The 72089-nt window shown below is 43.8% G+C and overlaps 1 protein-coding gene and 1 pseudogene across 1 annotated transcript; both read left to right on the plus strand.

Moving 5' to 3' along the window:
* The first annotated feature begins 4993 nt into the window (after nucleotides 1-4993).
* Nucleotides 4994-48680, plus strand: MTNR1A (melatonin receptor 1A). The gene is made up of 2 exons (XM_075555771.1): nucleotides 4994-5186; nucleotides 47812-48680. The coding sequence occupies exons 1-2, from the start codon at nucleotides 4994-4996 to the stop codon at nucleotides 48678-48680; spliced, it is 1062 nt and encodes a 353-aa protein (XP_075411886.1).
* Nucleotides 36697-38203, plus strand: LOC142454467 (translation initiation factor eIF2B subunit delta-like; annotated as a pseudogene).
* Nucleotides 48681-72089: the final 23409 nt, after the last annotated feature.

A 72089-nucleotide genomic window follows, 5' to 3' on the forward strand; every position in this document is an offset into this window, starting at 1 on the left:
TTGGTAAATGTAAAGGCGCAGACTGGGGGAGGGTTTTTCGGAGCTTGTCAAAAGCTGTCTTGATCAACCGTGGGGAATCTAGGGGCCCAGTCGGGGTGGCTCTAGCAGCTTCGTACAGAGGCTTAGCAAGCAGGGAAAAGTTTGGGATTCAGTGTCTGAAAAATCCTACAAAGCCTAAGAAGGAAAGTATTTGGTCTGCAGTATTTGGAGTCCCTTTACTGCCAGGTGAGAGTTATCTGTGAGCTCCTGGGTGAGGCGCAAGCCCAGGTAGGGGTGAGGCGCAAGCCCAGGTAGGTAACAGATGTGTCAGAGAGCTGGGCTTTGGTGTGTGACACCCAATAGCCTTTAGAAGCTAAAATGTTTAAAAGCTGGGCCTTGTGTTCTAGCGAACTGGCCTCAGATGGACTACACAACAGCAAATCATCCGCATGTTGCAGCAAGGTAGACAGCTAGAGAGGACATTTCAACAAATCTGTGGCCAGTGCTTGGCCAAAATATGAGGTGAATCTCAGAACTCTTGGGGGAGGGCACCCCAAGAATATTGGGAGGCAATACCAGTGTCTGGGTCTTCCCAAGTGAAAGCGAACAGGCACTAACAAGCGGGATCCAGCCGAATCCTGAAGAAAGCATCTTTCAGATCAAGTAAGGAAAAGTGGGTAGTATTAGGGGGAATACAGGACAGAAGGGTGTTGGGGTTAGGGACTATGGGGTAAATGGGATCTACAGCTTTGTTGATAAGATGTAAATCCTGTACTAAGCGATAAGAACTATAGCTTTTCTAACAGGCAAAATAGGGGTGTTGCAGGGAGAGTGGACAGGTGTAAGTAGCCGATTAGCAAGAAGGCGCTGAATGATAGGTTTTAGGCCTTTACTGTGGGTGAGCGAAATTGGGAACTGGGGACCGGATGGGAAGGTGGAGGGGTCTTTAAGGCGGATAAGGACGGGTTGGTGATGCGTAGTGATGACAGGTCCTTCTGGGTTTACCTAGTGGGGCAGTGGAGTCAAAAAAGGTGTGGGTAGGGGAGTGGTGATGGATAGTGTTAACGAAAAGGGAACTGGGGAAGGAGAGGTGGGTAGCAGGCTGTTCCACTGAAGGCTGACTCCTAGCTTAGAAAGCAGATCTCTACCCAGTAATGGAGCAGGGTATGAAGGCATTAATAAGGAGTGGGAAAGAGGGGAGCCCCTGATGCCCAAGAACAAAGGGGGAGTTATAAGGGGTTTTGAGGGTTTGCTGTCTATTCCTATAACCGTGACTAGGGAAGGAGAAGTTAGGCCCGAGAAGGAAGGGAGAACTGAGAAGGTAGCCCCCTTGTCCACCAGGAGACTGGTATTCCCACTACCTTGATCAACACCTTTGGCTCAGCAACGGTTACCGGGTCATTGAGTCCAGGCTCTGTCAGTCTTCATTGGTTGCTAGACCCAGCAGTGCCAACAGCAGGTTGGGGTTTAGAGGGACGGTCCCTCTGCGGCTAGTGGCCAAGGGGCAGTCACTTCTCCAATAGCCCTGCTGACCACACACCGGCCAAGGCTTACTGGGTGGTCAGGGCTGAGGGCAATGTTTAGCCCAGTGCCCTTCTTGGTCGCACTTGAAGCAAAGTCCTGGTGGCTGGCAGTGAAAGCTGTTCTTTCTAGTAGTCTTCTGACCCATCCCTCTTGCTGGCATGAGGGTGGCAAGACCTGGGCTTGCCAGCTAGCTTTTTGGGGGCTCGGGACTCGAGTGCTATTTCCTCTCAGACATTAAAAACTTTAAATGCCATGTTTGCCAGGTCATGGATAGGGGTCTGAGGACCACCCTCAGCCTTTTAAAGTTTCTTTTTCTTTTTTAAAAAGTTTCTTTTTAATATTGGGGACTGACTGCTATAAAATGAGTGGCTAGTACAGTAGTCCAAGTTGGGGAAGTAGGGTCTAGCATAGTATACTTAGTTAAGGCTCCAGTTAGGCGTATAAGGAAAACTGCCGGGTTCTCACCAGGATGCTGGGTGATCTCTCGCAGCTTGTCAAAGTTTACTGCTTTGTGAGAGATGGCTTGCAAGCCGGTCATTAAGCACTGTTCATGCGGTCCCAGCGGGCCCTGCCCAGTTCCTTGGGGGTGTCTACCTGGTAAGTCCAACCCGGTTCCTCCCTCAGGACAGCCTGGGAGCCTACTGGCATGGTGACACTGGTTCAATGGACTTGATCTGCGTGCTGCTGAGAGGCTGTGCAAACGCGCTCTTGCTCCTCAGGGGTGGGGTGGAGGCTAACACTACATATAGACCATGCCAGGTGGGAGCATAAGTTTGCGTTGGGTATCGGAATTCCTTAATAAAAGTGGTAGGATCCTGTGAGGAAATAACTAGACGCTTTTCTATCTGAGAGAGGTCTGTTAAGGAAAACGGCGCATGGACTCGGACAGGTCCCTCAGCTCCTGCAACCTCACGAAGGGGGCAGGCAAGAGGGTGGTGGGAATGGGTGTGGCTGGCAACAGGAGATGGCTGAAAGCCCTCCAGCATCAGGACAGCGTGCAAACCTCCACTGACAGACAAGTGAGTGAAGTGATGAGAATCCTACCACGGAACCACCAACTTCACCTTTGTATTGCTTGTGTGCGTGTGTGTGTTGATGAACTAGACACAAATGGAGCTGTGTTTGTGACTCAGTCCTGCATATCTCTCGAGTGTCAGGGGTAACTGTAATTGAAAGGTAGGTGGATCCTGTATAAGGAATTTGCGGTTGAAAATGTAATGACAACCGCCGCTTTGGGTGATTCTCATGGGCTGTTGATGTTCTCATCTCTCGCAGAGAGGAAATAGGAAAATACAATGAGCTCTCCTGTCCCTCAGCCCACACATATAACAGAGGTATGGGTTGGAATGTTAATGTATACTCATAGATGTTAGAAAGGGAAATTATTTACCTTGGGAACACTGTCTGCTCACTGATCAATCATTTATGACCTGTTAAAGGATTTGTATCTAGTCAACTCCATTTAATGAATTTGTGACCCACCCCAAAATGGTACACATCAACACATTCCAATTTTGTGTGTGTGTACATGTGGGTCTGTCTATTCAATATACACAATCATATTTTGGGGCTGCTAGTGTTTTGACTTACTGAAATTCTTCAGGAATGTTTAGCAAATATTTGATGTTGTAGGACTAGATGTTGATACAAGCTGCTGAGGGCCCCTTTGGAGACATATGGGTCTTGTTTAGGTCAAGTGGCATGAAGTGTCCAACCAGAGGTATGAAGTTAGTTCTTAGCTCTGCACCAAATGATCTCACATCCACAGTTAAATGGAATAAAGAAGCTTAGCTAAAATTTGCTGTGAGCATTAGGAACATTTCTAAAGCCTATTGATGACGAGGATTTTTGCTTTCCAAGTGAGAAGTCAGGTAAGTCCACAGGGAAGGAGCACACGAGCCGTGTGACTCAAGGATTGTCAATAATAAGATCCAACATCCGAGGAGGCACATTGTATTAGCACCTTAATTCTGAGCTCCTGGGTTGCAGAAGGCTGTGGATGACAATGGAAGCCCACAATTCATTTGCAGAGTCGCCAAGGGCAATTAAGCTTCCATGGAATTCCCTTGGACCAAGGATGTGACTAGTCTTTCCTTCAGGCAGAATGTATCTAGAAATGAATTAACGCAGATATAGTTAGGTTAAAAAATTAACATCTTACCATCTGTTTTTCATTTGAACCCATTTTAAATTTGTTCTAGATTTTATTATTTTCTGCTTTCCTTTGGATTAAGGTTTTTCTGTATTTTATTTGGTTATTGTTGCTGAAGAAATTTTTGTATTATGTTCTTTATATGAAATCCAACATAGGTGAATTGGTAGTGACAGTAACTAGATGGATAGTTTCTTAGGGTTATGGCGGAGCAATTTGGGGAGAGATGGAGAGCCAATAAATAATAATGAATACAAAATGAAGAAAATGTGCAGAAATTGATTTTGGTGATGCTTGCACAACTTTTTAAAGATATGTAAACAATTGAGTTGTATGGTATGTGAATTATATGTTAATCGAACTTGAAAAAGAAGAAACATTTCAAGAGTATTTAGCTCTAGTGCCCAGTAATTTTTTTTTGAGAGGTGAGGAATAATTTATAGTGAAATTGTTTTTCATCTTTACTTGCCAAACAGATCACTCTGTACAGCCAGGCTGCTCTGTGCCACTCCACGGAGAGCTGCGTCTCCCCGGCCCCTCTCTGGCAACGCTGTTCCTTCCCTGGAGCCTTTGACACCCACGGTGCCGTTCTACTGCCCATCTACACCCTTCTGTGTGTGACAGCAGCATGGCGCTCCAGAAGGTTTCAATGGCCCAAGTTTGCAGTCTTCTGTGATGTTGTTGCCTTTCTTCCAAGGCGCCTCTGGGAACTGCTAACGGTTTCTGTCGACCCAGGGACCGCAGAGGATTCTTCAAGTTCGGCACCTGTAACTAACCAGGTGGTAGATGAACTCCCGGGTCAATTAAGTTGATTCTGGCTCTTCCCGATCTTCTGCGGGGCTTTTCCGATCTTCCAGGGAGCAGACAGTCGCAGTATTGGCCCGTGAAGCCGCTGCTGGGTTTGCATCTGGGACCAGATCCAAAGCTGCCCCGATGGCGCCGCCCGGGCTCGGTTATTCCTCCTCCGGGAAGGGGAGCGGGGTCCCGTGGGTAGCGAGATCGACTCCCACCGTGTTAGGACGGAAGCTCCCGCTGTCAGCGGCAGAGTGGCACCCCTTCCCCACTGGCCACGCTGGCTGGAGAGGACATGCCCTCACGCCGTCGGGGCTCCCCGCCCGGAGCCCGGTGGCCGCGCCCGACTGGGCGCACGGGGGCGCTGCTGCCGCGCGGTGCGCAGCGGGGCGAGCCCGGAGCCCGGAGCCTCGGAGCGGAGCCCGCGCTCCCGTGCTGCGGGGAGGCGGCCCGGGGCGCAGAGCCGCAGGCGTCGGGCGCGGGGTCCCCGAAGGCGCCTGGAGGGGCGGGGCCGCCCGGGGCGCCGGGAAGCGGGGCGCAGGCACCATGCGGGGCAACGGCAGCGCGCCGCTCAACGCCTCCGAGCCCGCGGCGGGCGGCGGGGAGGGCGCGCGCCCCCGGCCCTCGTGGCTGGCCTCGGCGCTCGCCTGCGTCCTCATCGTCACCATCGTGGTGGACGTCCTGGGCAACCTCTTGGTCATCCTGTCGGTGTACCGGAACAAGAAGCTGCGGAACGCAGGTGAGGGCCCGGGCCGGCAGCTGCCCCACCTGGGCGCGGCTTCGGAAGGCTGCGCCCGCATCCCACAGTTCGGTTCGGGGTCCTTAACCCTAGGGACTGGGCTCAGTGCAGAGTGCGGGCTGCCAGGACCTCTCCTTTGCCCATTGGAAGTGCCTTTTCCAAGGACCGGGAAGTGTGTGTGTGTGTGTGTGTGTGCAGGGTGCGGGGAGACCCTCCTCCTTAATGCATAGTTGCCCATTTCTGAGGTTTTATTAGCTTGAGAGGCACCCGTCGAGGTTGCAGTGATCCAAATCGGATGGAGGAATTTAACCAATCCTTTCGTTTTACATATAATTAATTTTCCCTAACTGTATTACAGCAACAGGAGATACATAATGCTGGCAACATGGTAAAGCAGCTGTTTTGGTTTTGTTGTCAGGTGTCGTTTTCAGTTATTCTCATACACTGTTAAAAAGCCATGTGCTCCTGCTTGTGCTGCTCATTGCTCGGCTAAGTTGTACGAGTTTACACCTTTAAAATCGAAATTGGTGTATTGGAAAGTTTCGTTTCATGTATTCACGCTGCTAAAGCTAATTTTCTCCCTTGAGTCAAACTTGCTTTTTCCTCCAGGCAATGGTTTTTATTTTGCATGGGATCCTGCAGTCTATTTACTCTTGGCACGAATGGTGTCCTTTCAGATCTTGTAATGACTCTAGGGGACAGGGTTCCCCAACATCTATTTCTGTTATTTTCAAACTTTGGGGAACCCTGCACTTGCGTGTTTGGTCAAATCTGTGTTTTTGTTCCACACAGGTAGTTGGTAGCACTCAGACTAACTGGCGGCAGCTTCCCCTGTCTCCTCATCCTGCTTGGAAAGCAGCATTAGTTAAGAAGCACTTGAAAACACAAATTGAATTTGAATCATCTCACTTCATGGGTGTTTGGCAAAACTAGGGGAATTCTGCCTTTTTAAAATTAAATACTTTTCTTAGGGGCTCTTACATCTCTTGTCACAATAATTCTGCATTTTCAAGAGAAAGTTTTCCTTCTAAACAATGAAAATTGCTTTCTGTGGGACAGACTTGGTTTTGAGCAGTTAGTTCACGTGTGTTACCCGAGTGAACCCTCTGGCACACCTGGCATCAAAGCCCGTATTGCCCTCATTTCACAGAGGAAGAACTCAGGGCCCAGTGTGGTCAAATGAACTGAACCCGGGGAACAGGCCCAACTTCACAGGGCTTTCCTGCTGGGGCTCCCTCGGCTTAACAGCTGAAGTTTGAACCCCACAGAGCCTTTTGTTTAACAGCCATTCCTATGCCTGGGAAATTTCTGCTTCCTGCGTTTTATGACAATAACTTATGGAAAGCACTCTTTCCAATTGTTCATCTGCTAAGTAACTTTTTAAAAAGGCAATCTAGAAAATACAGCATTCCTGTAGCTGACTCAGAGGCGCATGGTCAGCCTCAACATGTGGAACGTTTGAACGGTTGTAGTTTTACAATTGGTGGTTTTTTGCTCAGTTGCATCAGGGTTGCGTTTCAAACCATGTGGGGCTTTCTAAATGAATGATCATTTGAATCAGCGATAGCAATAGTGTATTCAAGTCTGAGATTTGGGGCAGTTATTGGAAGTTATTATTGTTCATGGTTTCGTTGGCATGGGGATGGAAAAGAGAATGGAAGAAATGGGGCTTTCTTTGGAAAATCTCAAATAATTGCATGGTTGTGTGTCCTCATCTCTACATCTCAAAGGGAGTATGTTGATGTTTAATGTCTTAAGGAAGAAATTTAAAATAGTTCACAACTGACATGGCAGGGAAAAGTCAATCAGAGCAGGTCGATATTTCAAACAACCAGTAAGAATGTCCACTCTGTTCATGCCCAAAGTTAGATGCTAAAATTGAATGTTCTATATTTGTACTTTCGGAGCAAACTTCATAGCAAAGTAGGAGATTTGTGTCCTGAAACATTAGGATTCTCTCTTTGCCCTGTGCCTTCTGACTGAGCAGTTGACCTACTGGGTGCTTCAGTTTCTACATTTGTCACATAGAGGTTACACCTCAGACAAACGACACAATGACTTAATGAAGGTCCTTTGAAAAGATGAAATAGGTGATATCATGTGTCATTTTTCTCCCCTGTGGTATCCCTAACAAGGTGTATTGAGTTTGTAAAAAATCATTGCACCATAGACTCAATGATTTGTGTACCTGTCTCTATGTGCATTGCACTTAATAAAGCCTTCCCCAGATACATACATATACAAAGTAAGACGACAGTGATACTGTTTATTAAGGATCCAGTTATTTGGTGATCTAATCTACCTGGAAATGTACTCAGTAAATGGAGGCCAGCAAAAATGACAGACTTTAAACTACAGCTACTTTGTTCTAATTTAACCAGAGTTTTACAAATAGTAATGCTAGTTTCAAAGTCTAGATTATAAACTGCAAATGAGGAAGATTCACAAACTTAAAGAAATAAAACACGTTGAAACAGACCCATCAAACCTGAGCTCACTGCCATTGAGTTAAATCCAATTGATAGCAACCCTATAAAAAGCAGGTATAAAAAATGGAATAAACACATTTTGAAGATGAGGTGTGAAGTAAATAGCCCTGACCACTCCCCATTTATTGTCTGTGAGAACATCACAGTCCAATAATGTATTATTAGTGAGGGCCCTGGAGCATCAAGGAAAGGTCTAATCATATGTACATTTGGATTCAGAATATAGAGATATAAAACATTTTAGAAAAATACATATCCAAAACAACTTAATATATATTTGTAATTGTAAAGAAAATGTTCCCCCAAATAATCCTATGACTTCTGCATGGTCAACACTGCACTAGGCCACCCTTGTGCTATGCTTCTTCAGCTCTACTCTGATTAATACCCGGATCCCATCGGCATTGCATCAGGAGCATCTGGAGTACGTGGACTGTCACTGCTGGAGAGCTGGAGTTAAGCTGCGGACACACGAGTACTGTGTGCCAACGCTGATTGGCCATAGTCATACCTACAGAAAAAACGATTTCTATTGAAGTACCAGTTGTACACAATAAAGTGAAGAGTGGAGTCACGTATTAATTTTGATATGTGTATACATTAAGGTGCATTAATAATCACTGGTGATTGGAATGTGAAAGTTGGAAACAAAGAAGACTCAGTAGCTGGAAAATATGGTGTTGGTCCTAGAAGCAATGCTGAAGAGTGCATGGCCACATTCTGCAAGAATGACAGCTTCATTGCAAACATCTTTATTTTTTAACACCAAAAAGTGATTAGACATATGGGCATCCGAGATAGTTTATTGTGCCAGCCTGGCCGACAAACACATGTAGGATTAATTGAAGAGCGGATAGATAAATGGCTCAGTGAGCCTCGCTTTCCTTGTCTCTCACTATTTGATCATCGGACCAGTGTGCAGCTGCCTTGCTTGTTCTTTGCCTCAATTTGCAAGCTACACTACCTGTGGGACACCTAACCCATGGACTGTGTTGCTGTAATTTGAGGTCACTTTAAGACCTGCCTCGCCACACAATTGGAATTTACATCTACTGACTGTTGGTGACCTGGCTTACTGTTTGCTGCCTGTGCCGGGATAGCCTGAATCTCTCTACAGAGGTCTACCTGGTGGCCATCAAGACTTGAAGGACTGCCAGTGTCTCACAACTCTCTCACGGGAGTGAGTTACACTGAGCCATTTGTACTGCTTTATAATTTAACTGTTCATTTCTTGTATTATCTATCTATCTAATTTAACTGTTTATTTCTTGTGTTATCTATCTATCTATATCTGTATAATTATTAGCAATCTGGTTTTGTCTCTCTAACACATTTTGGTACCAGGAGTGCTTCTAGAGAAATAAAATCATAAATATGGGCTTCTTAAATTGGCTCTCCAGCCTGATTAGGCTTAACACTAGTAATGCTACTTCAATACCCCAAAGCACGGATAAGTCTGCTACTCTTACTAAGCCATGGTGTGAAATACCAAAGATAACACCTAAAATAGCACCACTGATAGATGAGGTGCTGGTTAAAGGAGAGGCTCTGAGTGATCGTATGCTTGATATTTTCCCGGAGTTTTGCAAGTATGGGGAAGCTAGTTGGCTGGTCCTTCTTACAATGGAAAGTGTGATTAAGGATACGGAAGGTCTCAGAGCCTCAGAAGCACACCTCAGGTGCAGACTAATGGATTTGAAAACTTCCATCTGTGCTGCAAAGGTGAGCCTTCTCTCTAGTAAAAGAGCTGACATTGCTGAGAACCAGGTCCAGAGTCTCATTATACGAGTGGCTGAATTACAAAGGCAGCTGAATTGCAGATCTGGCGCAGTGTTTGATATCAAAGTGAGGGCATTGATTGGGAAAAGTTGGGACCCTGAAACATGGGATGGGAACATATGGGCTGATGATCCAGAAGAGGAGGATATTGAGCCCTTAGATAGAATTGACCAACCCCAGTCAATGGATCCACCCCTCCCAGCTGAAAGTGTTAATTCACAATCCACACCTGAGCAGATTAGCCAAACTATTCAGGTTGATATGTCAGGTGGGGCTGCATCAGTAGCATTGCCTGAGGGAGATGCCTTACAAGATCTTGCTGAGAGCGCCCAGGAAACACCCTCATCACCCATTATTTCTGCTAGACCTGTCGCTAAAATTAAGTCTCCGAAAGCTCCAAAAGGTGAGGTTGAGATGATTATCCAAGAAGAAGCATGCTATACTCATAAAGATCTGCTTGAGTTTTCAAATCTGTACAAGCAGAAACCTGGGGAATATCCCTGGGAATGGTTACTAAGGGTGTGGGATACTGGTGCACGAAATGTAATATTAGACCAGTTTGAGTTTCTGGATAGGGGACCCCTAAGCACAGACTTTTCTTTCAATGTCTCTGCGAGAGAGACTAAGAGAGGATCTAATTTTTTATTTGGTTGGTTCAATGAAGCATGAAATGCTAGATGGCCTAGATTAGACCAACTTGAAGTACCTGACCTACCTTGGTACACTGTAGAGGAAGACATCCAAAAGCTTAGAGAAATTGGTATGTTGGAATGGATCTATCAAGATATTCCCATAGACCCAAAAAGGGGGTGTTCTGAGGACATACCCTTTACCACACCCATAAGGAACAAGTTTGTGAAGTGGGCCCCAGCATCTCTTAAGACTCCTGTAATTGCTATTTTATGTGCACCAGGATTAACAGTGGGCACTGCCCTAAGCGAACTCTGACATTTGCCCACAATGGGGCTCATTGGAACCTGTGATGGTTGAGGGCAGGTGTCAGCACTGAATCAACAGAGACAGAGTGGGCATGGTTATAATAGACAATAAGATTTCAGTAGTGATCAAAGCAACCTGTCTCGTTTGGAATTATGGCATTGGCTACTTAGTCACGGTTTCCCTAGGAATGAAATAGATGGGAAACCTACTAAATATTTATGTGCTCTATACAGGCGGAAGAATGGTAGATCAGGTGAACAGCAAAATAGACAGTAACGGTTGCTCAATCAATTCCCAGACCTGAGCCAGTTTACAGACCCACAACCCCTTGAATGAGGGGAGGCCGGATACCTTTGAAGGAGGACCCTGCTACATCACCGAAGGTCTATTCTGTTAGTCTTTCTTCTAGCCTTCTCCAAAGGGACCTACGGCCTTTCACAAGAGTGACTGTTCATTGGGGGAAAGGAAATAATCAAATTTTTCGGGGATTACTGGACACTGGCCTGGAACTGACACTAGTTCTAGGAGACCCAAAGTGTTTAGAAGGCCCACCAGTCAGAGTGGGGGCTTATGGAGGTCAAGTTATCAATGGAGTTTTAGCTCAGATACGCCTCACTGTGGGTCCAGTGGGCCCCCAGACCCATCCTGTGGTTATTTCCCCAGTTCCAGAATGCATCATTGGCATAGACATACTTAGTAACTGGCAGAACCCCCATATTGGATCCCTGAAATGTGTAATAAGGGCTATCATGGTAGGAAAGGCCAAGTGGACACCATTAGAACTGCCATTGCCTAGGAAAATAGTAAACCAAAAGCAGTACCGCATTCCTGGAGGGATTGCAGAGATCAGTGCCACCATCAAAGACTTGAAGGATGCAGAGGTGGTGATTCCTGCTACATGCCCATTTAACTCACCTATTTGGCCTGTAAAGAAGACGGATGGATCCTGGAGAATGACAGTGGATTATCGTAAACTTAACCAGGTGGTGACTCCAATTTCAGCTGCCATTCCAGATGTGATTTCATTGCTTGAGCAAATTAATACTTCTCCTGGCACTTGGTATGCAGCTACTGATCTGGCTAATGCCTTCTTCTCAATACCAGTCTCAAAGGACCACCAGAAGCAATTTGCCTTCACCTGGCAGGGGCAACAATATACTTTCACAACTCTCCCCCAGGGGTTGTGCCCTGTGCCATAATTTAGTCATAAGGGACCTTGATCACCTCTCTATTCCACAAAATGTCACACTGGTCCATTATATTGATGACATGCTGATTGGACCCACTAAGGAGGATGTATCAAAGACTCTAGATTAATTGGTACAATATCTGCATACAAGAGGTTGGGAAATTAACCCAACAACGATTCAGGCACCCTCCACCTCAGTAAAATTTCTAGGGGTCCAGTGGTGTGGGGCATGTAAAAATATTCCTACTAAAGTGAAGAATAAGTGATTGCATTTGGCACCCCCAACAACTAAAAAAGAGGCACAATGCCTAGTGAGCCGCTTCGGATTTTGGAGGCAAGATATCCCTCACTTGGCTGTTCTACTTTGACCTATTTATCAAGTGACATGAAAAGCCTCCAATTTTGAGTGGGACCCAGAGCAAGAAAAGGCTCTTCAACAGGTTCAGGCTGCTGTGCAAACTGCTATTCCACTGGGACCATATGATCCAGCTGACCCAATGGTGCTAGAGGTGTCAGTTATAGATAAAGATGCAGTGTGGAGTCTTTGGCAGACCCTTATTGGTGAATCACAGTGTAGACCATTGGGATTTTGGGGTAAAGTCTTGCTATCCTCTGCAGACAACTACTCCCCCTTTGAAAAACAGCTGTTGGCCTGTTACTGGGCCTTGGTGGAGACTGAACGCCTCACCATGGGCCACCAAGTCACCAAGAGACCTGAACTACCCATCATGAACTGGGTATAGTTTGACCCAGAGAGTCATAAATTTGGACATGCGCAGCAACACTCCATTGTTAAATGGAACTGGTATATATGAGATCGGGCCAAAGCAGGACCTGAAGGGACAAGTAAGCTGCATGAAGAAGTGGCCCAAATGCCAACAGTCTCCACTCCTGTCACATCGCCTCCTTTCTCCCAATCTGCACCTATGGCCTCCTGGGGAGTTCCTTACCATACTTTAACTGAAGACCAAAAAAGTCATGCTTGGTTTATGGATGTCTCTGCATGATATGCAGGTGCCACTCGTAAGTGCCACTTTCTGGGATCTCCCTAAAAGACAGTGGTGAAGGGACATCTTCCCAATGGGCAGAACTTTGAGCTGTGTACCTGGCTGTTCAGTTTGCATATAAGGAAAAATGGCCAGATGTGAGACTGTATACTGATTTATGGGCTGTAGCTAATGGCTTGGCTGGATGGTCAGAGAATTGGAAGGAATATGATTGGAAAATTGGTGACAAGGAGGTGTGGGGAAGAGGTATGTGGATAGACCTCTCTGAATGGGCCAAGAAAGTAAAGGTAAATTGTATCTTACGTGAACGCTTACCAAAGAATTACCTTCGAAGAGGAGGACTTTAATAATCAAGTGGATAAAATGACATGCACTGTGGAGACTGGTCCTCCTTTTTCCTCTGCCACTCCTGTTATCGCCCAATGGGCACATGGACATGGAGGTTATGCATTGGCACAGCAACATGGACTTCCACTCGCCAAAACTGACTTGGGCACTGCCACTGCTGAGTGCCCCATTTGCCAGCAGCGGAAACCAACATTAAGTCCAAGATGTAGGACCATTCCTCGGGGAGACCAACCAGCAACCTGGTGGCAGGTTGATTATATAGGACCACTTCCATCATGGAGGAGACCGCTTTTTGTTCTTACTGGAGTAGACACCTACTCTGGATATGGATTTGCCTTCCCTGCACGTGATGCTTCTGCCAAAACTACTATTCGTGGACTTACAGAATGCCTCATCCACCGGCATGGCATCCCACATAGCATTGCTTCAGATCAAGGAACTCACTTCACAGCAAATACAGTGCGGCAATGGGCCCATTCCCATGGAATCCACTGGTCGTATCATGTTCCTCATCATCCTGAAGCTGCTGGCTTGATAGAATGATGGAATGGGCTCCCAAAGACACAATTAGGGTACCAACTAGGGGCAATGTTCTCCAGGAAGCTGTATATGCTCTACACCAGTGGGCAATATATGGTGCTGTGTCTCCAATAGCCAGGATTCATGGGTCCAGGAACCAAGGAGTGGAAGCTGGAGTGGCACCATACACTATTACTCCTGTGATCCACTTGAAGCATTTTTGCTTCCTGTCCCAGCAACCCTGTGCTCCTTAGGCCTGGAGGTCCTGGTCCTGAAGGAAGGAACTCTCCCGCCCGGAGACACAGCACAGATTCCACTGAACTGGCAGCTAAGAATGCCCCCTGGCCACTTTGGGTTTCTCATGCCTTTGGATCAACAGGTCAGGAAGGGTATCACTGTACTAAGTAGTGTGATTGATCCTGATTACCAAGGAGAAATTGGACTGGTGTTACATAATGGCGATAAAGAAGAATATGTCTGGAATCCAGGAGATCCCATAGGCTGACTCAGTACTACCATGCCCTGTTATTAAAGTAAATGGTAAATTACAGCAACCCAATCCTGACAGGACTTATAATGACCCAGATCCCTCAGGAATGAAGGTCTGGGTCACCCCAGCAGGCAATAAACCACAGCCAGCTGAGGTGCTTGCTGAGGGCAAAGGTAATACAGAATGGGTAGTTCCACCTATCAATTATGACCATGTGATCAATTGAAAAAGCGAGGTTTGTAATTGTCAATGTATTTTCTTTTTATGTGCTTATTGCATATCTTTCCTTTGTTCAGGTATGATGTACCAGATACAATTGGACTCAGTGTGTTTTCATTTATATGTATGATAGATGACTGATGATAAGTATAAGTGTGATTTCATCAATGTCTATAAATTATATAAGTATACATGGCTAAAGAATTGTGTACAGGTGCCAGGTTGGCAAGGGGTGGATTGAGATAGTTTATTGTGCCAGCCTGACAGATAAACACATGTGGGATTAATTGAAGGGCAGATAGATAAATGACTCGGTGAGCCTCGCTTTTCTTGTTTCTCATTCTTTGATCATTGGACCAGTGTGTGGCTACCTTGCTTGTTCTGTGGCTCAATTTGCAAGCTACACTACTTGTGCGACACCTAACATGTGGACTGTGTCACTATAATTTGAGGTCTCTTTAAGACCTGCCTTGCCACATAATTGGAATTTACATCTCTTGAGCAGGGGACTGACTGTTGGTGACCTGGCTGACTGTTGGTGACCTGCCTTGCTATTTGCTGCCTGTGCTGGGATAGCCTGAATCTCTCTACAGAGGACTACCTGATGGCCCTCAAGACTTGAAGGACTGCCAGTGTCTCACAACTCTCTCACGGGAGTGAGTTACACTGAGCCATTTGTACTGCTTTATAATTTAACTGTTTATTTCTTGTGTTATATAGCTATCTATATGGTTTTAAAATCTTTACACAAGTAGATGGCCTCCTCTACGAACAAGACAGCCTTCAATGTATCAGCATGCTAAAATCTGGAACTTTATGAGTTTCTTAAAAGCATCTTTTCTGTGTTTTGGCGTTTATGTTGTGGTTGTTAGGTGCCAACTCATAGCGACCCTGTGGCACAACAGAGCGAAACACTGTTTGGCCTGCTGCATCTTCACATTTCTTTCGGGCTTGAGCTCACGGCTGCAGCCCTCGTGGCCCTGCGTCTTGTGGAGGGCCTTCCTCTCTTTCACCGCCCCTCTTACGTACCGGGCCTGGTCTCTCCTGACAACATGTCCACCCAAAGTGTGTAGACAGTCATCAGATCTTGCGTATCTGGCGATGTTTCCAAGCTCTGTGTACAGTTCTCAGCGGTTGCTTCCTCCACAGCGGGCAGCCCAGTTCTTCTCACTGTCTGCTCTTAGTCTGGAAGCTCTGCGGAACCTGTGCATTTGGGGGACCTGCTGGCATTTGAAATCCCAGTGACTGGCTGCCAGCATCACAGCAACACACCAGCCACCACGGACGACAGACCGACAGACACGTGGTGGTTGGCTTTTTATACAAACCCACAAACTCGTTCACCTAGAATTGCTATGTCACCTAAGACCCAGGAGCCTGGGGGAGCAAGCTCTCTCCTCTGAGTTCTTAGCATCGTGGATCCTTGTGAGAATGGGATAGAGCGGTGGGGAAGGGACCCAGCCGAGCTTCCCTGACCGCCGTGGCTGCCTCAGAAATGTCAGGAGACGGATCTGAGGAAAGCAGGACGGTGACAGAAAGTGCATTTCATGTCGGGTTGGAGTTCAAAAGCTAATATTTATTTTCTTTAAAAAAATTATTCATTACCATATTTTATTTATTCATTTTGCTGGATGGTTTAGTGGGGTGTGTATACAGATGAGCAGGAGCTCAGCTCAGGATATTTAGGGGGTGGGGGAATCCCCCCTCCCCCGAGGTAAAAAGAGGGCACGTGTCAGCCGAGCCCTTCCTCCTCCTTGTGGGAGGGTCCCCAGGGTGGGTGTTGGTGTGGCTTTCAGCCCCGGGATAGTGTGTAGGAGCATACGGTAGGGAGCCATATCAATTGCAGTTTGAATCCTTTGGCAAGGGCCAGAGGCTCAGGGAAGAACAAAAGAGGGTGCGGGCTGGACGTTGGGGAAGGGAAGGGAGAGGATCCTTCCCAGTTCTGGCTCAGTGCCAGCCCCGGGTTGGCCCTCAGAGTAGAGGGATCAGCTGGGGGTGGGTGAAGGGTAAGAAGGAAGCCCCCCATGTATCTATGGTATATAGGCCTCCGGGTGGCATTCGCCCCCCCTCACCCGGCCTGAGGGGGCTGTCTTGTAGGGCATGAGGGGCTCCGGTGGGCTTCAGGGATCAGGTACTGCTGTGCGGGGGGTGCCCAGGCAGTTCCTCTGGATTAGGACCTGATCTAGAAGAATAAACTCCAGGGAGCACAAATCTGGCTCAAGGACTTCCAGGAAGGGCCATAGGAAGTGGAAAGCAGGTGGGATGCTCCAATTGGCTCTGTTGCTGGCTCACCTTCCAAACCGACTCAGTCAGGGCCAGAGCCATGAGTGTGCTGGGTTCTTGCGGAGCAGGAACTGGGCACCTCTGGGTCACAAGAAATGCAGGGCTGGCAAAGTAGCAGTGGCAAATTCGGGTCAGGACTGTTCTGGTCCGGAGACCCCCAGTTTGCCACACATTTTCTGCTGGCAGGGGTTGCTGACCTGTGCCTGAGCTCCACCCCCCACTACACAGGGGAGACAGGAGCACAGGCCGGCTCAGGGAAGAAGGCTGGTAGCAAGGGTGGTGAGGGCTGGGCAGTCAATCAACAAGATGTAACGCGGTGACTTGGGTTCTTGCATACCTTGACTGTGGCCTGTGTTGAAAACTGCATGAATGTTAGAAAGAAAGGAAAAGGTAGTGGGAGGATTATGGAGGCAAGTGATCCCCAATCTCCTATAGCATGGCAGGGGCCTCTGATACAGTCAGGCCAGTGGGTGAGACAGGGCTGGTGGACCCATTGGGCAAGAAGTTCTCAGAAGGCACCCTGCGTGGGAAGGCAGAGGTGAGGCCTGAAGGTGTGGGACTGTTGGGAGTTAGCCATGGGCTAGGTGTCTCTCTACCCGCCCAGTGAAGGACTGGTGCACAGAAAGGAAGGGGTCAGAGCTGAGTTCCAGAATCGCTCCTTAGTAAGGCAGCTCTTACGTTGAGTCTCGATGTCGGGGACACAGGTGCCAGACACTATGGGGGAAGTATGGAAGGTGAGAGCCAAAGAATGGATTCAGAATCTGTGTCTTCAGGGCCTGGATCTGTGCTATCCAGGAAGACATTATCGTCTGCTTGTTTTCCACAGTATTAGAATGAGGGAGCTGGATAAGAGCAAAGAGCTTCTTAGAGTTATTAAATTCGTACAGGAGCCCTGGTACGCTGTGGGTAGGTGCTAAGCTGCTGACTACACGGTCAGAGGCTCAAACCCACCAGCTGCTCTCTTAGAGAAAGAAGAGGCTGCCTCAAATCAAGATTTACGTCTTGGAAACTCTACATAGTGTTTCTATGCTTTGGAATCTACTTAATGGCAATGGGTTTGGTTTGGGGCTAGGTACCCAGGTGTGCAGCGGTTAAGCTTGTGGCTGATGGTTGGAATTTACCTGCCCTTCGCAGGAGAAAGGCGTGCCAGCCTGCTTCAGCAGCTTAGAGCAGGTCTACGCTGCTTTAGATGGTCACCACGAGTCGGAATCTACTCTGTGACACACACAACCAACTCACAAGAAGCTGGGAATGATGATGCCATATTATCAGATGGCAGTGAGGAGACCTGGGCAGAGAGCACGTATCTCGTGATGACAGGCCTCCCAGATGCCGGGATGTGTGCCCTTCAGAGAGTGTGCCTTAAATCTGGTCCGCGTGTCACATGTATCAATAAATGACAGAGAAAAGGAACATTTCATGATATCTGGTTCCTCTGTTTTATTTCCCAAGAAGCCTGCCTTTAAAACAACAACAATATAGTTCACCCTCTCAGCATGAGAATAAAGGAACCGAGCCCCCAGGGTCGGGCCTTTTCTTGGTGGAGAAACCTGAAGAATCACTTGGGGACAGATGCAGGCTCTGTGAGCTTGTTTTTGATGAGCCAGGCCAGGCATCCATGGTGAGTGGACTCACTGTGAGAGGAAGAGGGGAGCCCTCCTCCTGGGTGAGCTTTCATGTGCCTCTGGTTGGACCAGAGTTAGAGACAGGCTCCTCCAGACCTGTAGTGACCCCATCTAGACGCCCCCACTCGGGAGCAGCTGCCTGCTGGCCATTCAGTCTGCAACAATGCCCATCTCCAGAGCAGCAGGGCCTCACAGCATTCTCACGTAGGTGTTCAAAGGTGAGCACGTTTGGAAAAGAAAGAATGGGGCCATTACTGCTCCTGCAGTATCCTTCTGGATGTCTGTATCGAGGTCACCTAAGTGGCCAGTCGTGTGGCGTGCTGGGGTTTAAAATGAGTGCTCCCTGGGATCCTTTGAAGATAAAAGCACGACACAGATTTACACAAATCCACACCTGGGCCATTCCCTCACTCCTCAAACAAAAAGTAGAAACGACACATTTTGGACAACGGTTTTGAGTCATTCACCCCTTTCAGGGTTTATCCCTCCCGCCCCAACTCCTTTGTAAAGATTCAGTTTGCAGCTTATACTTGCTTTTGATTGTAAACGATGCTTTCCTGCGATGCAGTTAATATTTATAGCCATCAGATATAGGTAAGTAGAATTGTAATAAAAGTCAAACTCTAGATATGGGTAGTCCCAAACCCGATCCAAACTGCCATGGAGTTGATTCTAATAATACAGTTCTCCCCCAAACCTGATCTGGCACTCAACAATAAATTGTCAGCCTTGACCTGTTTGATAAAGCTGAAACCTCCCTCCAGTTGTTCTGATCTGGACTTGTGTGAAGTTGCCAATCGTCCATTAAAAAACTCACATTGTCTGGCACTCATATCAAATTAAAGGAGCCTCGGTGGTGGTAGAGCTGGTTATTTCTTAGGCTACTGGCTACAAAGTCCAAAGTTTGAACCCACCAGCTGCTCCTTGGAAGAAAGATGAGGCTTTCTGCTCATCAGTACAGCTTTGGAGACTTGCAGGGGCCACTTCGCTAAGGTATCTGTGAGTTGGAATGGGCTCAGTGGCAGTTGAGACATCAAAGCAATCCCAATTATTACATAAGTTAAAAAATCCTACTATTTTACTTTTTAAGATTTGTTTCTGAGAATTTGGTTTTGAAATAAAAAACTTTAAGCTTGGGAACCTTAAAGCAGAAAGTGGCAGAGCATTGCGCTTCGCATTGCATTTTGCCAGATGCTAATTTGGTGTGATGTCTGTCTTTTCAAAAGTAGAATGACTTCGTTTCTTGTTTAGAAAGTCTAGTGCTTATTATTTGTAGACTAGCTTTTTGTAGTTTTCAAAGCTCTCCTCCACATTTTAAAAAGTTTGTCCGCGTAACAACTTTCTCAGGCAACTAAGAGACCCGAGACTCAACCAGACACATTAAGCTTCAGATTATTTGTTCTAGGACATAGCTCAGTGCAGTACAGTTGAAGGTCCAAGGGTTCAGTCTTCTATATGTAATAGTTTCATTTGTTCTGGGGTGTGGGCCAAGTTATTTAACCCCATCTAAGCCTCACTTAAGGAACCCTGATGGTACAATGGATTGTGTTGGGATGCTAACTGAAAGGTCAGCAGTTCAAATCTTCCAGCCACTACCTGGGAAAAAGATGAGGTAGCCTTGTTCCTTAAAGGATTAAAAAAATATTTTATTGAGAGCTCATACATCTCTTATTTCAATCCATCCATCCATCCATTGTGTCAAGGACATTTGTACATATGTCACCATCATCATTACGATAACATTTTCTGTCTCCTTGAGCTCTTGGTATCAGCTCTCTCATGAACCTTCCATAATTTATAAATTATTATTTTTTCATATCTTACACTGACCGCTGTCTCCCTTTACCTACTTATCCATTGTCTGTCCCCCAGGGAGGGTGTCATATGTAGATCATTGTGATCAGTTCCCCCTTTCCCCCCCACTTTTCCCTTACCCCCTTGGTATCGCTACTCTCATTATTGGTCCTGAGGGCTTTATCTGTCCTGGATTCCCCGTGAGAAATCCTATAGATTAGTTCACTGTCTGTCCAATGGGGTTATACTAATTATGCCATGGGTGATTCAAGGAGAATAAACTAAGACTCTCTCTTTCCCTCCCCATACCCCTCTTTTCCTGTCTATCCATCTTTTTGCCTATCCTTCCATCCCGGCATCCACCCACCCAAGCTACTACCTACCTATCTAAAGATACTACGGTATATAAAATAATGTGCTACCATGTTATTATTATGATGATGCATTCTATTAGTTTTCTTAGCTTTTTATTTGTAAATATTCATTTTAAATATATTTTAAAAATGCCAGTAGACAATATGAGCCAGCAAAAACCCAAAGCAACCAGAAATTGAAGATAGGGTCTACCTCTCTTTGGGGACATTATGCTACTCACGCCGATTCTGTAACACTTCAGATAACTCTCTGGTGACAACCATTAACCCCTCACAGCAAGGGAAGTGGAGTTGCAGAGAGAACTCACTTCAGTCTCCAAGTGGGTTCTTAACTTTCAATGAAGCAATCGTGGAAGCTGTAGTGTAGCTCCCTTGGACAAGCCTTCAGAAAGTTTTGAGCTCTTTGTTGTTGTTTGTTTCAAACGTTCGGGCATGCTCTTTCATTGACCCTACGGTGAAGCAGGACAACGGGGAGGCTGGAAAGGTGAGCAAGCAGGTCACCATTCCAACTGGATTGCTGCGTTAACAGAATCACCTTTTAATCCTTGCCTCCCATTCCCCCGCCAGAACATCTTTGTATATTCTTAAGGACACGCTGTTCTCATCCCTGCCTGGCAAGGTGTTTCCTTGGGGGATGAGTTGCCCCCATCAACCACTCCTTGGGAGAAAGACCGGCTTTCTACTCCTGTCAGGAGTTACCACCTTGGAAACCCCCACCCACCCACCCACCCCCGGACAGTTTTACCTTGTCCTGTAGGGTTGCTACGAGTCAGAACTGACTGGGAGGCAGTGAGTTTGGGTTTTCGGTTGGTCCTCGACCAGCCAGCTCAACCTTGGTCAATGAAGGACACCAGTAAGTAGCTGCTGGGTGACGGCAGGCAGGGAGAAGGAACACTGGCCCTTTCTTTCCCACTGAGGAGAAATCCAGCTGCGTGGTGGTGACTGGAAGGGACAGGGACAGCAGCAGCAGCGCAAGCACTCGCTGCCCCACCAGGAGAAGCCCTCGTGGGCACCAAGCTTTCAGGTCCTCGGGCCTGCTTCCCTGGTTCTTCACCTAGTGCTGTGATCACTGCCCTTGCTTCCTTGAACTTGGCAGCTCTGTGCGAGGGGCCCAGGGGAACCACGCAGAGAAGAGGCTGGGCAGGGGGCCAGCATGGCCGCTGGGTGTGGAGATGGGTGCGCCCAGCTTCTCAGGCGCCCCTGCCTCGCTGGGCCAGCTGCCCAGCTGCCCCTGCCCCAGCCTCTCTGTCAGTGCCCATGGGCCCGGATTGGGCTTTCATTCTGGGGCACTTACCGAGGTTCATCAATGCCTCCCGGGCGCTCAAGCACAGTCCGTGAGGTAGCAGCTTCCCGTGGTGTGGGCCGCTGAGCCGACAAACGGGTTTGTCACGCACGTGGTCAGGCGACGTTTCTTTCGGAGCTCAAGGACCCAGGGCCTCAGGCACCTGGCTGCACCTGTGTTGTCTTGTTTCTGGGACCGAGTTCCGTGCTTGGGGCGCTGGGCTTGGCCCCGGTGAATCCATGACTGCATAGATTGGGAAAATAATGTAAACGGAAGGAAGTCCAGGCTTAACATAATCCCCAGTGCCTTGGGTTTCTTGTCTTTAGCACTGGTATTTCTCTCCCGTAGCCTTGCATAAGATTTGAAATGATTGATGTAATTAAAGTCTGGTTTTGTTTCTTTGCTTTCCGGGACATTTGGTTGACCTACCCCTCACTTGCATAGTAGTTGGTGAAAATTTGAGACTGGTTTCTCCTGGTCATACATTGTTAGGGAGCTCCAACCCCCTGCCCCTCTCTTTTTTCACTTTGTAAATTTGCCAAACTCACTCCCAGAAACCCCTGGAAACCTTAGGAAAGTGGTTTCAGACTCACAGATACATCATTTAATTTGGGTCAGAGCTTTGATTCCTTCAACTCATAAGCATTCATCTCATAAGACATATTCCTGGTAGCAATTTTCAGAATTAAATTAAACACAGATAAGATGGGACTTATTCTTACTGGCTCTCAGTATCATTGTTCTTGTGGCAATTTTGGAAGTTACCCAGGAATAAAATAGCTTCAGATTAAACCTCCTGCTCTTTGTTCTTATGGAAATTTGATAGTTCATTAGAAATCTGGCTAGACCAGAAAATGTACATGGGTACAGATAAGAGCTGGAAACACAGGGAATCCAGGACAGATAAACCCCTCAGGACCAATAATGAGAGTGGCAATACTGGGAGGGGAAGAAGTTGGGTGGGGTGGAAGGGGGAACCGATCACAATGATTTATATATAACCGCCTACCTGGGGGATGAACAACAGAAAAGTGGGTGAAGGGAGACATTGGACAATGTAAGACATGAAAAAAATAATTTATAAATTATCAAGGTTTGTGAGGGAAGGAGGATAGGGCAGGGAGGGGGGAAATGAGGAGCTGAGGCAAGGGCTCAAGTAGAAAGCATATGTTTTGAGAAAGATGGCAACAAATGTACAAATGTGCTTGACGGTGGATGTACATATGGATTGTGATAAAAGTTGTATGAGCCCCCAACAAAATGATTTTAAAAAGAAAGGCTCCTCAAAAGACAGAGCTGATGATCATTTCTGAAAGGTCACAGCTTTGAAAACCATATGGAGCAGTCCGACTGTGTAACACAGGGCGCCGTCAGGAAGAAACAACTCAATGGCAACTCAATGGATTTAGAAATAATAATAGAAATGTCCCGTATTTTAAAAACTCCACCCACTCTCTTTGGGTTTTCTAGATTAGCAAAATGGGGTAATATTAAAACAATGCTATTGTAGCTTTGAGGAGCCTCCCAAGCTGCTACTAGTGGTCTCTCTTCGCTCAGAGCAGAGTTGCAAAAAGCACAAACAAACACAGCAATGAAAGCTAAGATGGAAGGACATCCTTTGTCCAAAGGACTAAGATGCCGGATCACCCAAGCCACCGCCTTCATGCCCCTGATGCCAGTGGTGCCTGGCTGCCACTATTGAGCTCTCTGGTCAAGATCAAAGTAGAAGGTCTTGGACAAAGAGGGAGGAGAAAAAAATTATGCAATTCCCTACCACATACAGACTAGACTTGCTGGTCTGCTAGAGGCTGGTGAGCCCCGAGATTTTGGCTCTTAGATACTTTGGAAATGTAGAACTGAACCCGCCCTCCGAGATCAATTTTCAGCCGAACCACCACCACATCGCAGGGAGGGTGCGCTCCTCAGTTGAATGAGCCTGAAAAAGCTGAAGGGCCAAAAGTAAAGTTGAGAAGGCAGGAAGGGGCACGAAGGCAGAATCGACAGATACGGCGCACACACGGAGGAAATGGAAATCGTGCTCGTACATTGAATGGATTGTAGCCCATGTCAGGAAGCAGAATGTTCAGATAGTGTTGATTGGAAAACCTGTTTTCTCTCTAAACTTTTACCCAAACCATTATAAAAATTTTAAACAAACATAACAAAGCCTGACATATGCTACACATTCTCAAATCCTCGAGGGTCTTGGGCATTATTGATTAATCACACACCAAGGGGCTGAGGCTCTTGGTTAATCTCCTCTGACTGTGGACCACAGATGGCCTTGTCATCAGACTGGTGTCCTTTTTTATTGGCTCTTTTAGCAGTCCATGGAACATTCATTATTCTTCCCCAGCACCGTAACTCAAACACATCAACTCTTCTTCGGTCTTTCTTATTCACTTTTGAATTTTGACATGCCTATGAAGGATGCCATAAGAAGAATGGAAATAGTATTCTTGAGTCAGCCACACGTTAGTCCTGAAAGTAACTTCCTTACTTTTCAACACCTTCAAGACACCTTATACAGCAGATTTACTCAACGCAAATGCGTCCTTTGCTTTCTTGACTGCTGCTTCCATGTGCATTGATTGGGGATCCAGGAAAGACTATATTCTAAACAGTTTCCATCTTTTCTCCATTTATTATGGTGTTACCTAGTGGTCCCAAACCAAAACCATAGTGCCTATTCCAACTAATATCGATCCTAGAGGACAGGGCAGAACTGCTACTGTGGCCTTGGGAGACTAACTTTTCATGTGAGTAGTTGGCCAACATATAACCACCATACCGCCAGGGATCCCCTATTGGTCCAGTTGTGAGGATTTTGGTTTTCTTTACATTAAATTTTAATCCACACTGAGGGCTATAATCTGATCTTCATTAACAAATGCTTCAAGTCCTCACTTTCATCAAGTAAGACTGTGTCGTCTGCATATTGAAGGTTGTTAATAATCCTGAGGATGCGTTCTTCTTCACATAGTCCAGCTTCTCTGATTATTTGCCCAGCATACAGACTGAATAAGTAAACATCTTTCGGGTATTCTTTGACTTCAGCCAAGAAGCACCAGTTGTTTACAGCGACATCCCTTGTGCCATGTCCTCTTCTAAATCTGCCCTGAATTTCTGACAGCTTCCTGCTAGCTATTTGGCCAACTGATTGGAAGAGATCCATATTTTTACCCATTCCTAAGAAATGTGACCCAACAGAATGCTCAACATTTAGAACAATATCATTGACATCACATGCAATAAAAGTTTGCTGCTCACCATACATGAAAGGTCGCAACAGTGCATTGACAGGGAGCTGCCAGACGTTCAGGCTGGATTCAGAAGAGGGCGTGGAACAAGGGACATCATTGCTGCTGTCAGCTGGATCTTGGCTCATAGCAAATAATATCAGAAACAGGCTTACTTGTGTTTCATTGGCTATGCAAAGACATCAGCTATGTGGATCATAACAAATTATGGATGGCCTTGAGAAGAAAGGGAATTCCAGAACACTTCACTGTGCTCCTGATGAACTTGTACCTGGAGCAAGAGGCAGTTGTGCAAACAGAACAAGCGAATAGTGCATGATTTAAAACTGGGAAGGGTGTGTGTCAGGATTGTGTCCTTTCACCATATTTGTTCAATCTGTGTGCTGAGCACGTCATAAAAGAAGCTAAAATCTATGAAGAAAGTATGGCGTTAGGATGAGGAAGGCTAATTAACAACCTGCAATTTACGGATGACACAAACTTGCTTGCTGAAAGTGAGGAAGACGTAAGGAAATTGCTGATGAAGATCAAAGATTGCAGCCTTGAGTATGGACTACAACTCAATGTAAAGAAGACCAACATCCTCGCTACTGGACATGGTAACATCATGATAAACGGAGAAAAGGTGGAAGTTGTCAAGGAAGAGATCAAAAGACATATTGCATTAGGTAGATCTGCTGCACAAGATCTCCTTAGAGTATTGAAGAGCAAGGATGTTACTTTGAGGACCAAGATGTGCCTGATCCCAGGCTTGGTATTTTCTTCTTTTTTCTTTTTAAACGTTTTATTAGGGACTCATACAACTCTTATCACAATCCACACATATACATACATCAATTGTATAAAGCACATCCATACATTCCCTGCCCCAATCATTCTCAAGGCATTTGCTCTCCACTTAAGCCCTTTGCATCAGGTCCTCTTTTTTTTCCCCTCCCTCCCTGCTCCCCCCTCCCTCATGTGCCCTTGGTAATTTATACATCGTTATTTTGTCATATCTTGCTCTATCCGGAGTCTCCCTTCCCCCCCTTCTCTGCCGTCCCTCTCCCAGGGAGGAGGTCACATGTGGATCCTTGTAATCAGTTCCCCCTTTCCAACCCACTCACCCTCCACTCTCCCAGCATCGTCCCTCACACCCTTGGTTCTGAAGGTATCATCCACCCTGGATTCCCTGTACCTCCAACCCTCATATGTACCAGTGTACAACCTCAGGCATGGTATTTTCTGTTGCCTCATATACATATGGAAGTTGGTCATTGAGTAAGGAAGATGGAAGAAGAATCAATGCCTTTGAATTGTGCTGGAGAAGAATATTGAGGGTACCATGGATTGTTAAAAAGACAAACCAATCTGTATAGGAAAAGTAGGGACAGAGTGCTCCTTCAAGGCAAGGATTGGGAGACTTTGGCTTACGTACTTTACACATGTTTTCAGGAGTGATCAGTTCCTGGAGAAGGACATCATGCTTGGTACAGTGGAGGGGCAGGGAAAGAGAGGAAGGCCCTCAACAAGATGAACTGACTCAGCGGCTGCTGCAATGGACTCAGGCATAGGGACAATTCTGAGGACGGTGCAGGACTGGGCAGTGTTTCGTTCTGTTGTGCACAGGGTCACGATGGGTCGGAACTGACATGATGGTACCCAACGATAACAACTGCTTAGAGGAGACAACTCTTCCCACGTTGTCTTTCGAGTGCCTTCCAACCACGGAGGCTCGCGTTCAGCACTATACCAAACAGTGTCCTCCTGCTACTCGTAAGGTTTTCTGTGGCTAATCCTTTCGAAGTGGACAGCCTCTTCTTTCTCCTTTCTCGGTGATTACTCTGGAATCTCCCCTGAAGCCTCCCCACCAGGGGTCCTCCTGCTGGGATTTGAAATACAGGCGATGTAGCTGCCCGCATCACAGCAACAAGGCCTTACAGGATGATGAGTCATCATTAAAGTAGACTTCTCACAACCCAGAATATAGACCTAGTATAAAAAACCAATGAAAAATGTCTAAGAGTAGCTGAAGTCCATTTTTTCTCTTCTAAAACTAGGATTTACCAACTTGATGCTGATGTTCAAGCACAGTTTAAATATATATATTTATGAACAGCCATTCAGTGGGTATGTAAATCTGCTTTCCACATATTTGAATTTCCAACAGAAATGAAAGGAGGAATGGCTATTGGTCTACCTACTTTGAAGATAAGAGGTGAACACCTTATCTCTACTTTTGTATGGGTGTTCTAGAACAGGGTCTTTGTGCCAGGAACTGTGCGGTCAGCGAGGACCTACAGATCCAAAGAAGCCAAGAGCCAAAGTGTACAGTCACTTGCTGCTTTGACATTGTAAACAGAAACCCTCAACCAAACCCACTACCGCTGAATCAATTCTGACTCCCGGGAACTCTGTATAGAGTTGCTGAAATTGGTAATCTTGACTGGGACAGATTTATCTTTCTCCTGTGGAGCAACTGGTGAGTTTGAACCATCCACCTTGGGTTAGCAGCCCATTGCCTAACCCACACCACTGCCTTCAGCATCTCCTCAGATAACACAGATAAGAATATTCAAGAACAATTCCAGAAAGCCTTGGAAGTCAGTAAGCTCTATTCTGGAAAATCTGGGTTTTTTTGCTTTTGCAAGAGGGTTCAGAAGTGGCCTCTTTTTCTACCAGAAGCCAGCGGCCTTTTGAGGCAGCCATACAAGCTTCTCGCAGGGCTGATGGATTACTGTCGATCACCTAGCAGCACATCAGGATTTGGGTATTCATGTTTTATGGAAGGAGAATTCCTCGGAGAACTTGTCAGCAAGTTAAAGAGCAGGGAGGGAATCTTGCAAGGATGAAGATCGCAGGGAAAGTTTAGACTTGACCTGATCCATAACTGAACCTAGATTGTAACCCACCCACCCCTCCACTGGGCCCTCTGCCCACCGACACCCACCTTGAAGCAAGGGGCACTCCAGTGTTAGTCCTTGACTGACTGTTCAGCTGAGAGAAATTCTCTGGCGAAAGATGCACTGTGATCCAAATGGAAGCACTGAGCACTCATAGGAACCCTGTGGATAACGTCCCAGCCTGGCAAGGGGGCCCTGGGAAGGCCATTGGCGGCATCTGAGACGGTGCCTCGGAAAAGAGAATACAAGATGCAGCCTGTCTTTAGACCTCTATCAATGCCCTTTGCCTCCTACTTCTTTCCTCTATTTCCTTTTACTTTCCTCTTGTCCCACTCTCATGCTCAGCCTTCATTTGGGTTTCAGTAATTTCTCTCAGTTACATTACCCTTGATCAATCCCTACCAGGCCTCTCACACACCCCCTTGCCATTAATTTTGGAACGTGTTGTTCCCTTGTCCCTGAGTTTGTCAACACCACCTCCTTTCTCCCACCTCCCCCTCTCCCATGTCCTCCCCAGAACCATGTTGTTTTCTTCTGCACACTCTTCATCCAGCCTATCTTATCTAGATAGACCTGCAGAGATAATAATATGCACCAACAAACAAGACATAGCACAACAAAGCAACAAAGGAAACACAACGACAACAACAAAAAACCCAATGACAACCCCCCCCCAAAAAAACCCCAAAATAATAATAATAAAAAGAAAAGCCTGTAAACAATTCAAGGTCTGTTTGTTGACCTCTAGGAGTGTCCTCCAGTTGAGTCCGATGAGGCGCCATTCTCTGGCCCCAGAGTCTATCCTTTGCACTTCCTTGGGACTTCCCTGCTCTGCCTTTAATGTTTTGCCGTGGTGTGGTGGGGTCAGACTGGGCCAATCCCGACATGAGTTTCCAGTGTTGTCCCCTTAGGGCCATGGGTCAGCGAGGGGCCTTGTGTCTCCTAGTGGGGCCAGCCATATGGTCCACTCTGTGCACTGGCTGTTCTGAGAGGGCTATCTTCCTTCAGGCTTGGTGGACCGGGAAGCATTCCACTCTCTCTTCCTCTCCCTTCATTTGCTCCCTTGTGCTTTGATCAGACATGTCCCTCTCCCCAAGCTGCAGTCTCAGTGCTGTCCTCTAAAGTAAATTCTTCTGGGTGGAGGGGCGGTTGTCCATGTAGTTGGGATTGGGGCCAGGCCCTCAGACCCCTCCACTGGCCCCCCTTTACATGCTGGCATGCTGCACTTACCTATCGGAACACTGAGTTTAAGTTTGGTCCCTCTTCCCTATGGAGACACAAACAACACCCTCCCCGTGGGTGGGTTGGTGCCCTGTTACCACCCCACCCCCATACATTTCTATCTCCCTGCCCATTCCTTTATAGTTGGCTACCATATGTATCCCTGGATTTGGTCTGGCCCCTGCCATACTACCTGAACCTCACTTCAGAAATGTTTGTATACAGTTGCCTTTTTTCCCTATGCCCTTTTTGCATTTTTAAGCTTACCTCAGTGGACTCATGTTGTACTTGTCCTTTAGTGCTTGGCTTACTTCTCTTAGCATGATTTCCTCCAGTTCTTCCCATGTAGTGATGTGCTTCATATGTTCACCACTGCTTTTTAGCAATGATATAGTACTCCATTGTTTGTACCACCATCTTTTAATCCATTCCTCTGTTGATGGGAATTTGGGTTGTTTCCAACTCCTTGCAATTGTGAACTGTGCCGTGATACACATGTGTAAGCATATTTACATATTATGATGGGGAAATAGATCTATGTGCATATATTTATAGGTTTAGTATTAAGGCAGCAGATGGACATTGGGCCTCCATGCAAGTACTTCCTCAATACAAGAACACTTTGTTTTATTAAATTGGCATTATATGATGCACACCTTCCTGACATGATCTCTGAAGACAAAGGTGTGCACAAGCAAATGTGGTGAAGAAAGCTGATGGTGCCCAGTTTTCAAAAGATATAGCATCTGAGGTCTTAGAGGCTTGAAGGTAAACAAGCAACCATCTAGCTCAGAAGCAACAAAGCCCACATAGAAGAAGCACACCAGCCTTGGTGACCACGAGGTGTAGATAGGACCAGGTATCAGACGTCAAAGAACAAAAAAATCATATCATTGTAAATGAGGGGGAGTAAAGCTAGGGGGCCTAAATCCCATCTGTTGGTAAAAGGACAACCCCTTACAGAAGGGTCTTGGGGAGGAGACGAGCCAGTCAGGGTGCAGGATAGCAACGATGAAACATACAACTTTCCTCTAATACTTAAAGGCTTCCTCCCCCTACTATCATGATCCCAATTCTACATTACAAATCTGGCTAGACCAGAGGATACACCCTGGTACAGATAGGAACCAGAAACACAGGGAATCCAAGACAGATGATCCCTTCAGGACCAGTGGTGAGCATGGCGATATCAGAGGGTGGAGGGAAGGTGGTGTAGAAACAGGGAACCAATTATAAGGATCTGAATATAACCTCCTCCTCGGGGGACGGACAACAGAAAAGTGGGTGAAGGGAGGGAGACATCTGACAGTATAAGACATGACAAAATAAATTCTCAAGGGTTCAAGAGGGAGCGGGGAGGGAGGGGTAAAAATGAGGAGCTGATACCAAGGGCTCAAGTAGAAAGCAAATGTTTTGAGAATGATGACGGCAACAAATGTACAAATGTGCTTGACACACAATGGATGTATGTGTGGATTGTGATAAGAGTTGTATGAACCCCCAATAAAGTGATTTTAAAAAGAAAAGCAGCAGCAGCCTGTTGAGCGAGTTTGCCGATGGTTGGCATTTTGCGGAGGGCACAGAAAAAGGGACGAAGTCTCCCCAGTTTCCATCCTTGCACAGATTTCACAGCATCAAACCAGGGACAAGAGTGGTGGCTCTGTAGAAATAATGCTAACGAGAGCCTGAAACTCAAGGCCCGGCCATTACGCAATGGAAGACCGGAAGAGAGAATAATCTGCAACTCACATAAAAGCAAAACGATGCAGAGGTACTCCGCCTTTGGGTGGAGGTCAGCTTGAGCCGTGGAGAATGAGATTTAAAACAAGCAGCACAGCAGGACTGACACGGGGTTAGGACCTCAACAGACATTTCTGGGAGACACGAGTCAAACTACTGCATTGTTCTCTGACTTAAATATTGATGCTCAGGTTAGCTCTGAACAGATTTGTGCGATCCTGTAGGGGACGAGAGAGGTAAAGTGACACGAAGGTGGCTAATATATGCACAAGTCCCTCGTATCACAGTACAGGAGCAGTATTCATAACTCTTATGCCCTGGTTTATGCAAGTGGTCACAGGGCACAATCCCCATTTCTTTGCTTTTCACTTGGAATGATTCCTGGCTTGCTAGGGTAAATCTAACCCCATTTCTGATGGCGAGGAACATGAGAATTCCTGTCTTTATTGGATTGCTTAGTTTGCCGTGGGCTTTAGTCCCAGACCTGGAAGTATGCGGAACTCCAGAGTGTCCAGCAATCTGCTCGTATGCCTCCTTATCTTTATTGTGTGAGGACATCTCAGTTATCCCTTTTTATTTTTAAAAATAATTTTATTAGGAGCACTTACAGATATTATAACAATCCATAATTCAGTTAGATCAAGCTAGTTGTATAGTTGTTATCACCATCATTTTCAAAACATTTTCTTTCTTTTTGTACTCCTTGAACCCATTATCCCTCCCTCCCCCACCCCACTACCACCACGAGCCCTTAATATAAATTATTTATTATTGCTGTATCTTACACCATCCAGTGTATCTGTTTACCTATCATTCTGTTATTTGTTCCCCTTGAGTGTGGTCATACAGTCATCGTTGTTATCAGCTCCCCTCCCCCCCTCCCCCTTCTTTTCCCGGACCTTCAGGGAATCTTTACTTTCATTACTGTTTCTGAGGGATTTATCTCTTGGATTTTATACATCAAACGATCTTAATTATACAAAGGAACATATGCCAGTCTAACAAGATTAGTGAGGTAAAACTAAGGCCATAATAGCGAGGGGAGGAAATATTAAAGACGGTATTATTAACTAGACGGAAATGTTAGCTACACAGTAGTTGCGCATTTCATCAGTGCTGTACTGCACCCTGGATATCTCATCCCTTCTGCATGGCCCTTTTGTGAGGAATTGTCCAGTTACTTTGCAGTGGATTTTGGGTCTCCACTTTGCCTATGCTCCTTCGTGTCAATCTGATTACTTATTTTTGAACTTCTGATACCTACGCCTGTTGACACCTCATGATCACACAGGCTGGTGTGCTTTTTCCATGTGGGCTTTATTGCTTCCCTGCTAGATGGCTGCTTGTTTAACTTCAAACCTTTAAACCCTCAGGTGCTATATCTTGTGATAGCTTGGCACCATCACTTACCCCCTTTTCATCAGTATCACTTACCAAAACCATCACCATAACCACTTTCTTTTTCTGTCTGGAATGATGAGCCCAAAGCAACTATGTGGTAGTCCTCACTCAAGGTTTAATGGGACCTGACCCTTCGGTGAACACCATCCCTTGGCAATGAAGACTTTTAGACCAAGATGGTTCAGTTTTTCAGGACAATCTTTTGCTAGAGGACCACTCGTATCATGGTGATAAGAAACACACTTGTTTCTATTACTTTATTTTTGGATCCACGAATCCTGACTATAAGAAATAGTACTATATAGTAATCATTTATTTAGAGTACATACATCATTCACCCAAGTTACCACTTGGCTGGTACTAAACCTTCACCTCTAAAAGTCATTCGACTGCTCTGTGAATCCAAATGCTTTAGGAGGAGAAACATGGTGCACCAGGGAGTTCTATGAGCAAGAGCCCGTTCCTGCACGTGATTTGCTATGAAAGGAATTCCGTGGTCAGAATCCATGTTGGGAGTCCCATCATGAAAGTCCAGAGATACTGGTGCACGTAGAAACATTATGGGCAGAAAAGAGAGTACTCATATCCAGAGTAATCTTCCACTCCAATGACAACCAAGTACTGTCCCCTTTCGATCGTGGAAGGAGTCCTGTGTCATCCTCCTGGCTGATTTTCCCGGAGAGTGGTACTCTGTCACTGTTGGCCCCTCCTGTTGGCAAGTTGGGCATTCATTGTGACGCGTGACCACAGAAGTTTAGCCTTTGTAAGTAAGTGCTTGTTTTCCCTATAAACATATTCGCGTTTTAAAAGAGGATCAAAAGCTAGACCATCCTTTCTTTTGTGTTGTGGAGCCATGGATAGCGCGCGTCCCTGCAGCTGTGACTACTCTCTTTGTGTGCTCACTGGCCCAGGGTTGGTGGCCCAGGAAAGGCGCCAGCTGATGTCGGAGGTGGAGCCCAGCTTTGCCTCTCCTGAGGTGCTTTTTGCCAAGGATTCAGCAGCACACAAATATATTCACAACTTTGTGCCCTTCAAGAGGGCTCTATGTGCCTACTCTTCTTTAGAAGCTCATGCTACCCGTTTTTAAATCCTGTTTCCTCCACGTTCTTGCAGTTAGTCTGTAAGGCACTGTCCGTGAAGTCATGTAGCTGTACCTCTGGCCATTGTTCGTTTCACGCACCATGAGTGGATAACCAAGTCAGAGTTCTGGTTCAAAGCGTTGTTTGATATTCTTACCGCCTGGATTTTCCTTCATGTCTGCCCTTCAGGACTAGCCTGGATTGTGCCTTGTTCCCTTTCAGGCAGCGCATTTGTAAACCAAGCCAGCCAACTTTCTTCTTTTCTCAGAATGCCTAAGAAAGAACCACTCCCCTCCCCTGCCATCTTGAGCTCACAGGTAGACACTGAGAGATTGTGGACGATGTGGAAGGAATGTGGGCCACTTACTCATACTTGTGTCTTGTGCCTTCAAGCCAGATCTTGGATATACTAATTCCATTTAATGCCAGGAATGCCTACTTTTATGATTTGGTGGGTCAGACAATATCTCGTCTCTAAGGTGGTTCAGATCGCAAGTTAACTAGGTGCTCCATGACCAAGCGGTCAGACGCTACTGAGACCAAGTAAGAACCCCAACCTAACTCACTGCCATCGAGTCAATTCTGACTCAGAGCTACCTTACGGTAGAGCAGCCCCTGTGAGATTCTGAGACTCTGACTCTAGGAAACTGGAAAGCCCCTTCTTTCTCTTTCCGAATAGTTGGTGGTTTTGAACTGCTGACCTAGTGGTTCGCAGCCCAAAGCATAACCTCTATGCCATCATGGCTGAGTAGTAAACCATAAACTGTTTCAAAAGCGTAAAACACCTATCTTCAGAAGATAGCATAGATTTGATGAAAAATTCCATGTCAGTGTTATGAGGAACTGTATAAACATCTCCTCCCCTTGACACACACACACTCTCTCTCTCCCTCTCTCAAACTCTCTATCATTCCCATCATAGAGACCCTAAAGGACAGGATAGAGCTGCCTTGTGGATTTCTGAGACTGTAACTCTTTACAGGAATAGAAAGCCTTGCCTGCTTCCCACGGAGCAGCTGGCTATCTTCAACTGCTGACCTGTGGTTAGAAACCCAGTGTGTACCCTTATGCAACCAGGCCATTAAAGGCTACTTAACCCTTCAAAGACATAATTATTTTGTTTTAATTTTTGGTTGCAACAATGTGTTTTCAGTAGTGGAAGTCATTTTGAATAAATTTTAAAAAATTGTTTTTGAGGTAATATGGATTGTAATACAATTAGCGGGACTCATATATCCCGAGGGATCTCTGCTGCTGAGGTTGAGAGGTTTCTTCAGATTCATGCAATTATATAAGCTACCAGCAGAGGGAAGTATGCACTAAAAGTTCCCTAAACTCCAAAACAAAAACTGTACGCACTGCAAGAGGGTCAATGCCGACTCTTAGTAACCCTACAGGAAAGAATGGAATTGCCCCTGTGAGTTTCCAAGATTGTATATCTTTATGGGAATAGAAAGCCCCATCTTCCTCCTGTGGAGCAGCTGGTGGTTGCCAACTACTGACCTTGTGTAACAATTAAGTCAAATGTCCATGGGGTCTCTATGCCCTAAGGGTTATGAAAGGGTTAAGCATCCCAGTGGGCCCCTAGGTAACTCAAGCACTGTCAAATCAGGTAGGGTAGGAAGCAGAGGCACTTGCAGAGCCTTGGCTCATCCTGGGTCCTACTGAAAGCTGGTAACATTTTCGATTTCTCGGTAAAGTTGTCATAGCATGTCACAATGAGATATATTGCTTCTCTTAGAGACAATAAGGGCCAAATGGAGAAACTTATTTCTTCATCTTGGAAGGTAAGCTCAGGTGATGGTTTAACTAATTGCGTTGCCTTGTATTCTGTGACCCATAGTGTGCCCTGTACTAATAGAACTAGAGACATTAACACTTTAAAATCCAGTCCCATTTGAGAATTAAGTTCACATAAAACAGGCTCAGCACAGAAGTCCCAGCCCCAAAGTTCGTGTGGAGCAACTTCCAGTATCAGTCAGCATTCAATCACAGAAACAAAATCACTAGAGCAATTTTTGAACAGGTCATTTAAGGTCATCATTGTTGCTGTGCCTGGTGCTGGAGCCGAGAGTCCACAGATGAAACCGTTGAGAAGGAAAGATGGGGGAGCAAGGACAAACTAGAGCCTGGGGGAACCTGCAACGCGGGAGGATGGACGGGCAGACCTGCCAGTCTCTCACTTTCTTAAACAAAGAGACGTGTGTCAGCACCGAGACGCCATGGCCACTCCGCTGCTCTTCAGCACTGTGGCCAGCAGAAAGGAGCCTCGGGGCCAGAGTGGCAGCAGCTCCTTGGACTCTGCACAGAACTCTGAGCAGCACAAGAACAGGGCTGCGGCTTCCCTCCCACCTTTTAAGTCTTCTGCATGGTCTCTTATGGGGCATAGGAACTTGGGGCGGTGCAAGGGAATAGACCTTCAGTTTAGACAAGTTGGCACAACATAAATCCATCATACATTTATGAAAGGCCTAACTCTATCCGAGGTACTGTTCCAAGCAGGAGAAGGGTTCCAAAGCCAGGAGGGACCTCCCACAGAGAATAGTGTAGGGCGGGTAAGATAGTAAGAAGTCTCTCTCCATACTCATTGATATGCTCAATTTTAACCCAACTGTGTCTGTAGTAATTTGCTTTCCAGTGCACCCTCTCGGAGGGCAGGATTATCCACATCGCTACTCACTGGTTGGAGGGGAACTCTGGGTAATGAACTTTGGGCTTCCACTGTCATTCACAGCCTCCTGAAAAACTGATGTTCCGAAATTAGTCCACTATGCATGTGGACTTTGCCAGATGTAATATATTAGAATCAAATAGGTTGCTTTTATGGAAACAATGGAGAAAGCTCAGTAACATCAGCCAAAACAAGGCCAGGGGCCAATTGTGGAGCAGACCATCTCAACTACTCATGTGCGAGTTAAGGTAGAACGAAAGATGACCCAACAAAATGTGGGAATTATCAAATACTATCATTAATATCACATTCACATAACATTTTGCTGAAGGTATTTTTAAATGGTTGCAACAATACATTACCAGGGAGCTTCCCCAGTGTCAAATTAGATTCAGAAAGGATGTGGGATGATCGACATCATTATTGGAGTCAGCTAGGTCTTGACTCAAGGCAGAGAGTCCTGGGAAGATGTTGACTTGTGTTTAATGACTATGCAAAGACATTCAACCATGTGGATCGTGAAAAGCTATGGACAGCATTCCAAAGAATGATAATTCCAGAACACTTAACTATGTTCATATGAAACCTGTATATAGACCACCAGGAAGTTGTTTAAACAGAGCAGGGAATGCTAACTTGTTGAAAATCAGGAAAGGCATGTGCTAGACTTGCATCCTTTTACCATACTTAGTCTCTATGCTGGGCAAATCTGAGAGGCTGAACTCTATGAAGGAGCAGGTGGCATCAGCATTGATGAAGGCTCATGAACAACCTGTGATAAGCATATGACATAATCTTGTTTGCTGAAAGCCAGGAGAGCATGAAGCACTTGCTGAAGATCATGGACTAGAGTCTTCAGTATGACTACCAGGTTAGTGTGGTTGCCGATTATTGTAGTTGGAACCAAGAGCTGAGCGTGATGGCCGCCTTGGCCATGGCTGTTCACGAGGACTAGGGATTGGGGATGACTTCGGAGCTTACTTCTAGGCCCGGGGGAAGAGTGGCGTGGTGTTATCGCTGTGTCTCAGTCAGGGGGTAGGGAGATGACTCAGGAAGAGAAGCTGCAGCTTCGGAAGGAAAAGAAACCGCGAAAGAAGAAACGGAAGGAGGAAAAGGGGACACCGCTGGAAACCGGACCAACTGGCTCTGCAGCCCAGTGTCCAGTCGCTCCAACCAGAGAACCGCCAGGGCCCACCAATCAGTTAGGCACCCCTGGGGAGAAAGTTCCACCTGGTCAGAGTAAAGCCGAACTTCATGCTGGGTGGAGAGCCAAGCAGGAGGCAGAGCAAGCCCTGAAACAGGCCAGGAAAGGGGAACCAGGAGGACCACCTCCTCAGACCTGCCCCAGCCCAGCCACAGGAACCCCCACAGGAGGGAAGCATCTACCTGAGCACACCCAAGTTGATGATCTCACACTTCTGCGAAGGCTTGTTAAGAAACCAGAGCACCGGCAGGTTCCTACATGAATGGATCCAAAGTCAGTCTCTTCTCCCGGCTCCCTCAGGACAGCTGACAAAGCTCTGTGACCCAGTATATGAACCATGGTGCGACTCTGCCTGCAGTACTGCCAGGGCCTGGTCTGTGGTTCCAATGCCTGGTGTATTGCCCTGCTCCATGTTTTGTGATTCAGGACTACACAACACCTCCCAATGAAGAACCCTCGAGGGATCTTGTGAATACACTGAAACCCTACATCAGCTTCCTGACTCAGTGCCGCCCCTTGTCAGCGAGCATGTACAACACCATCAAGTTGCTTAACAAGATTACGGTGTGAGCAGCTCCAGACGAGAAGAGGAGGCCAAGTCAGACCCCAGAGAAGCCATCCATCGGTGTGTGCAAGAGAAGATTGTCCTCGCAGCTCAGGCAATCTCACGCTTTGTCTACAAGAAGATCAGCCATGGAGATGGGATCCTGGTATATGAATGTTCACCTCTGGTGTCATGAATTCTTCAGGAAGCCTGGGCTGAGGGCCGGCACTTTTGAGTGGTAGTGGTGGACAGTCGGCCATGGCACACGCCTCCTATGTACTCCCAGAGGTCTCTAAGGTGCTATTGGGAGCTCACACACTCCTAGCCAATGGGTATGTGATGTCACGAGTGGGGACGGCCCAGCTGGCCCTAGTGTATCGAGGCCATAACGTGCCAATGCTGGTCTGCTGTGAAGCATACACGTTTTGTGAGCTTGTGCAGACTGATGCCGTTGTCTCCAATGAGCAAGATGACCCTGATGATCTGCTGTGTGAGCAAGGAGACTGTGTGGCCCTGGATAACTGGCAGAACTACCCATCCCTACGCTTGTTGCATCTGGTCTGTGATGTGACCACCCCCCCCTACCCCCAGCTCATGGATCTGGTTATCACAGAGCTGGGGATGATCCCTTGCAGTTCCGTACCTGTTGCCCTTCGAGTCAAGAGCAGTGACCAGTGAGGGTGGAGGTGGGTCAATAAATGATGTACTCCTTCACCCTGCAAAAAAAAAAAAAAGACAAATAGTTGAAAGTGCACACTACAATCTACGGAGTAGTCTTCTGCCCCCAAACTCAAAGCTGAACCTGTTCAAACCTCCATTAGATCTAACTGGAAATCACCAGGAAATAAATTCACACAAAACCCATTAAACAACAACAGCTTGTAATCACCAAAATCCAAACTATAGTAAAGTCTGCATAACAAAGAAGCAATTTCTGTAACAAACAACAAACCAAAATAAAAAGGGAATAAAAGTTGGAGAGAAAATCGCATGATTAAAAGAGACCTTTGAGGTCAACCACTTCTAAGATTCTACGTCAAATAGAACCCCAAGGAGTTAGGTGGGCAGGGTGACTGCACCCATGGGCCAAACATGGGCGAGAAACCGTGGGAAAGGCGCTGGACTCACAGTGCGTGGGTCTGGATTCGATAGGGTTGTTGTGAGTCAGAACTATTCCAGGGGATCTATAAGAACAATGGAGTAGACTCGTCATGATGACTTGAGGCACAAAGGGACAAAACTTTGTTTGGTCCTATGTTATCTTTTCACAATGGTCTCTCAGTTTGTTGTCCTGTGGTGGCTTGTGCATTGCTGTGATCCTGTAAGCTGTGTCACTGGTATTTATTTCAAATGACAGCAGTCACACACAGAGTGAACAGGGTTTCAACAGCTTCCAGACTAACAACAGACTACAAAGAAAGAATCAGCTGCCGCTTCAGAGAAGTCAGTCCCTGAAAACCTAATGCACCGCACGGAGACGTTGGCAGACACTGAAGGCTTAATGAATAGAAGCAGAAAGGATGACTGAGGAAGAACGGCTTTCTCCAAGTAGAGCCAACCCTGGGAGGGGAATGGGGGAAAGCTGTGGGCGGGGAGCCTTTGGGACCTTTGGGGCAGCACTCAAAATGAGAAGACACAGCTGCAAAATCTAATATCAGTCAGAACCTGGAACACACAAAGTAAAAATCTAGGAAAATTAGAAGTTATCAGAGATGAAATGGAACACATAGAGATCAACAATATCCTAGACACACTGAGCTGAAATTTCCTGGCATGGGCTATTTTGAATCAGAAAATCATATGGTCTGTTATGCTCAGAATGACATAAACAGGGACAGTGGCATGGCATTCATTGTCAAAATGCCATTTCAAGATTCACCTTAAAGCACCAGGCTGTCTGTAATAGGATTAGATCTCTCCACCTTCAAGGAATTGCACTCGGTGCAGCTATTACTCACTGAAGCCGGTGATTAAGAAATAGAAGAATTCTACCAGCATCTTTGATCTGACGTGGATACAGCATGCAATAAAGACTCATTGATATTTATTGGTGATCGGAATGCAAAAATTGGAAAGAAATACGAAGGAACAGTAGGGTTGGAAAATATGGGCTTGGTGATAGAAATGGAGCTAGAGGTTTCATGGTAGAATTTTGCAAGACCAACGACTTATTCATAACAAATACTTTTGCAACAATGAAAACAGCGAGTAAACTCACGGACTTCTCCAGATGGAATAGGCAGAAATCAAATTGACTACATTTATGGGAAGAGACTATGGAGAAGCTCACTATCAGCCCCCAAAATTTGCAGGGACTAAATGTGGAACAGATCATATGATCATATATAAATTGATCATATGTAAATTCAGAATGAAGCTGGAGAGAATTAAAGGAGTCCCTGAGAGCCGAGGTCCAATGGTGAGGTTATCCCATCTGGATTTTGAGGCCATCTCCAGAACCGATTTGCTGCATTGAGCACCAGCGACAGAATATCTGATGAACTGTGGGAGGACATCAGGAACATCATTCAGGTAGAAAGCAAAGGTTCATTAAAAAGACAGGAAAGCAAGAGATCAATGTAGATAGCTGAGGCGGTTATGTAATTTGCTCTTATGGATTAGCTAAGGCAAATGTAAGAAAGGATGAAGTCAAAGAGTTGAACAGAAAATGTCAAAGGACAGCTTGAGAAGATAAAATTAAATATTATAATTAAATGTGTAAAGCCCTAGCCTACAGTCATAAAACCAAAGAGGAAGAATGGACTCAGCATGAATGGAAGGAACTCAAGAAAAACCCAAGCCTTGAGTTGTAATATTGAAAGAATATCTGGGTAAAATATTGAGTGATGCAGGAAGTATCAATAGAAGATCGAAAGAATACACAGAGTAACTGTATCGAAAAGAATTAGTTGACATTCCACCATTTCAGGAAGTAGCATATGAGCAAGAACCAGTGGTGCTGAAAGAAGTCCTAGTTGCATTGAAAGCATTAGTCAAAAACAAGGCTCCAGAAATTGATAAAATACCAAGTGAAATGTTTCAGTAAGCTGATGAAGCACGAGAAGCTCTGATTCCTCTATGCCAGGAAGCTTGGAAGATAGTTGTTACTTGGCCAATTGACTGGAAGAGATCCATATTTATACCGTTTCCAAAGAAAGATGACCCCATAGAATGCTCATATTATAGAACAATATCAATGATATCACATGAAAGTGCAATTTGACTGACTGTCATCTGACAATGTTGGCAGAGTACATTGACACAGAGTTGCCAGAGGTTTCGGCTGGATTGAGAAGAGGATGTGGAACAAGGGATTTCATTGCTGAAATCAGGTTGCTCTTGACTGAAAGCACAGGACACCAGGGAGGTGTTTACTTGTCTTCTGCTGATCATGCAAAAGCGTTCAACTGTGTGGATCATAATACATAATGGAGAGCCTTGAGAAGAATGGGAATTCCACAGCACTTCCGTGTGCTCATGTGGAACTTGTACCAGGGCCAAGGGACAATTGTGGGAATGGAAAAAGAGGACACTGCGTTGTTTAAAATCAGGAAAGGTGTATGGTGGGGTGGTATCCTCTCTCTATTTGTTCAGTCGGTACGCTGAGCAATAATCAAAGAAGCCGGAGTAGAGGAAGGCTGACGAACAACCTGTGATAGGCAGATGATAACCTTTGCTGAACGTGAGGACTTGAAGCAGGTACTTTTGATGAACAAGGAGTTCAGCCTTCAGTATGGATCACAATTCAAAGTAAAGCAGACCACAATCCTCACAACTGGATCCATCGGTAACATCATGATAAATGGAGAAAAATTTGAAGTTGTCGAGGATTTTGTCTTGCTAGAATTCACAATCAGTGCTCGTGGTAGCAGCAGCCAAGAGATCAATGTGTTTCATTAGGTACGTCTGCTGCATAAGAACTCTTTTTTTAAAAAAAATCATTTTATTGGGGGCTCCTACAACTCTTAACAGAATCCATACATGCACCCATTGTGTAAAGCGTATTTGTCCATTCACTGCCCTCCTCATTCTCAAAACACTTGCTCTCTACTTAAGCCCCTGGCATCAGCTCCTCATTTTTGCAAAAAGAACTCTTTAGAGGGCTTAAAAGCCAAAATGTTACTTAGCAGTACACCTAGCCCAAGCCATGGTATCTTCAATAACCTTTTGTATGCGAAAGTTGGACACTGAATGAGGTAAACCAACAAGGGGTCACTGCGTGTGACTGTGGTGCCGGAGAAGAGATCTGCAAGCACCGGGACCGCCAACAGAACCCCCAACCGTGCCTCGAAAGCACAGCCAGAATACTCTTTAGACGCAAAGATGGCAAGACATTGTCTAACGTACTTTGGAAATGTTGCCAGGAGAGAAATGCCAGTCCCTGCAGAAGGACAGCATGCTTGGTAAAGTAGAGAGGCAGCAAAAAGAGGAAGGCCCTCGACAGATGGATTGACGTCGTTAATGGCTGCAGCAATGGGCTTACACTTACGAACAATGTGGGCTCAGGCGGGACCAGGCCGTGCGAGTTCAAGTGGGGACCGCCAGGAAGGCATCGAACATCAGCAGCAACGTTATCCTCACCACAGCTGGCCTGTTGGGGTCCTTGCCAAGTCTACTTGCTGAGAATAGCCCTACCCTCGCGGACTTTGCACGTCTCTGAATGTGACGTTGTTCTCCAGTGACTGGCTCTTTCTGATAATGTGTCCAACGTAAGTGAGTCAGACGTGTGTGCTCGTGATTCCTAAAGATTTTCAAAGTAGATTTCCATTCTGTTTTTGTCTGGAAGTTCCACTGAAGCCTACCCACTACATGTGACCCTGTTGGTATTTGAAAGAATTATGGGTTTCAGCTTCATAACAACCTACAAGTCACCACTGTACCACAATCTGATACTGTGCATGGTGGGCAATGGCTGTGTAGCATCTGTACAAAGAGATAAGACTCTTCTCTACATGGAGGTACTCAGACGTGAGACTATCGAATGTGTGTGATGTGATGGGAGGTTACTGTACCACGTGGCTAATGTACTCAGCTATGAACGGAAGGGCTGGTGGTCTGAGTGTACCCAGGAGTACTCAGAAGAAAGTCCTGGTGGTGTACTTCTGAAAAACCAACCATTGATTTCTACTGACATAAATGGTCTCTCTGTGTCTCAGGGTGGATTTGTTGACAATGGGTATGATTAAGTTCTTTATTCTGCTTTGATGGAATTCTTAAAAAAATGCTTTTGTCACTTCCCACACTTGATGCACGCAACCTTAGATGATAAAGAACTGGCCTTTCCCCTAATAGTCACAGCTATAGAGTGTCTACGGCTTAATTTTTCCCCTTCAAATAATTGTAATGTGATATTATTTCAAAGAGAATTAGACTAATGATTTAACTGTATAACTTACTTTAACAGAAATGAACATAATTAGTATAAGATAAATGGGACAGAGGATTAAAGCCATGTAAGAAATTGATGATATAATTTTAGATTTTATTTTCAAGTTAAAAAAATTAATATGGCCAGTCAGGGTGCAGTGTAGCAATGATGAAACATACAACTTTCCTCTAGTTCCTAAATGCTTCCTCCACCCCCACTATCATGATCCCAATTCTACATTACAAATCTGGGTAGATTAGAGGATGTACACTGGTAGATAGGAACTGGAAACACAGGGAATCCAGGGCGGATGATCCCTTCAGGACCAGTGGTAAAAGGGGTGATACCGGGAGGGTGGAGGAAGAGTGGGGTGGAAAGGGGAAACGGATTTAAAGGATCTACATATAACCCCCTCCCTGGGCGACGGACAAGAGAAAAGTGGGTGAAGGGAGACCGCGGGGAGTGTAAGATATGACAAAATAATAATTTATAAATTATCAAGGGTTCATGAGGCAGGGGGGAGTGGGGAGGGAGGGAGAAAAAAGAGGACCTGATGCAAAGGGCTTAAGAGGAGAGCAAATGTTTTGAGAATGATGAGGACAATGAATGTAAAAATGTGTTTTGCACAATTGATATATGTATGGATTGTGATAAGAGTTGTATGAGCCCCCAATAAAATTATTTAAAAGATTATTGCAAAAAAAATTAATCTGTCTTAGACCAGTTTGTCATGATTTTGGCATTTTGACTGAAAATATACTTATTCAATGATGGTTTAATTTGCACCTGAATTTCTTATATTATACATATTTTTAAAGTGCTAAAAATTGAGCTATAATTTATAAAATATGCTCACTGTGGAATTTAAATATGCTATTGGTAATGGAGATGGGTCAGTGGGAAAAATAAACCTAATTTAATACTTCCATTTGGATTAAGGTAAGCGATTTTTACAGATGTTTCTTTCTATGACAATGTATCTGAAATTTCTCCTTAAAGGGCAAAACCTTTCCTTTATTTACTCATGATTTCTATTTTACTTCACTGCTTTGCACTATTTGGGGGTGGGTAATGAAATGAATCTATTATTAATTTCAAGTACAAAGGCTATTTAATTTCAAATGTGGAGATGACAATTTAGTCTACCTCTTCAAACTTTAGACTAAGCCAGAGGCACTCTCCTGGTCAGATCCCGGTCACAAGCAGGAGGAAGGTATGCTCTCAGGTTCCAGAGTCTACAGCAAGGGGGACAAACCCCAAAGGAATCCAAACCTTTCGCTGTGGGGTTAATTCTGACTCGGAGCATCTCTATAGGACAGACTAGAGCTGCCCTGTAGGAATTCAATCACTGTTATCTTAAAAAAATATGAAAAGATCATGTTATTGGGGGCTCTTACAATTTTTTAAAGCAATTCATACATCAATTATATCAAGAAGCATATTTGTACATATGTTGCCATCATTCTTTTCGAAACATTTACTTTCTATTTGAGCCCTTGGTGTCAGGTCCTCTTTTCATTCCCTCCCACTACCCCCACCCTCGTGACTCCTTGATAAATTATAAATTATTAATATTGCCATATCTCACACCGACTGCTGTCTCTCTTCCCCCATGGTTTTTGTTGTTCCTCCCCCTGGAGGGTGTGTGTGTGTGTGTGTGTGTGTGTGTGTGTGTGTGTGTGTGTGGTTATGTGTTGATCATTGCGATTGGTTCCCCCTTCCTTTCCTCTCCCTACCTTCCTCCTACCCTTCGGGCATTGCTATTCCCTTCCTGTACCTGGATTCCATGTGTCGTGAGCTCTTATCTCCTATTGGCACCTGCGTTCATGCTCGTCTAGTCCACAGTGAGAGGCAGCACTGGGGTCATGGCAGTGGGGGTGGGGGAGGTGGGGAAGCCTCAAGGAACCAGAGGAATATTATGTGTTTCATCAGTGCTTTATTGCCCCCTGGTTGACTCATCCCTTCCCTGTGATCCCGCTGTGAGGGGATGTCCCACTGTCTGCATCCCCCCTCACTCTCAACAATATGTTTGTTTGTTATCTTCACAGAAGCAGACAGCCACATCTCTCCCCTGTGGAGCAGCTGGTGCATTGGGACCACTAGCCTTTTTGTTAACAACCAAGTACTTAACCTCTGTGCCACCGTATGTCCTTTGGGAAAGACACATTTATCAATAAATATGTGGTGTTGGGTACTGGAAAGTCCATTCTGACTCTTAGCAGCCTCTTGACTCCGTAGAGCTGACACGTGTGTGGGGTTTTCTTGCTTCTTTATGGAAGCCGATCACCAGTCTTTCTCCAGTGTGGCCACTAGGTGGGTTCAGCCTACCACCCTCTCAGTAGCGGTGCTCTGACCATTGTCCTAGTAACCAATCAACCAGCCCATCCACTATTGATATCCAGTGGATTTTAACTCAAAGACCCTGTAGAACGGAGAGACCTTCTCCATAGGATCCCCAAGGTTGTGAACTCCTCCCATGGAGAGAGGGGCTTGGTGAGTTCAAAATGCGGGCTTTCAGGGTGCAGCCACGTCATTATTGACGACACCCACAGGGTCCTTAAACGTCTGCTGTCAGGTGCTGTAGAGTCGCTTCTGCCTCTTAGCCACTCTATGGACAGCGGAATGAAGTAGGGCCTGGTCCTGCACCGTCCCGACGGTTGCTGTTTCCACCCATGGTTGCAGCCACTGTGTCAGTCCATCTACTTGAGGGCCTGCCTCTTTTTCATTGATGGTTTTACCAAATATGATGCCTTTCTCTAGGGGGTGATGCCCTTCTCTTTAAATGTGTACGAAATGAGATACGTTTTCACCTCCGTTTGTAATGCTCCGGCCAGTTTCTAGCTAGCGCATGCTCTTCCCTTGCTGCGTCTCACTCTTCATACTCTTAGACATTTTCCTCTCTATTGTAATTTAACTTTTCTAGTTATGGGACCGCAGGATCCATGTCTGTTTGCTCTTATTTACCCAGTGCCTATTATATGTATTGAATGCATTTCTACTGAATCAGATTTTTATAATTTAATTATAAGTGGTATGTGTTGTCTTAGGCTGGGTTCTCTACAGAAACAAAACTATTGAAGCCTATATATGTATAAGCTTCTCTTTCTCTCTCAGAGAGAGAGAGAGAGTGGTAGGGTGGGGGAAGAGATTTATCTCAAATTAATCATGCAGTAGTAGAGGCTGGCCACTTCAAATATGTGGGTTAGGTGTCAGGTTATAGATTTCTCCAGATGCACATATATACAGGAGCTGATGAACACACACTGAAGGACAGACAGCAGTCAGTTATCCGACTTGGCTGGTAGAGTGGCAGGCTGCTTACGCTCAGGCTACAGAGGTAACTCCTAAGATCAGCGGGCACTGTAGTAAGCTGCTGGGTCAAGTACAAAGAAACAAAGGTCAGATTATGAGACAGATTCTAGAGGCAGATCTAGCAAAAATCAAGAGAGCTTTGCTAGAATATTCACGTATATGTGGCAAACTTTTCACGAGCTAACCAAAATGCTGAGAGTCCAATGTACCCAGAGGTGACTCAGAAGAAAGGCCTGGTGATCTACTTCTGAAAAACCAGCCATTGAAATAGATCACAAGGATCAATCTAGAACCCCCTCCCGGGGGGACGAATAATGGAAAAGTGGGTGAGGGGTGACGGAGGACGATGTAAGATATGAAAATAATAATCTATAACTTATCAAGGGATGGGGGAGGGAGGGGGAGAAATGGGGAGCAGATATCAGGGGCTCAAGTGGGAAGAGAATGCTTTGAAAATGATGATGGCGGCATGTGTGCAAATGTGCTTGACACTGGGGATGAATGTATGGATTGTGATAAGAGATGTCAGAGCCCCCAATAAAAGTATTTGGGGGAAACAAAGGAAACCCCCATGCAGCACAGCTCTCTCTGATACACGCCTGTGAGGTCACCAGGTGTCGGACTCGATTCAAGCAAGTAGTAGTGGCAGTGGTTAAGTGTGCTCAACCCCAAATCAATCTTAAACACAAGAAGAACAGAATGGTTTAACAGACAGGCATTTGGAATAGGATTGTGTCTCGTGGCAATGTGCACGCTGTACAGAGAGCACTTGATTATTTGATAAGGGCAACAAAGGGCTCATTTGCAGGTGAAAGTGGCCCGACATCCGTAAGGGAGCTGTGATGCCAGGCCATTCAGGTTGTGGAAAAATAACCTCTGTGTGTGTGTTTGTGAGAATCAATACCAGACTAGTTCCAAGGAGTTGGAGACTGAAGATGTCGCAAATGTCTACAACTTCCAAGACAAGACTGTGATCCATTTCCTCCACGCCTCCCTTGAGTGTATTCCTTCATGCCCTGATTTTGTGATTCGCGGCAACATCCCCACAGAAACTCAGAACACAGAAAAACCATAAAACACTGAGGAAATGTCTCATGTGGTGATTGGTACTGTTCAGGCAGAGGTGAGCCAAACACAAAATCTCGAGGCAGAAGCCAAAAATGTCCAAAATGCCAGAGCAGGTCTTCTTGCTTCTACTGGAGGCTCAGTCCGGAAAATGGAGGTCTGGCATTCCAGGAGAGGTGCTGCTTGTGGACCTGGGTGCTGGCATCATTGTATATCCAAGGAAATAAAAGGATGTGACCTGGTTCACACCCAGTTCCAACATGTGGTCTTGAAGATGCTTTCAAGTAAGGCAAAAGCTGTGGCTTGGCGCACACCCTCCACCAAGGTCAGATCTCAATGTCGCCCCATCCTTGCCCATCAGCATAGGAGATGCCCTTCAAAATGCTCTCCAAACTGGGACTGTGGCAAGGAGCATGTAAAGCCCAGAACCATAACCTGTTACATAGGGAACCATGACTAAGAGGGTGGGATTAATTGACCATAACTCCATAACTGTCCAAATCAATGAAACTCATGCATTCACCTGTATTTTTCCTTTTAGGAAATATATTTGTGGTAAACCTTGCGGTGGCAGACCTGGTAGTGGCCGTCTATCCCTACCCCTTGGTGCTGACATCTATATTTAACAACGGATGGAACCTGGGCTACCTGCACTGCCAAATCAGCGCTTTCTTGATGGGCCTGAGTGTCATCGGCTCAGTATTTAATATCACTGGGATTGCCATTAACCGCTACTGCTACATCTGCCACAGACTGAAGTACGACAAGCTGTACAGTAACAAGAATTCCCTCTGCTACGTGTTCCTCATATGGACGTTGACCCTCGTGGCGCTCATGCCCAACTTGCACATTGGGACACTGCAGTATGACTCCAGGATCTATTCCTGCACATTTGCACAGTCAGTCAGTTCCGCATACACAGTAACTGTGGTGGTTTTCCATTTCATCGTCCCAATGGTCATTGTCATCTTCTGCTACCTGAGAATATGGGTCCTGGTGCTTCAAGTCCGACGGAGGGTGAAACCAGACAACAAACCCAAACTGAAGCCCCAGGACTTCAGGAATTTTGTCACCATGTTTGTGGTGTTTGTCCTTTTTGCCATTTGCTGGGCTCCTCTCAACTTTATTGGTCTTGCGGTGGCCTCAGACCCTGCCAGCATGGCGCCCAGCATCCCAGAGTGGCTGTTTGTGGCCAGTTACTACATGGCGTATTTCAACAGTTGCCTCAATGCAATCATATACGGACTGCTAAACCAAAACTTTAGGAGGGAATATAAAAGAATTATAGTCTCATTGTGTACAGCCAGGTTGTTCTTTGTGGATAGCTCTAATGATGTACCGGAAAGGATTAATTGCAAGCCTTCTCCGTTAGTGGCCAATAATAACCCACTGAAGGTGGCTTCTGTTTAGAAAGCGGACACATTACTGGCCAGATATTCACACTGCTCAAAGTCTTGCTCATTTCTGCGTCTGCTTCCCTCTCGATGTCTAGGAAGACAGAGTGGTGGAAAAAGCTTTAAACTCTTAATAAGTTGCCTCTTTAGCTTTTGAGCTAATGTGCTACCAATGTTGTGAACGAGTCTCTATCTGCCTTTTAAAAGAAATTGAGAACATACAACCATAGAGATATGGGTTAATGGAAGAGGATGTAGGTCTGGAACAGTAAAATGGGTGATTTCAAAGTAAAAGGTTGGATGTTTCTGAATTAAGAGTGTGCAAACACGTATCTCAAGTAGCATCAGGTAGTTGCTAGTTTTGTTTGGTTGTTTTGACTTTCTGAATATTTTTAATAGGGAGCCAAATGGTGTGCTTTGTTTACAAATGAAAAATGGAAATAAAAGGGAACAGCGGGATGAATGAATTTTATTACACAGGGAAAGGCTGAGAGTAAAGCTATCAATGATCAACATCAGCAGCCACAGCCACACTGTCACCCTCGACTCTTCAATGGGCAGAATTTGGGTAGTTAGAGGTGACCTCACCCAAGACCTGGTACTTTCAGTTACCTTGTGCATATGGAAGTTGGACAATGAATAAAGACCAACAAAGAATCGGTGCATTGGAAGTATGGTGCTGGTGAACAATACTGGACGCACCGTGGACTGCCAGGAGAACGAACACATCTGTCATGGAATGTGTGCAGTCAAAATACTCCTAGGAAGCAAGGCTGGTGAGACCGTGTCTCTTGTACTTTAGACATGTTTTCAAGAGAGACCAGATGCTGGGAAAGGACATTGTGCTTGGCATTGGAGGGCAGTGAAAAAGAGGACAACTGACAAAGAGAGGGGCTGACGCAGTGGCTACAACAAAGGGCTCAAACATAGCAATTATGAGAACGGTGCAGGACGGGGAAACGTTTCCTTTTGTTGGACACAGGGTCGCTGTGAGTTGAGACAGACTCAACAGCACCTAACTACAACCACAAAAGCTGTCATCATAAGTATTTTGTTTGATTCTAAAAGTTGCATGTTCAACCACATTAATAGCCCTTTTTTTCTGAAGCAAATTTACTACTAGGTTTTTTTAAATAATAGATATATAAAATTCGATTTGATTTTATTTATATTACATATTTGGCTTTTATTTTATGTTTTTATGTCACTGATCAGCTATCTGGAAAAATTTAATCTCTATCAATTGTTAATTTGTCTACTCAGTTCATTTTAAAATGACAAAGGATTAAAGGATCTTACATAGAGTGCTGCGTGTGCTCTATATTGATGAGTAGTTAAACAAGTAAATATCAGAAATGAATAGTTCTTAAAGTAGATATCTCAAAATAACATTCTTTAATAATTAATTTCAGTTCTTCATTACCCTGACCGAACTGAAAGTTTGAGAGGGGAAAATGTTGGCTCATGTTTAATCCAAATAGTTTTTTTTAGTTTTTTTTAAATATATTATGAATTTTTTTAGAACAACTTAGACCTATCCATTTCTGTATTCTAATTCTATAAAAGAACTGTCATACTAGAACAACTTAGTGTATTTATTGCAAATTTATGCATAAGATAAGATGTATGATATATTTGCTAATTTCTCCATGTTAAAAAAATTAGTCTTCTCATACAATTCTGAATTCAATTGCGCAAATACAACTCTTCTGATGATTCTTCAAACATATTTGGTTAAAATCAACAACGAGGAGGATGTAGAGATCCTGGGGTGTTGGAGCAACAGCACTCTAGAGGAGAGGAAGTACTAAGGCAGAAGTAGGGCAAGCGTGATGGGGTAGGAGGAAGGTAAAAGAAAGCAGAGGAACGATCTAGGAGGCAAAGCTATGAATAGAGGTATAAGCAAAGGTATGTGCATATGCAAATACAATAATTCATAAGACAGATATTGGCCTATGTACAGATATTTATAAGGCACTATACTGAGGATGGACTTCGGGCCTCTGGTAATGCCTTCCCTCGATGCAAGAACACTTTGTTCTAATAACCTGCCACTCTGTGATGCTCACGTTCCCAGGCACAATCACGAAGACAAAATGCTGCATAAGCTAATGTGGTGACGAAAGCGGATGGTGCCCGGCTATCAAAAGATATAGCATCTGGGGTCTTAAAGGCTTGACATTAACCAAGCGGCCGTCTAACAGAAAAGCAACAGCCCACATGGAAGAAGCACACCAGCCAATGCGATCATGAGGTGTCACTGGGACTAGGTAACAGGCATCAGAAGACCAAAAACCAACCAAACAAAAAACCATATTGTTGAGAATGAGGGGGATTGGATCAGAGACTCGAAGCTCATCTGGAGACAATGGGACATCCTCTCACAGAAGGGTCACAAGGAAGGGATGGGTCAGCCAAGGTACAGTATAGCACCGATGAAACACACAATATTCCTCTGGTTCCTTGAGGCTTCCTCACCCCCCACTATCATGACCCCAGTCTTGCTTTTCACTGTGGGCTAGACCGGAGCATGTGTACAGGTACAGATAAGAGCTCATGACACATGGAATCCAGGAACAGGAGTGGTAGTAGTGACACCATGAGGGTATGGGGAAGGTGGAGAAAGGAGGTGAGGAAGGGGGAACCAACATAACACCCCCACCCCAGGGGGACAAACAACATAAACCATGGGGGAAGGGAGACAGTGATCAGTGTAAGATATGAAAATAGTAGTAATTTATAATTTATCAAGTAGTCACGAGGGTGGGGGCAGAGGGAGGGAAAGAAGAGCTGATACTAAGGACTCAATACAAAGTAAATGTTTAGAAATAATGATGGCACATATGTACAAATTTGTTTTAAACAATTGATATATGAATTGTTATGAGAACTGTAATAGCCCCCAATAAAATGAACTTTTAATTTTAAAAAATTGGGAAACACCAAATTAAGGGTTTGTGATGTAATGTCATGTGGTATCTGTGTGGATGTGATTTATCTATAAAACTTTACCAGTTAAATTATGTGTGCAAATTTTAGCTCATAGCAGAACTACAGGAGTATCCAAACATTTATTGCTAGATATAGAAATAGTTTTCACTATCATCCCAATTTAATGTAAATATCTGGAAAGGGGAACTTTGTAATTAAATCAAAATTTCACAAAGCTGAACATTTAAAAAATTCATCATGTTCCACTGAACACTTTTTGAAATGTGCTATGCTCTTCTTGATGAGTGAGGATGTTTCAAACTATAGATTCTTATGCTCTTTTTAGAATTTTATTTCCTGATTTTCATTATATATTATACTTGAATTGTGTATCAGCCAAAATAGTGAGTAAAGACTACCCTTTTAAAAATCCTTTAAAATAAATACATCTCACCTGAAAATCAAGTATGTAATTTTAAAATCTTGAGATAATTTTTGTCCACTATAAGAATCCAGGCAAGCCAGAATATTGCCAACAACAAAACTGCTAATACGGATCAAAGCAGAAGTACCAGCTTTCTCCTAGAAGGATCCCTTTATAGAAGACGTGTAATTGTTTGAAGTATATTACTGGTTTCTGCATTGTAAGTAGCAGATGCTTAGCTGTGTGTGTGTGTGTAGATATATAATCTCCAATGTACAAGTTGTTTAGCATGTCTTGGGAAGATTAAGTATTTTAAGATCACTGTATTACTCTTCATCACATGACTTTTGCGTGATGCAAATGGAGACCTGGGTGTCTTCATTGGAGATGTGTTTCCTTATTCAAAGAAGTAAGCTGTCATATATCACCCACTTTGTTGTGTTGTCATCAGCTATAACCCTCTATTGAGGTCCCCCCCCCCTTTAATCTAGAAGAATGACCTCTTTACCAATTTGCATAACTTTTGCCAGTGTTCTAAAAGAATGTTAGTGGGGTTGATCAGTAAAAGACATAACATTATTTTGAGGGGCACATTTACAAATTTTTATGAATATTTGAGTTGAGTTTGACTGATGAGACCCCGTAAGGCTGAGAAGTGTACCCAACATTCCAGTGGGAGGAAACAAAACACGGTGTTTCTAAAGCACAGTGTGAGAGTTGAGGCTCTGAATATGCAAAGTTAACTCAAGGCCATTTGACTTGAGGAAAAGATAATAAAGCTTCTATCGTTATCTTTTCTAAAAACAATCTCTGGAATCGTATAATTGCTGCTTTAGATAATTTAAATGCCTACCCTTTTATGTAGATGCAGTGGGTAGAGAGAAGAATTTGACCTTTATAATTTACATAAATCATTTGAATATCACCATTAGAGTGCTTTCCTCAGTTGTGATTTCTTATGGAACATTTGGATTATTAAGAATGACCCTTTCTGTCCCCGGTGAATGCCACTTTTAAAACTTTAGGATTGCATTTATACTTATGGGAAAAGTGAATTGGGGATATATTACCAATACCACTTTATATATAAACTTTGAAGTCCTGGTGGTTTAGTGAGTTACCATTGTACCTGCTACCGGCAAGGTCAGTAGTTTGAGTCCACCAGGTGCCACGAGGAAGAAAAGTGAGGCTTTCTGCTCCCATAAAGATCAACAGCCTCCGAAATTCAAAGGCACCATTGTACTCTGTCCTTTAAGGACCCTTATGAGTCCGAATTGACTCAATGGCAGTACTTTAAAATTTAATGTAAGCTTCAGATTCATTCAAAATGTGGTTGTCATTTAAAACTAAAGAATTAATGTAATATAGATTTGGATGAGACCAGTCTCTGGAAAAGGACATCATCCTTGATAAAGCAGAGGGTGAGTGAAAAAGGGGAAGATTCACATGGAGATGGCTGAAACAGTGAGCTCACACATAAGAAGGACTGTGGAGATGGCATGACGGAGCAGCGCTCTGGTTGTGCATAGGGGCACTGTGAGTGGGAATCAATTCCATGGCACCTAGCAATAACAATAACAGATTTGGGGGAAGGAATAATTTGATTTTCTCTATTGCATGTTTAATGATTAATTGTCAAAAATTTGCAAGTTATCTACTTGCATAAACCAGACATTTTGATCAGGTATCAGGCATCAAAGAACAAAAAAATCATATCATTGTGAATGAGGGGGAGTACAGATTGAGGACCCAAGACCCATCTCTAGGCAACTGGACATCGCCTTACAGAAGGGTTGTAGGGAGGAGGCAAGCCATTCAGGGTGCAGTATAGCAACGATGAAACATACAACTTTCCTCTAATTCCTAAATGCTTCCCCCATCCCAACCCCCACTATTATGATCCCAATTCTACCTTAAAAATATGGCTAGACCAGAGGATGTACTCTAGTACAAATTGGAACTAGAAACACGGGATCTAGGACAGATGATCCCTTCAGTATCAGTGGTGAAAGTGGTGATACCGGGAGGGTGGAGGGAAGGTGGCGTAGAAAGGGGGAACCGATTACAAAGATCTATATATAACCTCCTTCCTGGGGGATGGGCAACAGTAAAGTGGGTGAAGGGAGACATCGGACAGTGCAAAATATGACAAAAATAATTATAATTTATAAATTCTCAAGAGTTCAGAAAGGAGTGGGAGCGGGAGGGTAAAAAATGAGCAGATACCAATGGCTCAAGTAGAAAGCAAATGTTTTGAGAATGATAAGGGCAGCAAATGTACAAATGTGCTTGACATAATGGATGTATATATGGATTGTGATAAGAGTTGTACGAGCTAAGCTCCCAAAAAAATGATTTACAAAAACCCCAAACCTGACCTTTTTCTGATAGAATGTCACAGCTACATTTGTTTTTAGCATTCAGAGTTATAATGTGATAAACCATCTTGAATGTTAAATCCATATTTGAGCATTGAGTAAGCACAATCTACCTAATTGTTATAAAATGGATAATAATCTTGATTTTTGTTCATTGCTGCTGTTTGGATTGTCTGTGATTTGTTACCAACTATTTCACTGTGAGTAAGCAACTTTAGAATATAATAAGTGCATTTTCAGTCACCTTTAAATTATTACATGATTGTATTTGCAATTTATTGGAACATTATTATCTTTAAGCAGATTTATATAGAAGAGATTATGTTCACAGGCTGTCATTACATCCCTTTCCTTTTCTCTACGTGTGCCAGCAAACAACATTTCTGTTCTGTTTTGTTTTTTTAAAAATGTGCTTTTCACAATTGATGTATGTATGGATTGTGATAAGAGTTGTATGAGCCCCTAATAAAATGATTTTTTTAAAGTTCTATGCTTTCTACAATGGTAACATCAACTTTGCTATACTGATTATGGATTTTGAAGTTTCCTGCGATGTTGTGTTGGTGACAATTTAGAGAAGAAATGGAAGCGATTTTAATTTTGTTCAACATTGGTGTTGTTAGTAAATGAGAAGTGAGTGCCAGTTCTACTAGAGATCTTTCAGAACTGGAAAGACTTAATGTAAACTAGATTGATTAAATGTAAAAACAACCCAAAGGAAATATAGTAAATCAAATTGTGTGTGTGCGCATATGTACGTGTGTGTGTGTGTGCGTCTACTCTGGCAGTTGAGTTTCTAGAGGGTTGTGGTTTAAGCTGTTGGGTCACCAAATTCCTGACATGTCCTAATGGGACTCAACTTAATGCTGGCCAACTACCATAAGGATAATGGATTCAAATGTGTGCTCATCTTGTTTAAAAGTGATAATAGTACATTTTCATTAAACTGTGGGACAACATACGTAAAAGGACGTATAAGAGAGCTTCAAAAAGGATATTGAAGATCCCATTATCTTGCGATTCCATTTTCCCATGAACTTTTGAAGGGCTCCCCTGTATAAAGTTATGAATTTCAGTATCATAAACTGTATTGATATTTTATAGTACTTCCCACATTTTGAAAGGGACAGTTTTAAATAGAATTAATGATTTGGGAATTTTTGAAACCCTGGGAAAGACTTTACCAGGAGAGAAAGTGCACATATCTGTGTGCCATGAGTGCAAGCACATGGTGTCTATTTTTGCTAGTTAGCTGCTTTCTCTTTAACTTTGATCAGCTTGGGACATATGAATAACTTCTATTGCTTTGAAAAGTGGGGGGGGGGAAAACCCACTCCAGACACTGTGCTTTGTTCTAGGAATAATGAACTAGTCTGTGGGTCTTTCCTGTGTTCTGAGGGCAGGTAGTCTATAATTACCATGCCCATGTACAGAACTACTTGCCTACCATTCCTTTTAGACTTTAGGAATAAATCTAGTCTTGTTATAATTTGGTGCTCAAATTTTTGAAAGAATTGTCAAGTTACAGTACTTGGTGCAAATCAATTTGCTTGATTGGAATTTAAAAATAAACCAATGAAGAGTCCCTTCTATTTCAATGATGAATGTTGAACAACTCCCTGGGAGTTTTGGATTATTGGTGCATCATCATAGGTACTAGAGAGTGCCCATTAACTCCATCCTAATAACTGATCAATGCTGTTTATGATGTGAGAGTAAGACTCAGTTTAGTCATTTGGTTTACATTGTAGGAAATAACACACTGCTACATTTCCTGTCTAGAAAGCTGTCTACCGTAATTAACAGTGGAGCCCCTGGGATTGAGAACAAATGTTTATTACTATGGTATACATGTTCGATAATGTAAAGTAGATCAATACAGGATTTTAACCTGAATTCTGACATTTTATACTTGTAACTATATTCTTACATTGTGGGTATACATTTTAATAAAATCATATGGCCTTTGTTTTTCTTTTTCTTAATGGCCTTTGTTTTTCCAAGAGGAAATTTAACGTTATATTTTTGAAAATGCATCTTATAGTGTCATATGCTTACATATTTTTACTTCCTTTGATACGTGTCTGTACCCTTTATAGCCAAGGATAGACATCCATGGGATCTCAGTTTTTCTATATTTGTTTCAATAAACTTATATATAATGCACATAATGGGCTTCAAAATTTTATGGGAAAAATCTCATTATTTTTCTATTTTGTCTTGTTTAGGTACTTTGTAAAGTCCTCTTATATGTAGAGATGAGTATGATTTCTTGTCATTAATTTCAATGTGATCAGCTTATTTTTACTGTTAAATTTGGGGAATTCAATAGGAGTTCATTAAAGATAGACATCCCATTCCTCTTCCATATTGTTTTTGGAATCTATAAGCTCTGTTGAAATCTATTTACTGTGGATAATGCTGCTGGTATTTGAAATACTGGTGGCATAACTTCCTGCAACATAGTAACATATAAGTCACCACAATATTACAAACTTACAAACAAGAGGTAAACTTTATATACTTGTACATAGACAGTAGGTCTGTCTTAGTGTGTTAGATATTTTTCTTATCAGAATTTAGCTAACTCGATTATATATTCAATATGTACACCAATAGGTCATATATACCAATATAGACATTCTATTTAATAAAACTTGCTTTAGCCCTTGACGGCATGTAAGCTGTTGACAACCTGTAGTCTATTCTGGTCTAAATACAATTTTGTTGCACTTTGAGAGAGTTTCAAAAAGTTTGTGGAAAAATTAAAAGTTTATGAAATTTCTTGTGTACTTTTTGAAGCCCTGATTATATTTAATAAACGTGCTTCTATTAAAGAGCATTCAAGACGCCGGTTTCTTGATGAGCATATATTCAAGGGTGTTGTTGTTAGGTGCCGTTGAGTTGATTCTGAACGATGGGGACTCCGTGTACAATAGAATGAAACACCGCTCCGTCGACCCTTCACTATCCTCACCATTTTTCTCATGGTTGAGCCCAGGGTTGCAGCCATGGTGTCAGTCCATCTTGCTGAGAGCTTTCCTCTTCTTCCCTGCCCCTCTCCTTTACCAATCACGATGTCCTTCGGCAGGGACTGGTCTCTCCTGACAATATGTCTGAGGGAAGTGAGAGGAAATGTTGCCATGGTTGCCTCTAGGGGGCATTCTGATTGTACTACTAAGACAGATTTGTTGGTTCTCTCGACAGTCCATGGTACTTTCGATATTCTTTGAAAGTGCCACAATTCATATTCATTGATCCTTCTTTGGCGTTCATTTTCAGTGTCCAATGTTCACGTGCATATGATGTGCATATGAAACCATTGAAAAATATGGCTGAGGTCAGGCACACCTTAGTTCTCAGGGTAACCTCCTTGCTTTTCAATACTTTAAGCAGATCTTGAGCAGATTTACCTAATGAAATGTGATGTTGGATTTCTTGCAGGCTGCTCCCATGAGCATGAATTTTGGATCCAAACATGATGGATCCTTGACAACTTCAGTCTTCTCTCTCTTTATCATATTGTTACCTATTTGTTTAAGGAGGATTTTGATTTTATATACATTGAGTTGTAATCCATATTGAACATTGTAATCCTTGATCTTCATTAGCAAGTGCCTCAAGCCCTCACTTTCAACAAACAAGTTTGTATTATCTGCATATCAGAGGTTGCTAATACGTCTTTCTCCAATCCAGAAACCACCTTCTTCATATAATCCATCATGTCTGATGATTTTCTCAGCATATAAATTGAATAAATACAGTGAGACGATACAACCTTGATAAACACCTTTCCTGATTTTAAACCATGCACTATTCCCTTGTTCTGTTCAAACAACTGCCTCTTCATCCATGTACAGGTTCCTCATGAACATAATGAATTGTTATGAAATTCTTATTTTTCGCAAGGCTCTCCATAGTTGGTTATGATCCACACAGTTAAATGGCTTGGTGTAGTCAGTGAAACACGAGTAAATAACTTTTTGGTACTTTCTACTTTCAGCCAAGATCCATCTGACATCAGCAATGATATCCCTTGTTCCACATCCTCTTCTGAATCCAGCTTGAATGGTGGCAGCTCCCTGTCAGTGCACTGTTACAACCATTGTTAGATGATTTCAGAAAAATTTTACTTACATTTTATATCAATCAATGATACTCACTGCCATAGAGTCAATACTAACCATGCTGGGGGTTTCCGAGATTGTAAATGTTTATGTGAATAGAAAGCTCTGTCTTTCTCCCAAGATCAATGACATTGTTCTAAAGTTGAATATTCTGTTGCATTGCTTTGTTTGGAATGAGCACGAATATAAATCTCTTCCAGTCAGTTGTCAAGTAGCTGTCTTCCAAATTTCTTGTCATAAATCAGTGAGCGCTTCCAGTGCTTCATCAGCTTCTTGAAACTTTTCAGTTGGTTTTCTGGCAATCCCGGAAGCCTTGTTTTGGGCTAATACTTTTGTTTGTGCCCACCTGCCCACCCCTTGAAATGATTGACTGTCGACTAGGTCTTTTTGACATGGTGATTTTGTGAGTTCTTTCTATCTTCTTTTGTTATTTTGTACATCATTCAATATTTTGCCAAAACAATCTTTCAGAATTGGAAGTAGAGGTTTGAATGTTTTCTTGAGTTCATTTGGTTTAAGATATGCTGAGTTTGTTCTCTTTTGGTTTTCTAACTCTAGGGCTTGCACATTTCATTATTGTATTTTGTCTTTTCAAGTTGCCCTTTGAAATTTTCTGTTTAGCTGTTTGACTTCATCATTTCTTCCATTTACCTTAGCTATTCTACAATTAAGAGCAAGTTTCAGAGTCTCTTCTGAGTATCATACATATTGATTTTTCATATCTTTTTAATGCTTTTTACATGAATGATGTTCTTGATAACTTCCCGCAGCTCATCAGGTGCTGTTACTAATGTTCAGAGCATCAATTCTGTATTTGAAATGTCCTTGAAATTTGGATGGGGTATACTCAGGATGGTATTTTGGCTTCCATGAACTGGTTTTAGGGGTCCAGGTGGTGTAGTCATTACACAGTGGACTGTGATCAGCAAGTTCAGCAGTTCAAAATCACAAACCACTCCTCAGGAGAAAGACAGGGCTTTCTACTCCCATAAACGTTTATAGTCTTGGAAACACATAGGGTACTTTTACTCTGACTTGTGGGGTCTCCATGAGTCAGCATTGACACAGTGGCAGCTAATTTGGAACTTGGTTTATCTTTCTCGATCTTCAACCTAAATGTAGGTATGAGCAATTGATGGTCTGTGCCACAGTTGGCCACTGGCCTGGTATTAGCCGCTGACATTGAGCTTTCATGCCGTCTCTTCCCACAGTTGTAGTCAATTTGATTTTTGTTAATTTCATCTGGATAAGTCTTTGTCTATCGCCATCTTTCATGTTGTTGAGAAAGGTATTGGTGATGAAGAAGTTGGTCTTGGAAAATTATATCATGCAACCTCCATTTTTTGTTTCTATCACCAAGACTTTATTTCCCTTCCTTTGTTTCAACTTTTGCATTCTAATGACAAATAATTATCCATGCATCTTGATTGCATATTTGATCAATTTCAGACTAAAGATAGTGGTAGAATTCAGTGTCTGCATCACTAAGATGTTGGTGCCTACATTTGGATAATCATGCTATTGATTGGGTTTCCTTATGTTCAGGTAGACATTAACATGCCACAGACAGCACTGTATTTCAAGATAGCTCTTGAAATGTCTTTTTTGAACTGTGAATGAATGCAATGTTATTCCTCTTGATTGTGTTTTCCAAGCATAGTAATCCATCTGATTTTATTTTCAATGACTTCCCATTTTCCTAGCTCCATACTTTGTACATGTTAAGTTCTTATTATTAGATTTTTGCAGTTGTTTCTTCTCATTTGGAGACATGCTTCATCAACAAAGGAAGGTCCTGAAGGGTTTACTCATCCATGTCATTACGGCTGATTCTACTTTGAGAAGGCGCCTCTTCATCGGTCATATTCTGACCCGAGGGGCTCATCTTCTGGCACCACCTCTGACAGTCTTCTGTTTCGGTTCATGAGGTTTTCAGTATCTGACAATGTCTGGGTGCTATCCATGGTGTTTTCAGTGGCTCATTCCTCTGACGTGGACAGCCCAGCCCTCCTTCATAGTCTGTTCTTATTCTGCTGTGAATTGTTCACTTGAGGTGACCCTGCTGGCATTTGAAATACCAGTGACACATCTTCCAGCATCACAGCAACACACAAACCACCACCGTACAGCAAACTGACAGACAAGTGGTGAATTCACAGGATAGAAGCCTTATTTCATCTTGCTTCTTTTTGGGGTGGAAAACAAAGTTTATCCTCCTGACCTTTGAATGGACACATCATAGAATCACTGAAGGGACCCTAGAGACTACATTCAGGGCAATAATCTTATTTCACAATCAAGGAATACGGTCTTGTCAATGAGCTACAAAGAGTTACCAGGAGAGCTGAGGCTGAACCAGGAACTCCTGACTTCACTAAAACCCAAGCAATATCGGGCACCAATTAATTGTCAGAAACTGCCATAGGCACTAAGATACTATGATGAATACAATATTTACAAAGGGCTTACACTGTAGTAAAAACAAATCAACCCCCCACCAAAAAAACCCAAAACAAACTCTTAGTGACCATATAATTGAAATGCAGTGTGGTTGCTGATATAAAAAAGAATTAAATGAGAATGTACACCACCATATATTCAAGAGTCTTCTATCCCTGAATTCAAACCTAAATCTGTTCAAACTTTTAGGTCTAACTAGAAATAAACACAACATATTAAACAACTGTAGAGCATGCAATCAGCAAAACAAATGATACCACAATTAACATGACAAAGCAGCAATTTCTCTGCTAATAAAGGAAAGAAAACATGCAGAGGGAACTAAATGATTAAAATAGACATAAGAGATCAAACCTAGTGGAGCAGAGGATTCTGTGTTGGGCTGCTAACCACAGGTTGGAAACTATCAGCAGCTCTGAGGTTGCAAGATACGGCCTTCAACTCCTATTAGCATTTCCGATCTTGGAAGCCCACAGTGGCGGCTCCACCCTGTCCTGGAGGGTTGCAGTGAGTGACTCGATGGCAGGGAGGTTTTCATGTTTTGTTCTTTTGAGAAGAGCTCGGCCCCTTCAATGAAATGAATATAGTTTAAAGATAACAATTACTATTTAAGTAAGCAAGCTATAATTAAAAACATGTATCACCCAAAGGGAAAAATGTAAAATTATTAAGTATTGATGATACTAAGGAATTACTATTGTTGTGATTTTTAAATCTTGATAATATGCCCAAAGTGCTTTGCCTCAGGCACTTTGGATGTTATTGGGGGACCAGTCTCTGGACAAGGACATCGTGTTTGCTTTGTTTTTCCCAACAGTTTTATTAATTAAAATTTCACATGTCATCTACTTCCATACTTAAATTGCTTTTTAAAAAGTTGTATATACATCACAATCTGTTCTAGTGCTCCCTTCCTACTCCCGTATTCATGATTTGTTCTCAATTCCCCTCAATCCCCCTCTCCCACCCTCAAAAATTATTACCGCTGTCATTGTCCCTGTGCACTCACTCCTTCTGTGCTTCATAAACTGAGAAACATACACATAAAACAAAACTAGAAAAAAAGGGAGAAAGACAAGACCACTAGCAATATTAAAATAAGTCAGAGAGGAAATTTTCCATCTTGGAATAAACAAGGAATATTATAACCTAGAGCAAATTCAGGGTGGGTCAAAAGGGAGGTCAGCTGACCATGTATCATATTATACTGTAATTCCATTCAAAGTCAAGTTTTTTAAAAAAACAGTATTTTGGCATTTCATCCACATGTCATACATCTGAATAGTTCAGTCAGATCAAGAACAGTTACAGTCATGACCACAATCGATTTTAAACCATTTTCTTCTTTCTTGTACTCATTGTTATTTTCCTAATTTTAAAACATTGTGGCAAAAACACACACAACAGAGCATTCTCTGATTCAGCAACTTCTACATGTACAATTCAGTGCCTTTGATTAGACTCTTCGTGTTTACAACCATTAAAGATATCCTTTTCACACTCCGAAAGCCAACAAACAGTCCTTGAACTAACTGCAAGCTTTTCTTTCTTGTGTTTTGTTTTAAATTTTTTTGTCATGGTTTGTTGTTGTTTTGTTGTATACTGTTGCTTGGTTTTTCTCTGTCTTGTTTTTGTGCGTGTTATTATCTCCATTTGGCTGTCTAAATAAGATAGGCTGGATGAACAATCTGGAGGAGAAAACAATGGGACTGACAGTTCCGGGGGGACACGGGAGACGGGGAGGTGGGGGGAAAGGTATTGGTGTTCACAAACCCAGGGACGAGGTAACAACAAGTGATCCATTTTGGTGGTGAGGAGGGTGTAGGAGGCCTGGTAGTGCGTGATCAAGGGTAATGTAACCAAGAGGCATTACTGAAACCCAAATGAAGACTGAGCATGATAGTGGGACAAGAGGAAAGTAAAAGGAAACAGAGGAAAGAGCTAGGAGGTAAAGGCATTTATAGAGGTCTAAATAAAGGCATGTACATATGTAAATATATTTATATATGAGGATGGAGAAATAGATCTATGTGCATATATTTATAGGTTTAGTATTAAGGACATTGGGCCTCCACTCAAGTATTCCCTCAATGCAAGAATACGTCTATTAAATTGGCATTCTGTGATGCTCACCTTCCTGACAACCTCAGAAGACAAAGCGGGTGAATAAACAAATGTGTTGAAGAAAGCTGATGGTTATCAGGCATCAAAGAACAAAAGTCATATCATTGTGTGCTCACCTCCCTGATACGGTCGCTGAAGACAAATGGGTGTATAAGCAAATGTGGCGAAGAAAACTGATGGTGGCCTGCTATCAAAAGATATAGCATCCGGGGACTTAAAGGCTTGAAGGTAAACAAGTGGCCATCTAGCTGAGAAGCAACAAAGCCCACATAGAAGAAGCGCACCAGCCTATGTGATCACAAGGTGTCGAAGGGTTAAAGTATCAGGCATAATCAGAACAAAAAATCATATCATAGTGAATGGGGTGGGAGGGATGCAGAGTGGAGACCCAAAGCACTTTTGTAGGCCACTGGACATCCTCTTACAGAATGGTCTCAGGGAGGAGACCAGCCAGTCAGGGTGCAATGTAGCAACGATGAAACATACAACTTTCCTCTAGTTCCTAAATGTCCGCGCCCCACCACCCCCACCCCGCCCCAACTATCATGATCCCAATTCTACCTTACAAATCTGGCTAGACCAGAGGATGTACACTGGTACAGATAGGAACTGAAAACACAGGGAATCCAGGGTGCATGATCCCTTCAGGACCAGTGGTAAGAGTGGCGATACTGGGAGTGTACAGGGAGGGTGGGTTGGAAAGGAGGAACCGATTACAAGGATCTACATGGTACCTCCTCCCTGGGGGACATACAACAGAAAATAGGTGAAGGGAGATGTCAGACAGGGAAAGATATGACAAAATAATAATTTATAAATAATCAAGGATTTATGAATGAGGGGGGAATGGAGCGGGAGGGAAAAATGATGTGCTGATACCAGGGGCTTAGGTGGAGATCAAATGTTTTGAGAATGATGAGGGCAATGAATGGACAAATGTGCTTTACACAATTGATGTATGTATGGATTGTGATAAGAGTTGTATGAGCCCCTAATAAAACTGTTTTAAAAAAGCAAATAAACCACCAAAAAGATTGGGAAAAAAAAGATGATCATTGCCAAATTATTCCACCACCATTAACATCAACTCAGCAAACTATAATTAAAAGCAACTACTAAGCGACTACTCTCTGTCCTTCACCCATGATAGCCATAAGCCAACTTTGGCTTTTTTTAATAGTAATAACTTTCTTGATATAAAATCCACATATCATATACTTCCATAGTTAGTTTTAAAAGTGTTGTATATGCATCATCACAATTATTTCCAATGCTCCCTCCTCCATTCATTGTTTGCTCCCCAGTTCCCCTTACCCTTCCCAACTGCTGCCCCCCACCCCCGGCCGCCCGGATAAACCACTGCATCAGCCATTGTTTCCATGCAGCTGCTCCTTCTGTGCTTCACAAACTGGGAAACCTAACAAATAATAAAAATAAAACAGAAAGCAGACAACAATAATAATATAAAGATAAAAATAAAGAGTAAGACAGAAAAGACCAACATCAATATTTAAAAAGTAGAAGTTTCTGTCATGTTACAAACAAGAAATACTTGAGTAATTTCAGGTTGGAAGAGGGAGGTCAACTGACCCAGTATCACATTATACCATGAATGAATCCATCACAATCAAGTTTACGACAATCTCGGTCTGACAGTGAAGCTGTTCCAGTGTGCTTGCCTGTTGTACTGTGTAGACGGATTCTGGGCTGCTACTGCTCTCCACAGCCATCTACAAATTGGGTGTTTGCAATTTAAGCTGTGATACTTTCTCCTTCATCATATTTGGATTTCATGCTCATCACCGTTGGTTACACAGTCTGAGGAGCTTCTTCAATGTGGACTTAGTTGGTGCCCTACTTACATGACTACCTGTTTGAATATAAGCCTTTAAGATCCCAGACACTTATTCCATTTGATAGCTGGGCACCACCTGCTTTTGTCACCAAACTTTGCTGTAGCACCTTTGTCTTCAGTGATCTCTTCATGAAGACAAATATTGAGCAGGTCCATGTTATATAACTAACTCTTCTTGGATTGGGACTAGAATTAAGTGGAAGCCCAGAATCCATCTGCTTGTCCACAGGTTGTGAACGACTCTGGTTTACTTTGGTGGTCATATTATGGCAAAAACCAAAACCAATAAAGAAAACAACAAATGAAACAAAATAAACAAAGGAAAGACAGAAAAAAATGAAAAACCAAAGAAACGAAAAAGAGAAACATTGTAATTCACTCCCCTGGGGCATAAGGGGATTGAATTGATGACATCAATAATTTATCCAAAGACATAGAATTTAAGATACTGTTACAAGTTTATGTGAGTGTAGCTCAACTGCAAGCTGCAAGCTAAAAATTGTTGCTTTGTGCAGGTTAATTTCTTGATTGACTGAGCCCTATTTACACTGAGCATGGGGGTTGGGGCTAGGAGAAAATTTCCTGTAGCATTTCTTGCAAGTGCAGATCCTTGTCTATCATATTAAATTAATATTAATTCAAAAGAAGCATTGAGGTACTAAATATATGGTGGTTTCAAGTCCCCCCCACCCACTAAGCCAGGAGCCCCACCCAAGTTCCAATGACCGCCATTTTCACAATCTTGGGGTGCCCATCTTTTACTTTCTCTCCCATCAGAATATATCAGTCCTAAATACAAGGGTACAGGTAGTTTTGAGTTAGGGCCCCGTTCATTCAGTCGGGTTTCCATGTTGAGTCTTTCTGGTATGGCCCATGGGGATGCTTTGTTGCCAGTAAGGTCAGCATCTCAGGTCGTCACAGTGCTTAGACAATGGCATGGTTCACCAAGGGGTGGGTGTGTCTGCCCTTGGACATAAAATTGGGTTTATTCTCCCTTTAGGTTCCCTACAGTTACTGTTTAGCAGCTCTTCCTGATGTACAGCGACTCCTCCCCAATTACCCACCATCCCCACCAACATAAATATCAGTACCTCCTCTGATATGCATATGCTCCCTCCCCTGGTCTGAACTTGGTTTTCCGTAAGGTTTCCCCTCATTCCTGTGGAGGGCCTGCTGATTTGTCATAGCCTGTCTCAATGTTGGATAGCATCCAGTAGATGATCTCCCTCTTACCCACTTGAAGGAGTGACTCCGCCAGTGTGAGTTCTCCTCTTTCTCGGTGATTCTTATGAAGTGCATGTAAGGCGTGGTAATGTATGGTACATGGCTGGTATGCAGACTTTCTACCTTTTGGTTTGGAAATTAGTCTCTAAGATTTGTTTAATTGGTGTTTCTCCTTATAGTAGTAGACTCATACAATATTTGTCCCTTTGTGATTGACTAACTTTACTCAGCATAATGGTTTCCAAATCCTTCCATGTCATGCAGTGTTTCATGCTTTCATCACTGTTTTTCAGGGATGCATAGTATTCCAGTGTGTGTACGTACCTGAGGCTTTGTTTTATCCTTTCTTCCACTTTGGGCATTTGGGCTGCTTCCTGTTTCTTGCTATTGTGAACTGTGCTGCTATGAACATAAGAGAGCATACATCCACTCATCTTGTGTCTCTTAATTCTTTGGAGTGTATGCCTTATATTGGCATTGCTGGATTGTATGGGGTTTCAGTTATCATTTGCTTTAAGTTTCGCCATATTTTTTCCATAGTGGTTGAATGTATTTACCAGCCCACCAACAGTGTATACAAATACCAATCTCCCCACATCCTTGCCAGAATTTCCTGTTTTCTGTGCTTAAAAAAAATTGGGCTAGCATTGTGGTTGTAGAGTATATCGCACTGTAGTTTTAATTTGTATCTCTCTAATGGCTGGTGATCGTGAGCATTTTTTCATGCGTTTATTAGCCATCTGTACTTCATTTTTGGTGAATTGTCTGTTCATGCCTTTTACCAAATTCTTAATTACATCGTTTAGGACTTTCTTATTGAGCAGTTGTAGAATTCTGTGTATTTGGTAATTAGACCCTTGCCTGGTGTGTCGTTGGTAAATCCCCCCCCCCCATCTATAGGCTCTCATTTTACTCTCCTGATAAAGTCTTTTGATGTGCATAAATGATGTAGTATTAGCATGTCCCAGTCATCTATCTTGCCTTCTGCTGTGTGTGCCTCCTTCCTTATACATGACAGTTTACGTATGCCCTGCAATACGACCTTAAGTTTGTTCCTGTTTTCTCATCGATAATCCTGATAGCTTTGAGGTTTACATTTAGGTCTGTAATCCATCTTGAGTTCATTTTTGTATATGGGGAGAGAAATGGATCTTGTTTCATTCTTCTGCATATGGAAATCCAGTTTGTCCGACACCATTTGTTGAGGAGTTTGTCTTTGTCCCATTGGATAATTCTAGGTCCTTTGTTGAAGATTACTTGCCTATAGGCTGATGCATTTATGTGTGGGGTTTCTGTTCTCATCGATTGGTTGATATATCTCTTGTTGTACCAGTACCAGATTGTCTTGACCACTGTGGCTATGTAGTAGATTTTTAGGGCAAGTAGTGCTAGACACCCTACTTGGTTCTTCTTTTTAAGTGTTTTGGCTTATTCTTGTCTTTTGCCTTCCCATATGAAATTGATAATTAGTTTTTCATATATGGCTTTTATTTCTTTAAAGAGTGTATTTGGGATTTGGATTGAGATTATGTTGTATCTGTATATTGTTTTAGGTAGGGACTGGTCCTTCCTGGTAACCTGTCCAAAGTATGTGAGGGAAAGATTTCCATCCTCTCTTCTAAGGAGCATTCTGTTTGCCCTTCTTTCAAGACAGATTCGTTCATTCTTCTGGCAAGTCTTGCGTGTTTTCTTCTTGAGAAAACCCAGGCATGTTCTTTCCTTTGGATTTTCTAACTCCAGATCTTTGCATGTTTCATCATAATCTTTTTTCCCTCAAGTTTCTGTTCAGTTCTTTTACTTTGTCATTTCTTCCATTTCCTCTAGTTATTCTATGATCAAGTGCAAATTACAGAATCTCTTCTGACATCCATTTATTAATCTGGGGAAGTTATCCTCCAAAAATTCCCTTGCTGTTTTCGCTGTTGACTCCTTTGTTGTGTCTTGTTCCAGTAGTCCAATTATTCTAATATTGTTTCTTTTCATAGCATCAGACATTGCTCTCAAGCTTTCTTTAGCTAATTTGATTGTCCTATTTCACTGCTTTTCCTGTTTGCTGAGGACTGCTTGTTATCCTCTAGGTCACTGGTGCAATGCCCTGCCTCCTCAAGTCGATTGGCATGGTCTGTAAATTTATCACTGGATTATGTTATTTCATCCCTTAACTCTTGTATTTCCCTTTGGTGCATTGCCTTTATCTCCTCTATCATTTCATCTTTTTTTCCTGCATTGCTTCCTCCATATCCTTTATGACTTCAAGCAACATTTGGAAAAAATTTTTTGTGGCAGGTCAATATCTGCATCATCTATGCCCATTGTTAGGTTCATGACTTCTTCAGGCATTGTCTTCTGTTTCTTCTTTGAAGCTGTTATAACTTGTTGCTGTTTACATCTTGTTTTAGAGGAGGCTGGAGCCATGTTCCTAAGTTGAAGAGCCTGGGCTCTCTCTGGGGGATTTGTATGAGTACTTCTATGAACTGCCTGCTGGTAGCTGTACTGAGGGGTCAGGCTATTGCTATACCTTCCTACGGTTTAACTCTTATACTATCCATCCAGTATTCCATTATTTGGAATGTTTGTTGGATATTCCTCTCATGTGACACAGGTCAGGTTGTTGTGGGCCCATGAGAGCGTTGCTTCCCTGGCCAATCTTTAAGTAGGCTTCATGGTTCTTGGAGCACCTCAGCTGGCCTGTGGTGTTTTCCTCTGCAACTGGAGTGCTGAGGAGGGTGTGTGGGTATACCCTCCTTGGTTTAGAGCTCTGTAGCTGGCAGGGGAATTACCATCGACAGAGAGATCTCCTTGGAGGTTGGGTGGATGTTCCTGCAGTAGCATGGAGCCCCACCAGTGGTGGTCAGGCGTTTCTCCCAGTCATTTGTAGGGCCTCAGGATTTAGGCTGGGGATTCCCCCACTCTTTGTAGGGGAGAATCCCCTGCTGCTTGGTATATGAAAGAGGATCAGTGTGAATTCCCCTGCTGCTTTCCAAGACAATAAATGCAGGTGGGAGCTCCCCCAGTTTAGCCTTCAGAGTTGCCCTAGGCAGAGGAGAGTGGCCTGGGAGCTGCTAGTGGCATGTGACAGGAAAGAGAGTGAAATGAGAGGAAAAAGTGAGAAAGAAGACACAGACTGGAGCAACAATGCCAATCAAACTGAGACCCACTCACACATACACAACTAAAATGAATAGAGTGAACAAAAGTGAAAACAGTTAAAAAAGAAATAAAAAGAAAAGAAAACAATAAAAAGTAGAATCAAATCTGCTGAGGCTGTTGTAGGAAAGAGAAAAGAGCTAGCAAAAGCGGAGAAAAGCAGAAAAAGTGAAAGAGGAACACAAAAAAAGAAAGAAAGAGGAGAGAATTTTAAAAATAAAGAGATAGCTGACCCCGTGCTATGCTTTGTGTAGCACTGACGCGTCCTGTGTGCAGCGCTGTATTAGGGGTCAGGCTGCCCACCGTGAGGACAGGGTTTCCCTAGGCAGAGTGTAGTGGTCTGGGAACCAGCAGTGGCATGTGAAAGGAATGAGAGGGAGAAAGGAGAATCATACAAGCAGAGAGAGAAGCAAAGAGAACAAATACAGAAAGAGGAAGACCGAAAAAGAGAAGAAAGAGAAATAAGGGGGGAAATACCCCAACTGTGTTCACTAAGATTGGCTGTGATGTTAAAGGAGGAGGAGGAGAGAGAAGGAGGAAATAAAGAATAAAGAGATAGCTGATCCTTTATTGCTTGAATGTGGGACCAGAGGGGTTTAGATCCTGCCCCACAAAGGCAGGTTGTTGTGTCCTTTTAATACAGGGACCCAGTGATACTGGGCAGAATTGCCGTAGTTGACGAGATCTCCTTAGAGGTCTAAAGGAGGTTTCCTCAGCAGCGCAGCACGGTGTAGATGTTTGTACCAGCTGTCTTGTGTGGTGTACAGCACTCCCATGGAGGGCAGTCTGGAGTTCCTCCTGCTATTTGAGCTGATTTGCCCTAAATTGAGGGCAGTGACCTGGAAGCCAGTAGTGGCTTATGATAGGAGAGAGTGGGAAAGAAGAGGAGAGAGAGGGGGAAAAAAGAAAATAACCCCACAAACCTGAGCTCATTGAGACTGACTGCGGTGGGAAAGATAGAAGGGCTAGTGAATAGAGAGAAGAAAGAGTACTAGGTAAGGAGATAACTGAGACTTGATCACCTGTCCGTGAGGTACCCGTTTGATGGAGGGTCTCACAGATGTTGTGTGGGATTACCTTCAAAGGAAAGATCGCATCTGTGGCCAGGCGTCAGTTGAGCACAGGAGTTTACCGGTGTACCTGCCTTGTTGTGTATGTAGAAATGCAGCAGGGGTGGGGGCTGGGGTATTCCCCCAGTCCTGTCTAGGGCCTCATGACAGGCAGGGCCTCCCCAGCTAAGTGTAGAATCACTGAGAGGGAAGCTGGACTTATTGCCCTATCTGGACTGGTGTCCTACTAGATCAGAGGATTTTATTATTTTTTATCCCCCTGGTCAGCTACAATAAAATGAAATTAAATGATCTCCCACAGCCCCTTGGCTGCAGCTCCAAGCTGTTAGAAGCTGAGACTTGCTACAGCAGGTCTTTGTTATGCAAAAAGCTGTCAGACCCTGTAGCTGAGTTCTGGCATTCCTTAACTAGGTTTCTTCTTATGCTGATTTATGTTAAGGGACCCCCATCTATGTGCTTCTTGGAGCTGAGCAACCAGACTGGGGTGTGAGTTTTCAACCAATAATATATATTTCAACTTTTAAAAAATTATGCTTTTGATGTGCTCCGATTTGGGGGCTGTCAGGCTGACCCCCAGAGGGGGAGATCCAGCTTTTCAGGCGGGGGCTGTTTCCTTCTCGGCTGATGGAACTAAATTCGCTCCCTGGACTCTGACTATCTGCCTATTTTCTCCCACATCACGACCTATCTCAGGTAAAAATCTGCTTTTTCTTCTACTCTAAATTATGGCTACCTGCCACCACCACTCGCCAGGCTGTGAGCTCAAGGCAGCCAACTGCGTGGAGAGCTCTGGTGTGGGGTTCTTCTCATATCTGGGATTCTGTCCCCTTTAGGGCATCACCCTGGAGAAATCGCTGCTCCCTGCAAGGATGCATCTGATGCCGGTGGCCTCTCCAAAGCTAGAGCACTTTAAAGTGTTCCTGGTTTGCTTTGTGGGTGGAGATCACACACAAAAATGGGGTTCAGGAGAGACCCTAGTACCCTAGTTCTAATTTCAGGACTCCATCTCCCCATTACCTTCTCCTTACCTCCCAATTTTCTGGTCTGACAGTAGGAGCTCTGGATGGGTGAGTCCTATCGGGTCACCATTTTTCTAGTTCCTTTGTTGAATGGTTTCAAAAAAGATTTGTATATACATCATCACAATCAGTTCTAGTGCTCCTTCCCCCCTCCCTCATTCACTGTTCCCTCTCCAGTTCTCCTCACCCTCCCCCCCCATCTCTGATAAACTATTACATCTGTCATAATTTCTTTACATCCACAATTTTTGTGCTTCCTAAACTGGAAAACCTAACAGACACAATAAAAAACTAAAACAAAATGAAACAGAAAGAAGAAAATAATAATAATAATATAAAGATAAAAATAAAGAGTAAGAAAGAAGAGATCACTGAGAATATTTAAAAAGCCGGAGAAGAAATTTCTTTTGTGGAACAAACAAGAAATATTTAAGCTTTGAGCAAATTCAGATTGGGTCAAGAGGTAGGTCAACTGACTAAGATCATATTATACCATGGTTAGATCCACCATAATCACATTTATGATAATCAGATTTGTTTGTTGTTTTGGCAATCCATGGTACTTTCAATATTCATTGCCAGTACCAAAATTCAAGTGCCACAGTAGGGTCACAAAATTCTAGTCTGTGGTTTATAATGAAGCCCTAAAATTTTGTGCCTGAAAAA

This window comes from Tenrec ecaudatus, chromosome 8 (assembly GCF_050624435.1).
Source record: "Tenrec ecaudatus isolate mTenEca1 chromosome 8, mTenEca1.hap1, whole genome shotgun sequence".
In the NCBI taxonomy this organism is placed as follows: Eukaryota; Metazoa; Chordata; class Mammalia; order Afrosoricida; family Tenrecidae; genus Tenrec; species Tenrec ecaudatus.

Bases quoted from the DNA above. Each gene is read 5' to 3' on its own strand.
- MTNR1A (XM_075555771.1), top strand. From the start codon at position 4,994: ATGCGGGGCAACGGCAGCGCGCCGCTCAACGCCTCCGAGCCCGCGGCG. The intron at 5,187-47,811 runs GTGAGGGCCCGG...TTTTCCTTTTAG, and splicing joins CAAGAAGCTGCGGAACGCAG to GAAATATATTTGTGGTAAAC.